The sequence below is a fragment of the Lethenteron reissneri genome, unplaced genomic scaffold (genome assembly GCF_015708825.2).
Source record: "Lethenteron reissneri isolate LAM-NWPU_2019-01 unplaced genomic scaffold, ASM1570882v1 scaffold_1947, whole genome shotgun sequence".
Lineage (NCBI taxonomy): Eukaryota > Metazoa > Chordata > Hyperoartia > Petromyzontiformes > Petromyzontidae > Lethenteron > Lethenteron reissneri.
Genome location: NW_026891715.1, coordinates 1 through 71,196, shown reverse-complemented (window position 1 = coordinate 71,196; position 71,196 = coordinate 1). Strand labels below are relative to the sequence as shown.

The window sequence follows — 71,196 nt, the reverse complement described above, 5'->3', positions numbered from 1 at the left end:
CCCTCCACATTTAGAACATGCGTTTAGAGTAATATAGTTTAAGTTGCGGGTCATAACTGAGTTTGATAAACAAAAAACATGGTCAACATCAACACTTTGGGTGAGCATCCCAACCTGAGATTACAAGTTTTCTTTGTTCTAGATTAGAAGTTTTCGTGACTGCAATGATTCATACTCTTTGGTTCTTTCGGTAAAGTCACGTAGGTGAAAACAGCACAATCTGCACCGTTATCAGCACTGTGATTGAATTTAGTTCTTTTCATTTTTATTCTATTATTTTCACCTACGTGACTTTACCGAAAGAACCAAAGAGTAAGTTTTTCTTTGCTCACCTGCTCGAAGCAATGCGAGTTTAACATAAATTTGTTGGAATGTACCACTCGTTGAAAATTTTAATTAAAAACTAACGTTTAACAGTCACTCGGCAGTCTGAAACGGGCACGTTCACGCATCACTTGGCGATGTTTTAGCCGATGGCTATAGCCTGCATAAAAAGGCAAAAAGAATCTGTTTGAGCACATTAACTTTTGCCATGAATTTTTTGACACATTTTATATTTACGAAGGGTGCAATCATTTCCCCCCCCCCCCCACTCTCCCCCACAACACCCCAACCATCCACACTCCCCTCCCCCTCTCTGCTGTTGTGATTCAGCGTCACAATTCGGTTCGAGAATCAATGCTCTTTGCGACAATGTGGCGAACGATAGTGCCTCCAGGGGCAACATGAACCCGATACATGCTGCAGATACCAATCAAGGCGCATTAATTGTTACACGCGCGGTGCAATAGATGCATGTATCGTGAGCTTAATATATAATCGATTGATGAATCAATGTTTCACCCCTGTCTTTTACATATATATATACATTTGGATAGATGGCCACAATGCTGACCATATTTATTTAGTCCATGTTACAATTCATGTGAATTAGTAGGTTGAAAACCTTAATTACGATTCTCTTATCCAAGTGTCATTTATAGGGAAAGAATGAATAAATAAACCCATCACAGCCAAGTTTCACCACCTCAAACCCTCCGCCAAGTAGCACATTTGGTCTTAACCCATGAACTCCGGTCATTAGCTCTTGGATTTTCGTGGCTCATGCAACTCATAACTATTGTCAGTGAAAAATATATAGGTGTGATCGTATAGATAAGCCACTAATTTCGAATAACCCTACTACTTTCGTATTAATGGGTGATTGACTACGGTGTTGTCAAAGTGATGGCTCCATGTTTTTACAGAGTGCTTGAGCGACACTGCCAACGCGATACCACCAAATAATTTGATCAAATGCAGCAATGCCCCAGAAAAGAGGGAAAGAAGACATCATTCGTATGCAATTACTGCATTGTATTGCTGCTTTAGGCTGACTGTCCATGTTCATTCTCAACGCTTCACGGTATGAAGGATACTCGTGTGTGTAACACCAAGTTCTAATTAAACGAGGCAGTAGCCATGGAGTCAACATTGGGGGGGGGGAAATCTTTCAGGGGGTCTGAGGGTCTCAACCCAGAAAAAATATCTAAATTTGAAAACTGATTTCCTGCCTAAAATATTTAAAAATTCACTAACACATGGGATGGACTCGACGTTTCGGCCACAACGCAAGCAGCCGTCCTCAGGTGAAGAACAGGTCTGTCGGATAGACAGCGTCTGAATGGACCATTCAGACGCTCGTGAGATTTATTTTATTATGTTTTACTTTTTATTATTTTATTATTTCCCTTCTACGTGACTTTACCGAAAGAACCAAGAAGATGAATCCCTGCAGTCACGAAAGCTTTAAATCGAAAAATGGGATGGACTTTTTATTTATTTTTTACAACAATGTCTAATAGTGTATTGTGTTACATTGCTCTGTTGTTACTTTTTACCATTTCTTGTTTCATTGTTTGTAATGTTTGAGATTAGGGATTAATAAAGTACAACCATAACCACGATAATATAAACAGCAATCTATGCATTGATTTATATGAAGACAAGTCCAGATATTGTGGCCCAGGTTAAGCAAATTGTTTTTTTTATTTACATAGCATAGCAATTGTTATTACCTTTTTATAGCAATATATTGGGGTCATTTTGAGAATATTTGAATATTGGGGGGGGGGGATGTGTCCGTCCCCCCCCCAATATATATTATAATTACGGCCTTGTAACAAAAACAAATAAATAATTCTGAATATATCGCACTAGAAATGTTGCGAGAGGCACGGCCAACATTGAGGCGCACATGCCTGACTAAATGTAGCCTCAGAACTGATGAATCCAAATCGATGCCATCTTCACTTATCAGAAACATCTTCATGCCGTCCATTGCGAGTCGCATCTCGTCTTCACGTTTAGTGACATTCCCACAATAACCTGAGATAACCTGCATCTGAAATAAGTAATTAGTTGTCAAGCTATCATTACCCGAGTTGTCAAGCTCTCATTCTGGCTTACGCACAGCAAGGGAATTGCTTCGGAATGAGACGTGACAGGGCTTTGCTACTGCCGAGTCGTCCAGCTGCTGTGTCAGGTTTTCGCGGCTGCGCTGCATCGCTGTCCAGTTCGTGTTCACGTTGGTACTGCGTGCTGTTCAACACAATGTCCGACGTTTCGCTCCGCCCGCTGGGAGCTTCTTCAGGGATTTTAAAGGAGAATGCGCGGAGTGAAACGTGGCACTGTGTGATGAGTTGTGACACTTTATTTAACAATCTCGTGTTGGCGGCTTGTTGAAGCCTTCATCCAGCAGTGGATTGGTCATGGCTGACGATGATAACTGTAATATGATATCATCCATGCCGTGTCAAATAACATTGCATTCACTGCATCCTATGTGTATTCCTTGTGAAGAAAAATAGTGCGTAAAGGACACGTTCGGAATGAAAAAGCCAATCTGAAAGCGGGTAATGGACTGCAAAGGATATTTTTTTTTACCACACAGGCAAAAAAATGTTTTTACTTCACCGCTGGTGCCAACGCGGGGATCGCACTGAACATCTCAGATGCGTTGGCTCAGTGGCGGTTAGGGAGATCAATAACGTTAGGGAGTCACGTGGGCAGATTGGTGCCTAAAACCTCGATCCGCCTTGGCACATGGAATGTCAGAACCATGCACGAGACCTCCAAGACAGCACAAGTCCTCAGCGAGATGGAAGGCGTTCAATCTCGCGACACCCTGGGGATGAGTGAATGTCGCTTCACCGGCTTTGGACTTCTTGTGACGAAGGACGAATCGGTGGTGCTGTACGCAGGCCGTGAGAACACCCACAGGCATGGTGTCCTCCGGGCAAAGAAAACCACCTGGCGAAGAACCGTCACCGAAGAGCTTGGTCAGATGATCCTCTCAAGGGGAGAGGCACAGCATGCAGCCGAGGGCAGAAAAAGATGGAGAGAGCTCATTGTAGCCGTATGTCCCATAGGGGATGAGGAGGAGTAAGTAGGCAGATAAGCAGGGACAAAATGACTAATGTACGCCCATTGTACATTTTCCTTAGCTTTTGTGGTGGGATGTATTTTGAGCGTGGACGTGACTTTATGTTGAAAACGAGGATGAAAGGTACACAGAGTATTTGAGAATGAAATACTTGCTTTCTCCCATTATTTATCCCCCCCCCCCCTGCACATATCTGCTCATTAGCTTTCATTCTATGTTGAACAGGGCCAATGATCAAGGAGAGAGATGGAATGGCAGCCATGGGGAATGGAAACACCTCCTGGAGGCCACCAGCCAAGGAGACGGGGCAGTGGAATCATCTCGTGGGGACAGATTTATGATAAAACCCAAAATCGTGGAGTCGACATAGTGGTTTTACACGTAAGCTTCCGCGACAAATATCATCCGCATTATTCGAAACGTCGTACTCGGATTGTAAATGCAGTGGATTTGCTCTCCAACACACCGGTGAGCCGTGCTAGTAACACGTTCTGTTTACGTGACAAACCGTACTAATTGGCTGTGTCGGGTAGTTGCGGGATTAACGACACATTTATATTTTTGCGATTTAACCCCAAAAACACCTCGATGATCGACATACTGTAGTGGTGTTGTGCGGAGGCAAATCACCACTGATTTAAAAAACGCTGCTTGGAAACGTTGATCAAATATCATGCTTAGCCATGACTTTCTGAGTAACTTTAGGGCCACGAAACTCACGTGCAAACACTTAAAATGTCACTCACACTCCTTGCAAGGCGAATGATTCGTGCAAAGGCGCAACATTTATTTGTTATACATGCATCAGTTAGTTCCCTAGGCTGTATTTTACGACACCTTGCACTGCCTCTCCCTCTGGAGCTTTGTAAAAGCAATTGTGTTAAGGGTCGCACGAGATATATTAAACGTGTGTAGTTTAACTTTTATAGTTTGAAGCTGTTTAAGGCTGCGATGTTACACGAGAAAATCACATTCTAGCCATGAGTGCTTACGCGACTCGTCGGATGTTTCTGTAGACCTGACAACATCTCCCTGAAATCCTGAGCAGGTGAACTCCAATTCTCCAATCTTAACCTCAAACCCCTAACCCTTATCCCCTAATCCTGACACTATCAAATTAGCATGCCATCCCTGGGAGAGAACCTGCCATCTGCTTGTGTGAAGATGTTAAAGATCCCATGAGACTCTTGACAACAGAAAGTGATTGTCTTCTCATAGTGAACATTAGCACAACATTTATCTCCAATCCATCTACCTTGTAGGTCACTTAGATTTATTATTGTGATCGAGCGCTCTGGCACTAACAAAACATAACTCAAAATAATCAATCACCTAACTGTGGAGTATATAACAAAATTAAAAGCGGACAATGTAGACTTCACAAAAATCCGTTTCTCCACGGAAACATTTTAAAGTATTTTTCTTACACAACCCATCGGCCGCACGGCCTTCTGGGAGCGCGTCGTTTCAGGAAGCGTTGTTGCAAGAGAACCAAACTCGAGAGCAGCTTCGACACACAGTCTCACAGAGATCGCAACCGGGTACCCGATACCCGTACCCTACCAAATACCCGGCTACCCGTACCCAGCCGGGTACGGGTACCTGTTCGCGACCCTGGTGCGGCTGGGTACGGGTAGGCCGTGAGTCACTGGTGAGTAACTGTTTGTCACTCATTTCCCAACGTCTTGTCTCTTCTCACAATTCAAGTTCCATGGATCAACCCACCCGCGCTTGCAACATGGCTTCATCCCAGAGGTCGCAATCGGGTCACCCGATACCCGTACCCTACCCAGCCGGGTACGGGTAGGGTACGGGTACGGCCGGGTACAGGTACCCGTTTGCGACCCTGGTGCGGCCGGGTACGGGTAAGGAATCAAAACCCGTTTGCGACCTCTGGTGTCTCATCAGGAGAGCCAGGCTTGCTTGAACCAATCTAGATTTGAAGCTTTCGTGACTGCAGGAATTCATACTCTTTGGTTATTTCGGTAAAGTCACGCTTTCGAACTGCCGATCTACGGACAAGGATCTATTCTTGTCGACATAGCCGAAACCGTTGATGCCATGTGTGTATATATATGTACGTTGTAATAGCGAGGGGGAAGAGTGTAAAGAAAATGTATGTGCCATTGTCATGGATCAATGTATCGTTACATGTGCTGCAGTGGTGATGCAGTGGTTAGCGCACTATACTGTGGACCCGATAAACCTGAGTTCAATTCCCCAGCCGTGGGCTGGCATCAGTCAAGAGACATCTGCATCTGTTGTAGGTGCCCTCTCCTTTCTGCAACTTGCACTGACCAACGTGGTGAAGTATGGTCAACAAATGTATCCCATACCGATACAGTTTGGGGGGGACTTAATCCAGCAATGGATTTGCCAACAACGTTTAAATGTATTTATTCTTATTTTATTCATTGCAAAGTCTTGAATGCAAAGTCTTGATTGCTCGACTGAGCTATGTCATTTTAAATCAGAGGAATAAGTGCGCTGGTAACATAGTAGTAGCCGTTATGCATGTTTATTTGACGCTGGCAAATACGCAATCTCTGCGGCTGTCCGGCGAAGGTGCCACGGTTTAGATGTGTGGCTGAAAACGAGATTACACGATATTACGCAAAAAAAAAAACATTTGATATAACAAAGACGTAAATAGAATTTCAATAAAAATGGAAATGTCATCAAACGAGTGGGTATGCTCAGTGAATGAATAATCATTGTCTTGCGTGATGCATACAGAATTGGCTTCATTCTGTGCCCACTCCACAGGCCTCTTGGATGATCCCGTTGGTGTCTCGGTGAGCAGCATTGGGCTTTGCAATCCAGAGGTTGCCACTTTGATTTGATCTCGAACGGCAGTCGCAACAACAACGATCAGAGCCCCCCACACTGCTGGCTTGATCTGAAGTAGTCACCCCAAAGCCCAGGCCTTGAAGTATTCTCCTTGATAAATGTCAGTAAAGGTTTTGTTTCATCAAATCATGGGAGTTAAAATAAAACGTTATGTAGAAATGTTCAGTGCAAAAGCCTTTGTAGAACAAAATTAAAGTCGGTCTTCTTCATAATTACTAAACATTGAAATGTATTTTTGGGTGGTTTTTTTTGTACATAAACATCATTGCATGCACTTGTTATATTTTTTATTTTCCGCTGTTATCAGGAAGCCAAGAATTAAATGAGATGGGCAAGCACATAATACTCTATTTAATTGCGGGCATGGCCCTATGATTTGCAGTAGATTTATGTACTAGGCACACGGTTAATTGAAAAGGAATAATTTTCCACGTGAAAAAGTCCTGGGCGGATCCTTGGTGATTTACGCTCCGGTAGGATGTCTTTAATCAACCCCTGCGCTTAGCAACAACAGCAGCGACTCTGCCACACACACACACGGATGGATGGATGTCCCAACAATTCCACTGAGTGAAGCTTGTTGGCATCATTGGCGTGGTGCGCGCAGAGTGATGCTGATAACCCTTTGCCGAAGCAAGGCATCAAGACTCTACATTTGATCTTAATTTTGGAGCTTTCGTGACTGCAGGAATTATTATTTGGTTTTTTCGGTAAAGTCACGTATACAGATAAATAATAAATTAAATAATAGCATACGACGTTTCGATTGCAACACAAGCAATCATCAGGTATAAATGGTTAGATTTTTTGTTGCTATTTCATTTATACCTGATGACGATTGCTTGTGTTGCAATCGAAACGTCGTATGCTATTATTTAATTTATTATTTTATCTTTATACGTGGCTTTACCGAAAGAACCAAAGAATAACTCTACATTTGCTAGTTTAACGCCATAATGAGCACAGGTGTGTTGGCGCTTGGGCGTCGGTCAAATGCTGACGATGGTGACGAATCGCTGCATTTTTAAGGGGAATAATCCACGGCTTGTTGTCGGTATGTGTGCAGTACTCTATTGTGAGCGACGTGTTACGTTTAATTTTTTGACCATCAGCATCACGAATGAATGGCATCGATGTAGAGCAGCCTTTGCACGCGCGTGCGCGTGTGTGTGTGTGTGTGTCAACGAAATTGCGCCAAAACCATGAAACCTACACCCCCCCCCCCACCCCAAAAAAATGTCCATGCATACTCACTGATGAGTTAGTGTGTGTTTTTTACACGCTTTTATTTAACTCACTCCGTCTGTTATCGTATCCTTAAAAAATCTTGTAACTCAATTTTTACCCATTTCCCAATGTCGTATCGACTGCAAACTTGGTATAGGTATGTCATACTGATGACAATATTATATTCTATCATAAAAAAGTAAAAAATAAAATGTAACAATCTTTTCACGGGTCTCATTGTCCACGCTCAACTCACCTTGCCTGTAGATCACCACGGGGTCCCTTTCGCTGTGGCAAGCTGCGGGGCCACTTCCTGGAATCGTGGAGTTCTGCCATTACGAGTACGGTACATTTCATTAAAGGGTGTCTTTTTTTTAAAGTATTTTTTAATATTTTATTCACACCCGTAACACACCTGCACACCCTCCCTACACCACCGCTCTTCTCGCCAGGTGTAAAATACCATTGCCACTACCGCCGGTGTGCCACGCATCGAATCTAATATTATACTCTTCCACGCATTCACAATAACATAAGTATCCGCACTGTACCGTTGTTATTGTTTTCCTCTCCAAATGAACACGTTATCCTTCGCTGTTATCAGGCCTGCGATTTCCCCGTCAAATTCATCCACTTCCACCTTTCACTGCAACTCCTGCACGTGCACGGCTCACCTCGAACACACCGCAATATTCGATGCAATACATCTATTCATACCTGTCGACCCATATACGGTTTACCCGGTATTCTTGTATAGGGAAATTGAGTTATCGGGTCTATACGGTGCACAGCAACAACAAAAAATCAAACGGCCAAATGAAAGGAAGTTGTTTAACCCATCATCATTTTCTGTGTTTATTGTTGTACATTTACAACACGAGTGTTGTGCATCCACAAATCAAGCAAGCAGCATCAGCATGCAAGATCACAGACAATATAGCATGATAAGTAGCATCATTGACACCAATTATCAAAATTAACAATCAACAACTTTTGTTTAGTAACGATGTTTGTCTCTTTGTTTGTGTTGCTCCGTTGTGATGGGACTTTGTAGGATTAACGTTGGGATTTATAAGGGCACGGGGTGACCAATAAGGTCTGTAATAAGGTCGGGCACTGATAATGGGTTGACAGGTATGATGTCTACCCTTCTAAAGCGTCTATGTACCAGCACTATCCACCTACACAACACAGACGCTTTACAACAGCCACGACTACGTACATCAAGTCTACATCGCCTGGTAAGCAGAAAAACCCGCATGCACATACACACACTCGCGTTCACAACACATTCCTGCGGAGGGAGCTGGTAGAAACGTTGGGTTGCTAGGTCAATGGCCAGGGTCAATGGCGGCGTGGTGTATTCCGCAAATATGCCCGACTGTGAGGGCGGGCACAGGCCGGCGTGAGTAGGTTAAACGTTGAGTTTTATAAGGGCACCACGGGGTGACCAGCCCCTCCCCCCAGCCCCCACCCAGCCCCACCCTCCCCACCCAGCCCCTCCCCACCCTCCCCACCCAGCCCCTTCCCACCCTCCCCACCCAGCCCCTCCCTCCCCACCCAGCCCCTCCTTGCACGACGGACGGACGGACACAATTATCTCCTGTGGGGCTGGTGTAACCAGGAGGTTCCTACCAGGATTATATATGTGTACACACACCACTACACACATTCTATTAATACTCACTTCAATCACTACACACAGTTGCACCCTCCAACAACTTACAGCCTTCGACTTCACTCATTTGCGGATTTGTTTTCACGTGCCAACAACGGTTACAAATTCGCCTATAAATTATGTAATTACCATTCCCGACGCAGTCATTAACTCTCACACTCACTCTTTACTATTCCTCCTTGATAACTTTGAGCTGCGCCTTTCATGTTGCTCATGGAAAAACCTTCACCAAAGCCGATTACACTAATTGATGCCATTTCTACTGCAATGGCTGCACCTACAACTAATGAAATTATTGCCCACCAATAAGCACGGCAGCTTGCAAACAGCACTTCAATATACATTTTGTCTCACCCTGCCGCTCTCGAAAATGTTTTACTAGGATTGTCAAAACTTCCAATTTCTCTCCCACTTGCCGCTCTCATTAACATGCTAATGTATCTGCTCCCCCCTCTCTATATATAAGTGCCCCGTCACAGAGGCGTTGTTTCTCTGTATCTCTGTGTGTCTCTCTCTACGTGTGTGTCTCTCTGTGTCTCTATCTCTGTGTGTTTGTCTCTCTCTCTCTGTGTCTCTCTCCGTGTCTGTGTTGTCTCTCACTGTCTCTATATGCGTGTCTCTCTCCGAGCTTGCATTCATTCACACCTGATGACGATTGTTTGTGTTGCAATCGAAACGTCGTATTTTATTATTTATTTTCTTGTCTTTCTTACGTGATTAAATTTCGATTTAAAGCTTTCGTGACTGCAGGGATTCATCTTCTTGGTTCTTTCGGTAAAGTCACGTAGAAGGGAAGTAATAAAATAATACAAATAAAACATAATAAAATAATTCTCACGACGTTTCGGCCACAATTCCTCTTGATATGCAAATTATTTTGTCGAAGCGCCCTTTCCCCCCTTCCAACCCAGCCTATATATGCTCCAAGCTCGTGTGCTGTTTCATTCAGACGCTGTCGCCTCGACAGACCTGGTTTTCACCTGAGGACGGCTGCTTGCGTTGTGTCCGAAACGTCGTGAGAATTATTTTATTATGTTTTATTTTTATTATTTTATTACTTCCCTCCTACGTGACTTTAACAAAAGAACCAAATAGCACGACAATAGGTGCCTACCACTGAGCCTAAAGAAAAAGTCTACTTTTTTCATACTAGCCTCACTTCAATCTTGATGTGAGGCTTTCGTGACTGCAAGAATACACGCTCTTTGGTTCTTTCGGTAAAGTCACGTAGGTAGAAAAAAAAATAGATCACGACGTTTCGGGCGCAACACAAGCGTCCGTCATCAGGTGAGAAAGCATGGTCTGCTGTTGAGGCAGACTGTTTTAAAAGGTTTGAAATGGGTGTAGCCCAAGGGTTATAAGGAGGAGGCCGCTCTTCTTTCTTACAGTTACATGCTAATTTCTCACATTAACATCACGCTAACCTCTCACATTAACATAGCCACTTCCGTGCCCTCGTCTAGGAGGCCGCTCTCCTATCTTACAGTTACATGCTAATCTTTTACATTAACATCACGAGCCCCGGCCACTTCTTTATAACCCTAGGGCTACACCCATTTCAAACCTTGTAAAACAGTCTGCGCCTCAGCAGACCATGCTTTCCCACCTGATGACGGACGCTTGTGTTGCGCCCGAAACGTCGTGATTTATTTTCTTTTATACCTACATGACTTTACCGAAAGAACCAAAGACTATCCTCGCTTCATTTACCCTTCTGATCCATTAGTTGAAATTGCTTCCATGGCTACTTCTTGCAGCTACTGCCATATGCAATGGCACGGAAAGGAGATCCAACAGGGCTACGATGCAACAGTGGCGAGGTTCAGCTGCCTACAATTAATGACGCTCCACCAGCCCCTTCACGCATTAATGAGACCCGTGCAAAGCCTGGCAACTTAGCTAGTTTCATACTGGTAGGAACCTCCTGGTTACATCAGCCCACAGGGGATTATTCTGTCCGGCCGTCCGTCGTGCATCCAAAAATGGGAGGGGTGGGGCTGGGTGGAGAGGGGAGGGTGGGGTGGGGAGGGTGGGGAGGGGCTGGGTGGGGAGGGTGGGGCTGGGTGGGGGGGTGGGAGGGGTGGGGCTGGGTGGGGGAGGGGAGGGGCTGGGTGGAGAGAGGCTGGGTGGGGAGGGGAGGGTGAGGAGAGGCTGGGTGAGGATGGGCTGGGTGGTGAGGGGAGGGTGGGGAGGGGCTGGGTGGGGAGGGTGGGGGGTGGGAGGGGTGGGGCTGGGTGGGGAGGGGCTGGTCACCCCGTGGGGCCCTTATAAAACTCAACGTTTCCTACACACGCCGGCTTGTGCCCGCCCTCACAGTCGGGCATATTTGCGGAATACACCACGCCGCCGTTGACCCTGGCCATTGACCGAGCAACCCAACGTTCCTACCAGCTCCTTCCGCAGGAATGTGTTATATATCTTCAGCGACTGCGTTGACACACGGGCAAGAAAGGAAAACCGGCTGAAATGCTTCCCCAACGTTATCATTGAGCACTTGCTGTGTAAATGTTAAACGATTAGCGCTCGGAGTGCGAGAAACTGCTCTGCTTCGTCAGACAAGGAGACGGAATGGAAGATCGAGGGCGTTTAAAAAAAAGTGTCATTTGTAGTTTTCCATTCGTCATTTTAAGCTTTTACAATTTTGTTTGCGTGATTGTTTTCAGACAAAATTTTTGCGGATAAATGAACACGGTTTCCTTTTGTAAAAATATATAAATAATCTGTTACCAATGTACTAATGTAAACAATCTAGACATTTTTAGAATAAATATTTAAGTCAATTTAAGTTCTTAATGCATAGTCGGTTCAAATTAATACACATGCAGTTTCCTTTCAATCACACTGCTAATTATAGCTCCCTTTCACTACTTTTGACTGGATCATTTTAAAGGACAATTATTTTCTCATTTCAATTAAATATTCCCAAAGAGGACTGCAAGTAATGTTCAAAATATTAAAAAGACACGCGTCCTGTATAGATTTGTTTCACCACGCTGTCACGTGATATTACCTTGTTGGAAATGCAATTTTGAAACCGTTTCTATTTTATCCTTCGACAAATGCGCAGCTTATTAAATGTTCATTCATAAATAGCTTGCGAAGTACGCTGCACTATCAACAATTCCCGGTCGCCTCGAACGTCAGTCCTGGACTTCACCACCCCCCACCTAGTCAAGAGCCACATGGCTCACAGGGCTATACCTAGTAAATGAAACTGAACCTTTCACCAACATGCACTGGCAAGCGTGGTGAAGCATAGTCTAGCACAACCCTCCGTGTATGATGCAGCCGTTGGGAGCTCAACCATCCAACAATGGATGGGTGCCACGATGGAGAGATATTCACTATCTCGCCTGCTATACAGGAGCGCTGTGGGTTCGATCCCGACTCTGACGCCTGGTATATGCTCTCTCCCATGGTCGCGTGGATTTTTCTCCAGGTTCTCCGGTTTTTCCCTCCATGATTTTTCCCCTCCACATTTAGAAACACGCGTCTCGAGGGTATTGTCTGCTCTACAGTGGCACGTGACAAGCCGTCTTTCTTTGGGGCTATCATTTGTTGCCAGGTCCGCTTCTGAAAAGAGCTGTATAGCTCAGCGGGCTTTACTGGTGAAATTAATTAGTAGTTTGTAGTTTAATGGATAAGCAAAGGACGGTGACCTGAATAAAAGTTTAATACTGGTTAGGAACCTCCTGGTTACATCCAAGCCCACATGGATGATGTATTGTTGTCCGTCCGTCCGTCGTGCCGGGACGGGGCTGGGTGGCGAAGGCCAAGCCATGATGATGACTACCACTGCACTATGTTGTATGTCTTGGAATTATGAAATTTGATGAAAATAATAAAAATTAATAATTTTCCGAAAAATGCGCAAATCGCATTAATTATGATAGTGTGTGTATTAATACGCATAAATTATGATAATGCGTGTGATTATATGCATAAATTATGATAATCGTAGTAATTTATGCGGAGGCTTGCGATTATGTTAATGTGTGCAGTTACGATAATTTGCTTAGTTTCGTTTATCCAGGGTTATCAATCAGGATAACACGATTATCATAGATTCATTTACCGATTATCCTAGTGTGTGTTATAATATTTTAGGTCTCCATTTTCATATCTCATCACAGGATACAGTTGTCAAGAATAAGACAGTTTTGCATGGACTTGGAAGGAACACTCGATATGCTTCTGGATTACAATTTTATTCTAACAAGCACGTGACATTCTATCATGCAGGTCAAACATGCGTCAATAATTCATGGGCAAGATTATGCAATTAACTAATATGAACGACAAAAACTTATGCAGTTGTGACATTATGCAATTATGCAATATGAATAACGAAAACTCTTATGCATTTGACTAAAATGAATGAATAAACACTTATGCATTTAGCTAAATTGAATAACTAAAAATTCTTATGCATTTGCGATATTATGCATTAACTAATATGAATAACCAAAACTCTTATGCAATTACGAGATTATGCATTTGACTAAAATGAATGAATAAACACTTATGCATTAACGAACTGAATGACTAAAAATTCTTATGCATTTGCGATATTATGCATTAACTAATATGAATAACCAAACTCTTATGCAATTACGAGATTATGCATTTGACTAAAATGAATGAATAAACACTTATGCATTTAACGAACTGAATGACTAAAAATTCTTATGCATTTGCGATATTATGCATTAACTAATATGAATAACCAAACTCTTATGCAATTACGAGATTATGCATTTGACTAAAATGAATGAATAAACACTTATGCATTTAACGAACTGAATGACTAAAAACACTTCTATCAATTGTAACCTCTACTTTTCTACCAGGCATCATTAGTTCGCCCATGTATTGATCACAATCGGCGACTGGTCGAGTTTGAAAACAAGCATGACACACTTCATATGGCGGTAATAAAAAGCACTTATTGTATCCCAGAGGCGAAAGTATATGTCAATAGATTCATCGGCAAGTCTAAAATCCTTTTTAACGGAATGTTTGATACAATGGTGGTGAGGGCGTGTGGGCGCGAGAGCGAATCTGGCTCTGTTGTAATTAATTCTTCGGCGAGACTCTGGGACAAAGGAAACTGGTTTGACAAGATATTCTCTCTCTGTGTTCGGTCGATTCGTAATGAGGATTCCGAGAGTTTGAGTTTGCCTTGACGAGTCTATTGATCGCCTATGTGATGAGCGGAACAAGGGAAAGACACGGTAACAACTTTACTCTTTTAACCGACGGACTCTTAATCACTCGATGGGCCGCGATTCCGCATGGCCAGCTGATGGTTCATGTAGTTGATAATCAGTCTTCTGATAATTGACTAGGGTTGATACGATGGTAAGGGTGAACTAGATGGGATAGTCTCACAGGTGAGTGGGGCGTCAATGCGTGCGTGTGTGGGTCTATTGGTGGGGGAAGTTGTGGGTACGAACGACTTTCGGAGAAGGACCCTCTGGCTTGCGCAGCTGCGGTGAGAGGGTGAGCGGCTCGCTTTCCGACTCCTTTCTTGGCTGACCCCGTACGATGACTGACGCGCGGCCACGCTCGTTTGCGTGGTCAGGCGATGCACCTCGGCGTGGCGACACGGCAGGGGAGCTGGACTCGTACACTCGTGTGCGGCAGGCGATGCACCTCGGCGTGGTGACACGGCAAGGGCGCCTGGCTCGTACACTCGTGCGCGGCAGGCGATGCCTCGGCACCGCGCGATCCTCGTCCTTCTGGATGACGAAAAGCTTCTTCGTTGGCGGCGACGAGGAGAGATGGTTGTCGCCCTGGAGAACTCTGGTGGGGCCTTAGCCCGGAGACGAGATGAGATGTAGGCCGGAGCTCGTGAAGATCTGTGGTGGAGCCGAAGATGGGCTCGTAGCCCGGATGATATGTGTGTTGGAGCCGAAGCCCGGACGATATGTGATGGGGGCCAAAGCCCCTGTCGATCTGAGTTGTATGGATTTTCCTTCGGTTTATATCGGAAAATTCCACTCGGCTCCCCGAGTTGTTCAAAAGCTGTGTCATAAAACCTTCCTGTGGGGGTGGACCATCTGCGTCCGTGTGTGTGTCCGTTCGTGTGTTTCGCGTGCGTGTTTGTCCGTGTGTTTATTAGCTTTGAAGACACAGCTGTGTGTGTCGTTCTGGAAGAAAGGGGGTGGGGGCCTCGTGTCGGCTGCTTCAGAAGTTATCCATTAGCCAGACCGATGATTCGCGTTGAGTTAAAAAAAAACATTCGAATCCATGTTTTGTTACTGAATAACATTTGTCGCGAAAACCTACGCGTTAAGCGAGCTTAACTATTCACTCCCTTGCTCTGGGATCACATCCTTTGTCTCACACAGCTTAAGTTGGTTTGGTTTGGAAGTTGAAATGCGACTTATTTGCTGCTTGGTTATGCCGAAACAGTGTTCACGATGTTTCATCGTGACCCGATCTCCCATGGAAATGTCATTTCCTGGTTTGTGCAATTTTTGCTGTCCGTGTTGTGGGAAGACAAAGGCGGTTGTTTCCACGGTGGGAGCACCCGGCGTGTTTATTTATTCGAAGGCGTGTGTTAATTCCCTTTGAGCCCTTGCCCCAACTTTTATGGGTGTCATTTCCTGGCTTGGTGCCTGTGTGTCGTGATCCTCTCGGAAAGACAAAGGCGGCCGTGTTGCTCGCTTCCCATGGGTGTTGTGTTTGGTTAATTTTGAGAGCCTTCTCCGCCCTTGATTCCTCTTCTACTTTAATTCCGTACTTATTATTTGACTTCTTGTGATTATTTGATCTGATATCCCGGCTAGGAATTTTGTTTTGGAGCGAAATCGATGCCATAATTATTCTTTGATGCTTCGGCCCGGCCGTGTAGATATTCTTTAAAGGTAAATAATGTCAGTATTTATTAACAATGATGGGTCGCGATTCTGGTTTTGATTGTCGTCTGGTTTTCAATTGGAGTGAGGATGGATACTGTTTGCTTAATCTTTATGGTTAAGTTGGTAACTTGTGTATTTAATATGGTTCAAGGACCCATCTGTGCTTTTTGTCGTCGATGCTGTTTCTTTGTTAAGAATATAATTATCTCTTCCTCCGTGTCTCCTGGTTCTGCAACCCCCCGCCTGCAATTCCCCCCCTCCCTTGTTCCTCTTGTGTGAATTTAGGGGAGTTTTTTTTTTTATTACCTTATTGCCCCCCCTTTCATGTCCTCTTTCCTTTGAAATGAGGTATGCGCGCATCTGTGGAAGTGTGGGGGCCTCTGTGGAAGTGTGGGGGCGTGTTCGTTCCCACGTGGCCGCGTCTATTAAAAAAAACGATATTATCTATGTTGGCAGAATAATTCTTAAAAAAAAATATTTAAAAAAAATAAAAAGGGGGCATATACACAACAGTCCGCCCTTTTGAAAATTATCAGGGGTCGATTTGGCCACTGGCGAATTTTCAAACAAAGTAATGCCCCCCTTTTTTTTTTGTCATGAATCCCATCAGCCGCCCTTACTCTCGGCGGTTATTCTTACGACGCGCGTGCACGTATTACGATCTTAACCTTATTACATTTGAAATAAGCAAAGAAAATAAACAACACGTTGAACATCGATATTGAGTTACATCGGTTCTCATGCATCATAACTACGGCGAATATAAATGTTTTTTTTTTTTTTTTTTTTTTTTTTTTTTTTTTTTTTTTTTTTACGCTTGGTAGCGGTTTCGGTGGTTATTTCTTACAACGCGCGCGCAAGTATCACAGTCTTAACATGGTTATATTTGAAATAAGCTAAGAAAAGTAAGGAAGAGGGAGGGAGAGAAAAAAAAAAGGTACATTCTACTGGTTACGTTTCCTAGGGGTTGCGGTTACTGTGGCTTCTGTCAGTTGACCTGCCCTCCCCCTTTTCCTGTTTTTTTTTTTTTTTTTAGGCCTTGGTTCCTCCTTTGTTCCTGGGCTCGAACGGTATGTGCTTTGTGCCTGCGATTAGTCTTTTAAGCTTGGCATTCATCTTGGACACGTGGTATGCTAGGGTTAGGATAGCCATGGCTAGTATGATCATTCCAGTTGCTCCGGTGATCCCCAGTCCCATCTGTTGATTTCGCTGGTGTCCGAATTCATCGGTTGCCCAGGTGAGGTCAGTGACGTTAATTTCTGAATCACTGATGGCTAGTCTCACGGTGTGGAATTCTTTACTGTTTAATAGGTTCGACAGGGCGTTGCTTATTTCAAACTTGTGGCTCCTGAATATGTTTACTGTTTCTACATCTGCTTGATGTAGGCCTTTGTCCAGATTATATAGTACTTTATCCCCTATGTGTACGAATGTTCCTTTTGGTACCGTGACTAGCACGACAGGGCTTGGTATCGGAACTTTCATGGTAACGGAATGTCGATCGGTGGAAATGGTTGCTGTATCCAGAGGCGTGCTGACTAGCCACTGGGCATCAGCTATCATGGCCACTGTTTCGGTTCTTTCTTTAGGTTTACTTAGTTTGAACTTGCAGGTCTCTTTGAGGCTTTGGGTCGCCAGTCCGCACATTATTTCAGCTGTATTGATTAGGAAGGGTTTGCCTGGACAGAGCCAATGGACGTCTTTCATTATCTGGCACATGGTTAGGTCGGGTACTAGGTATTTCAGGGGGCTTTCTTCTTGGTAGGCTATTACGGAGGGTGTCTCCATTTTGGAGTAAATGTCATTTCTCCATGTACCCACATTTAATACTGTTCGTAATCGGTATACCTGTTCGGGTTTGACTAGTGGCAAGTTTAACAGGAACGCCAGTTGTCTGGTTTGGGGGTTCACATATATAGGTGTGGCTGTACCCATGTTAAATGCAATTTGTACTTGTGTTGTACTGATTCTTTCTAGGGAGGCTGTTTGTAGCACGTTTTGTATCAGCGTTGGAGTTACCAGATACGAGGGAATTTGACCTTGGATTAGATCACTGATGCTTCCGCTGATGCTACGCAACAAGTCTTGGATTACCCATTGGATTGGTTGTCGAAGATTTTCGTCTTCATATAGGTCTCGGAGTGTATGCCCCAGTTCTTGGATGGTTAAGTTTAACATGGCTGAATGTAGGTTGACCAGAACTATGGTGTCTCTAAGGGTGGAACCCATTTCGATTAAGTTTTTTTCTTGGTGACGGATTTGTCGGCGGATTTGCAGCATATCGAGTTGTAGGTTTTCGATGCCTTGCGTGAGGTGTCCAATTTTCACGGCGTTGGATATAGATACTCCTAATGTGATTAGGGAGCTAAAGCCGGACAGGACTCCGAAGGCCACTCCCAGGCCGATCGATCTCTTGGTCCGTGTGGTGTTGAACGTGACGGGGGGAAGTATCATGGTTCTCTGTAATTGCTCCAGGATCGTTTTGATATTCAGTTGGCTGTATTTTAGGAAGCCATGGTACCAAACTATGGTTTCTGTGGTGGCCGAGGATGGTAACTTCCCGAAATGTCTCTCTACTGCCAGGGCAGGGTCTAATGTAACATAGACTTGTTGGGTTACTATTTTCGTTTCAGTTACTAGGAAACCGGAAGAATCTCTCAGCATCACCCCGGATTCTGGTCCTGGCTTGAGTAGGTCTTGGCTGCCTTCTAGCTTGGTGATGCACGTTAGCAGGAGCGTGAGTAGGAGGGCTGCCATTTCCTGGAAAACATTTATACGTTGTTTTAATGTGATATCCCCACTCCTTAGTTTCTTCCCCCCTTTTATTGTACCGTTACATTTACTTCCCTGGTTCCATCTGCACAGGGTACAACTTGATTTGGTTGATGTGTACCCACTTGTATTGCTGCTCCCTCCCCGTCTTTGTAATTTTTAATTGGTACACGACTGGGGATATTTTGTCAACAATCTCGTATGGTCCTGTCCAGGAAGGGAGGAATTTCCTGCATTTTTGTTTTCTTTTCTCGTAATTGAGGTACAACACCTGATCTCCTAGCTGATATTCTGCATGGCTAGCTTTTTGGTCGTAGTATGCTTTGCTCCCTTGAGCCTCGGCTTGCAATTTGTCTCTGACCATCGCGAACGTGTTCTGTAGGTGGCTGTTCAATCCGGTTATGTATTCCGTCGGTGTCATTGCCGTCGTGACCTCGTCCTCCACTGGAACGTATAGCAGGTGTACTGGAAGGGTCATCTGTCTTCCGGTCATGATCTCGAAGGGTGTCCTGCCTGTCGCCCGGTTGGGGGTGGCTCTAATGGCCATCAATACTAGGGGTAGTTTTGTGTCCCAGTCGCGTCCGGTAGTGGACACATATTTTTTTAGGAGGCTCACAATGGTCCTGTTGGCTCTTTCCACCTGTCCTGAGGATTGTGGGTGGTATGCGACATGTAGTTGTCTTTTTACTCCTAATGTCTTCCACACTTCTGCAATTACATCGGCTGTGAAGTGGCTTCCTTTGTCAGAATCGATGGTTGACGGTAGGCCCCATCTACTGAATATCTGGTTGACCAGTAGGGTAGCTGTCGTCTCCGCGGTGTTGTTGGGGGCTGGTAAGCACTCCACCCACTTGGAAAAGGCACAGGTTACAGTCAGCATGTATTTGTTTCCTTTGGTTGATCTGTTGACAGGTCCTATCCAGTCGATTTGTAGGTTAGACCAAGGGAAGTCTGTCCCCCTTTTCTGTAGGGGTGCTCGGTGTTGTGAGTTCGTTGGTTGGTATTTGCAACACACGAGGCAGTTGGACACATGCTTGTGTACGTCTTCACCCATTTTGGGCCAGTAGGCCACCTGTCGCAACATCTGTCCTGTGTTCATCTCGCACCGATGTCCGCTACATGGTTCATCGTGGCGTGTTGTAGCATTGTGTCCCGATATTGCAAAGGAACTACCCATCTGGTTTTTCCGTCTTTTTCGTTTGTGTATACCAGTAGCCCTTTCCGCATTGAAAATCTTCTGACTTGGTTATGCATGGTCTCGAGTTCCTTGTTGTTGTCCAGGTTGTCTGTCGTGATTGGTTTTCCTGTCGGATCCTGGATATGGTCGGCTAGCGTCTTTATTGTTTCGTCCTCTTGTTGCATTCTGATCAGGTCTTCGGGAGGCTGTGTATTGCTCAAGTGAGCTCTGGTCCCAGTTTCTGCTGAGTTCTTCCCGCTTCTTGTGACCAACCCTATAACGACAGAGTCTGAGTTCGTCGGCTCTTCTAGTCTGTTAGGTTTGGGTTGGTCTTCTAGTTTCCAGGGGGTGCCTTCCAAGCTTCCTAGTTTTGCTAGGGCGTCTGCTCGGTCGTTCCCCGCCTTCTCCTGGCCTGGTATCTTGGAGTGCCCTTTTACTTTCCTCCAAAATATCTTCATGTCGTTCTGCTGGATCATAGTGTCTATGGCCTCGAACAGTTCTCGATGGTGGATCGGTCTATTCCTATGGTTCTTCATGCCATTTTTCCTCCATATGGGTAGGTGGTTTAGGAAGCTGTATTGTACGTAGTCAGAATCGGTGCACACCACCATGGTCTGTATCTTGTTATCGGCTGCCATTTGGAGGGCAATGTGTACCCCAGCTAGCTCTGCATACTGGTTTGACTTCGGTCCCAGCTGGAACCCCTCTTGGATACCTGTGAGTGGTCCGGATTCCCACATGATTCCTGCTCCGGCGTGGAGCTTGTTTTCTTTCATTTTGGCACATCCATCGATGTACACCTTTGGTATGTTGGCACATGTTTCTTTGTCAAAGGGGAGGTGCTGGCTGTCATCGGGAGGTACCCCTACGTCGTGTGCTCCTACGGTCTCTAGGGTGCAATCGTGTAGATCGGCAAGTCCTTGGGCTACTGGGCTTTTCTTATTTTTCGCGTATTTTACTGTGATTGGTAAACCTTGGAGAGTCAGTGCCCAATTGGCTATTCGGCTGCTGGTCACGCGGCCCTCCCGAATCTTCTTGCTGTTGAGATACGCCAAGGATTCATGATTTGTTTCCAAGATGATCTTTTCCCCATTCAACAAGTTCCGAAAATGTTGTATAGCCCAGATGTTTCCGAATATTGCCTTCTCACATTCGGAGAATTTTGTCTCTACTCCCCGGAGTGCTTTACTGGCATAGGCAATAATTTGTTTCTCCGTCTCTTGTCTCTGGTACAGTACCGAGCTGATACTGTGGTCTGAGTAGGCAGTCTCTAGGTAGTATTCCTTTCCTTTCTCGGGAAAGGCTAGGCAGGATGCTCTTGTGATCTGTTGTTTCAATTCTTTTTCTGCAGCTTCCTGTTCTGGTCCCCACTCCCATGGCTCGTCCTTTTGTAGTAGTTTGACTAAGGGTCGAGTGATCCCTGCATAGTCGTCCACGAACTGTCGGAGGTAGTTGCAGATTCCCAAGAAACTCCGGAGGGTCGTGACTGTGTTGGGCGACTTGAGTGCGAGGAGGGCTTCGATTCTGTTTGTTTGGGGTAGCAATCCCTCAGTGCCAATCTGATACCCAAGATAGTCAACCCTTTTCCGTGCCCATTGCCCTTTTTGTATCGAGATTTTTGCTCCTGCTTCTTTTAGTTGTTCAAGGGTATGTTGGAGGCTCTTGAGATGTTCTTGCCATGAGGAGTCCTTGACTAGTATGTCGTCGACGTAGACGATGGTGCCTCGCTCTTTTGCGTCGCCCATCGCCTTGTGGAGGAATATGTTGAAGTCTGCAGGTGAGTTCGAGTATCCGAACGGGCAGCGATTCCAAGTATACTGTATTCCGTCGAAGGTGAAGGCCAACTTGTATTGATCGGTTTCTTTTACTGGCATGGTCCAGAAGCCATTTGCTAGGTCCATTGTGGTGAGTACCTTTGCGCCTTTTATTTGGTTGAGACCGTGGTCGATTTCTGCCATGGGCCATCGAGATAGGGGAACTGTTTTATTGAGTTGTCGGTAGTCGATCGTGAGTCTCCATTTTCCCGTGGGTTTTAGTACTGGCCAAATGGGTGAGTTGTAGGTCGAGTTGCATTCCCGGATTATGTTCTTTTTGAGTAGGTTCTCTAGGGTTTCTTGGATCGATTCATAGGCGGCCAGTGGAATCTTGTATTGCTTCACGTATACCGCTGGTGCTCCCTCCAGTGTGGGAATAGATACCACATGTAGGTCGGTTTTGCCACAATCATAGGAGTCTTTGGAGAACAGGGAGTTGTATTTTTGGAGCAGTTGTCGTAGCTCGTCTCGTTGAGTGTCGCTCTCTAGGGCGTCTGCTGTTTCAATTTGTTGTTCTATTTGTTCTTCTATTGTAAGGACTCTTTTCTCTTGGTTTGGATCTAGGGCCTTCGTGGTTTCGGGCGGCTCAGTTTGGTGTTTTCTTTGTGTTAGTGGTGGCTGGATCGCCTTTGCTTCACTCGAAGGGGGTGAGCTCTTGCCCTTGGGCTCTCCCTTTGTTTCCTGTTCACTTGTTTGGCCACTAGTGGGCTGTCGATATTCTCTGGAGTGATGGTCCTTCGGAAAAACCGGCCGTGGGTCGGCTTCATTAAGGTCCTTTTCCCGTTCGTTGGTTATCAGTTGAGTGGTACGTATTTCAGCCGAAATCTTATTTTTGTCTTTGATTGTCGGTGGCAGGTCGTTGAGTTCTTGTGCTAGCACCTGGGTTCCTGTGGGGCTTCGTTCTTCTTCTTCGTCCTCTGGATCTCTAGGCCATTCCGGTATTGATTGTGCCCAGATTTGTCGGGATCCAAGGTTCACAATGGGTTTTAGCCGATTCAGTAGTTCGATCCCAATAATCAGTTCTTTTCCTGGGTATTGTACGACATATAGTGGATGGTTCATGTTGATCCCGTTGAACGTGAGCTTCATCATGACTTTGCCCAAAGGTCGCATGTGGGTCCCTTCGCATCCTGAATAGGTAAGCTTACTTGGCATCATCTGTAGTGCTTCATTTTTCCGCTGGAGGGCAGTCTGGAGTTCGCCAAATAGGTGATCGGAAATCATTGATATTTCTGCTCCGGTATCACACAGGCCCTGGCTGGTCAGAGTGTCTTGAAGTCTTACTTCCAAGTGGACTCGTCCGCCCGGTCCTACAGGAATTAGTTCTCCCAGATGGTGACCTCTACCCTCGGGTATCACCTCAGTGGCTGCTTCGGGGTTTCTTGAGCTTCCGATGTTCACTTGGGCTATCTTTGCGTTGGGTGCGTCCTCTTCCTGCATGTGTTCTATTGATGTCCTTGCCTTTGCTGTTTGCATGGGAGTCTTCCTGTTCTCTAGGGGTTCCCTTTCCATCCGGATGTGGTGAGCATATCGATTCCAGTTGGTTGGTGGTGGTCTATGCTCTATGGCTAATGAAGATGGCAGTGGGAGGCGGTATGGTGATTGGTTTGGTGGGCGTCGGCCTCCCCGGGGTGTGGGTGGTCCATCGTTCGCTCTCCACCCCCCGTGGTTGTTCCAGGATTCGCTTGTGTCGGCATTCCCTGGTGGTGGTTGTCGCGGGTGCCAGCTTACTCTTGCCTCGTCTTTAGATCCATTGTTCAGTGGTTGGCCGGTGGATGTTGGTTCTTGTCGGTTTGGCGCCCTCTCCTGGGGTTTTCCATGTTCGTCCCGTGTGATGTTGCTGTTGTTTTCAGGGGGTTCGCTTCCCTCTAGGTCGAGGCGTTCTTTATCCTTGGTGACGATATGTGTTTTGACTATGTTGGTTGTCCTCCGGCCGTTCACCCAGGCCGTGTGGGCCTTGCTTTCTATCTGGCGTAGGGAGGCCGTTTCGGGGTCTAACATCATTCCTACTATTCTCATGATTTCTGGCCTCAGTGATTGGAAGAACATCACTTTTAATATTTTCCCTTCTTCCTGGGCGTTGTCTACGTTGCCTGCGTAATATGCTCTCTTGAGTCGGAGGAGGTAATCTCGTGGGTCTTCGTCTGCACGTTGCGTCATTAGTTTTGCCGCGTTCAACCCTTCAGATAGAGTGGAGTATTCCCCAAATCTTTTAATTACTGCCTGGCTTAATTGTTTGAAATCGTTCTTGACTCTGTGTGGCAGGGAGGCTACCCATGGTCTGGCATGTTCATGTAAGCTTCTTGACAATAAGCAGGCTTTTTCCTCTGACTTACCCAGACCCCGGATCTTAGCCTCCTGTCTTACAATAGCGATGTGAATGTGTATATCTCGATTCTTGTTCTGTGGATCAAAATAGGGAATCCTCACGAGCGCTTTGTCCATTAGCTTGAGGGTTTTACTGTTGAAAGAGTGTTGGTCATCATCGGTGGCGTCGGTTTCCGAGGAGTGCTCACTCGAGTCGTCTCTGCTGTCGCTGCTATCGCGTTTCCTTTGTCTGTGTCGTGGTTTCGCTTTATCTGACGAGTCGTGTCTGTCTCTTGGCTTGTTCTTGTGTTTCTTATGTTGGTCTCGTGTTGGCGTGCGTGGTCTTCTTGATTCGTGCCTATGTGGTGAGTGTTTCTGAGCTCGGCCTTCACGCCGTCCACCATGGGTGTGGTGTCTGTTCGGCGAGGTGCTTAGATTCCGATGTCCTAGCCTGGTGTTTGATTTATGTTGGTGCCGTGCGTCGTGACTGTCGTAATCACTGTGGCTGTCGTCTGTGGTGCGGGTCGGTTTTTTTTTGTGGGTTTTGCGTGACATGTGTTTCTCTGGTGAGCTGTCTGCGCTATCTGGTTGGTCATGCTTGCGTAGTGCGCGTCCCTCTCGCGAGTGATTTCTGTTGGTGGTTCTACGTCGGTCGTGTGTACGTGTCGCGTGTGTTTCTGGCGAGCTGTCTGCACTGCCCGGTTGGTCATATTTGCGCAGGGTGCGTCTTTGTGGTGAGTGATCTCTGTGGTTGGTTCTGCGTTGGTCGTGTGTGCGTGTCGCGTGTGTTTCTGGCGAGCTGTCTGCACTACCCGGTTGGTCATATTTGCGCAGGGTGCGTCTTTGTGGTGAGTGATCTCTGTGGTTGGTTCTGCGTTGGTCGTGTGTGCGTGTCGCGTGTGTTTCTGGCGAGCTGTCTGCACTACCCGGTTGGTCATATTTGCGCAGTGTGCGTCTTTGTGGTGGGTGATCCCTGTCTTCGAGTTGCTCGTGTTCTTTTTTCTCCGTTTTTATTTGTACTGCATATCCTGCCAATTTTTTTTTTATTTTTCCTTTCCCTCCAGCTTTGGGGTCGTCAGTCTCAATTTGTTTTGTCTGTATGTCTCCCTCCCTTCTCTCGAATTGTGAGGGGTATTCTTTGTGACGGATATTTTGATCGATACCCATACTTTTTGTGTGATCTGTCCCAGGATTGCACCCCCGTGGGTCGAAGTGTGACAGGCTGGTGATCCCGCTTGTGTGCTGTGTGTCAACATTTGTGGTTTTTGCCAATGTCTCTAGGTAGTGTACCTGCTCATCCAGGCGGGCTTGGAGGCGTTCTACCTCGTTTTGCATACTCCGTTTTTCAATTTTTTCCCTTTCATATCTTTCCTCATTCCAGGCTCTTTCTCGGTCTGTTTGTCGGAGGAGATACGAGTCTAATCTCGCTATTTCCGCAATTTTCACATCATGTTCGCTTTTGGCACATTTTATCAAATCCTTCAGAAGTATTGTTCGGTGTATCTTAATGTCGTCGATACAGCTCCCTTCTCATACGTCTCTATGCCTATCCTGCTCTGTGGCAGTCCGGCCTGTGCGTTGCAACACAATTTCCCGATAATCTTCCTCTAGTGAGTCCGTCGTCCCTCGGGAGGACTGATCCCCGTTATTGGGGTCACTCATTTGGGTACCAGTCTTAGAACCTTGTGAGTCGAATTCCGTTTTCGTGGACTCGAGAATTTATCTTAGCCTTAACATTTCTCGCGTGGCGTCAGCTGCCCTGACATCCCTTTTCAGAGTACTTGTAACAGTTGTATCAGAAAATGTAGTCAGTTTGACTCGAGTTATTCTGTTATTTTCCGATTCGGAGTGCGTACCTCTAACACCATTTATCACAGGATGCAATTGGTTTGATACGATATTATCTTAATTCCACTGTCTCTGTTTTAACCTGCTATTCTGGGTTTTAACCTTAGAGGGCGTTTTTTGTTTTCCGCCCGTTCACAATTACCATGCAATGTTCGATCCTGATATTCTGGTTAACGCGAAGTGATTCATTCCATCATCCATGCAAAACACTGTCTGTGAGAGATCCCGGACGAGCCCCCATTATGTTGTATGTCTTGGAATTATGAAATTTGATGAAAATAATAAAAATTAATAATTTTCCGAAAAATGCGCAAATCGCATTAATTATGATAGTGTGTGTATTAATACGCATAAATTATGATAATGCGTGTGATTATATGCATAAATTATGATAATCGTAGTAATTTATGCGGAGGCTTGCGATTATGTTAATGTGTGCAGTTACGATAATTTGCTTAGTTTCGTTTATCCAGGGTTATCAATCAGGATAACACGATTATCATAGATTCATTTACCGATTATCCTAGTGTGTGTTATAATATTTTAGGTCTCCATTTTCATATCTCATCACAGGATACAGTTGTCAAGAATAAGACAGTTTTGCATGGACTTGGAAGGAACACTCGATATGCTTCTGGATTACAATTTTATTCTAACAAGCACGTGACATTCTATCATGCAGGTCAAACATGCGTCAATAATTCATGGGCAAGATTATGCAATTAACTAATATGAACGACAAAAACTTATGCAGTTGTGACATTATGCAATTATGCAATATGAATAACGAAAACTCTTATGCATTTGACTAAAATGAATGAATAAACACTTATGCATTTAGCTAAATTGAATAACTAAAAATTCTTATGCATTTGCGATATTATGCATTAACTAATATGAATAACCAAAACTCTTATGCAATTACGAGATTATGCATTTGACTAAAATGAATGAATAAACACTTATGCATTTAACGAACTGAATGACTAAAAATTCTTATGCATTTGCGATATTATGCATTAACTAATATGAATAACCAAACTCTTATGCAATTACGAGATTATGCATTTGACTAAAATGAATGAATAAACACTTATGCATTTAACGAACTGAATGACTAAAAATTCTTATGCATTTGCGATATTATGCATTAACTAATATGAATAACCAAACTCTTATGCAATTACGAGATTATGCATTTGACTAAAATGAATGAATAAACACTTATGCATTTAACGAACTGAATGACTAAAAACACTTCTATCAATTGTAACCTCTACTTTTCTACCAGGCATCATTAGTTCGCCCATGTATTGATCACAATCGGCGACTGGTCGAGTTTGAAAACAAGCATGACACACTTCATATGGCGGTAATAAAAAGCACTTATTGTATCCCAGAGGCGAAAGTATATGTCAATAGATTCATCGGCAAGTCTAAAATCCTTTTTAACGGAATGTTTGATACAATGGTGGTGAGGGCGTGTGGGCGCGAGAGCGAATCTGGCTCTGTTGTAATTAATTCTTCGGCGAGACTCTGGGACAAAGGAAACTGGTTTGACAAGATATTCTCTCTCTGTGTTCGGTCGATTCGTAATGAGGATTCCGAGAGTTTGAGTTTGCCTTGACGAGTCTATTGATCGCCTATGTGATGAGCGGAACAAGGGAAAGACACGGTAACAACTTTACTCTTTTAACCGACGGACTCTTAATCACTCGATGGGCCGCGATTCCGCATGGCCAGCTGATGGTTCATGTAGTTGATAATCAGTCTTCTGATAATTGACTAGGGTTGATACGATGGTAAGGGTGAACTAGATGGGATAGTCTCACAGGTGAGTGGGGCGTCAATGCGTGCGTGTGTGGGTCTATTGGTGGGGGAAGTTGTGGGTACGAACGACTTTCGGAGAAGGACCCTCTGGCTTGCGCAGCTGCGGTGAGAGGGTGAGCGGCTCGCTTTCCGACTCCTTTCTTGGCTGACCCCGTACGATGACTGACGCGCGGCCACGCTCGTTTGCGTGGTCAGGCGATGCACCTCGGCGTGGCGACACGGCAGGGGAGCTGGACTCGTACACTCGTGTGCGGCAGGCGATGCACCTCGGCGTGGTGACACGGCAAGGGCGCCTGGCTCGTACACTCGTGCGCGGCAGGCGATGCCTCGGCACCGCGCGATCCTCGTCCTTCTGGATGACGAAAAGCTTCTTCGTTGGCGGCGACGAGGAGAGATGGTTGTCGCCCTGGAGAACTCTGGTGGGGCCTTAGCCCGGAGACGAGATGAGATGTAGGCCGGAGCTCGTGAAGATCTGTGGTGGAGCCGAAGATGGGCTCGTAGCCCGGATGATATGTGTGTTGGAGCCGAAGCCCGGACGATATGTGATGGGGGCCAAAGCCCCTGTCGATCTGAGTTGTATGGATTTTCCTTCGGTTTATATCGGAAAATTCCACTCGGCTCCCCGAGTTGTTCAAAAGCTGTGTCATAAAACCTTCCTGTGGGGGTGGACCATCTGCGTCCGTGTGTGTGTCCGTTCGTGTGTTTCGCGTGCGTGTTTGTCCGTGTGTTTATTAGCTTTGAAGACACAGCTGTGTGTGTCGTTCTGGAAGAAAGGGGGTGGGGGCCTCGTGTCGGCTGCTTCAGAAGTTATCCATTAGCCAGACCGATGATTCGCGTTGAGTTAAAAAAAAACATTCGAATCCATGTTTTGTTACTGAATAACATTTGTCGCGAAAACCTACGCGTTAAGCGAGCTTAACTATTCACTCCCTTGCTCTGGGATCACATCCTTTGTCTCACACAGCTTAAGTTGGTTTGGTTTGGAAGTTGAAATGCGACTTATTTGCTGCTTGGTTATGCCGAAACAGTGTTCACGATGTTTCATCGTGACCCGATCTCCCATGGAAATGTCATTTCCTGGTTTGTGCAATTTTTGCTGTCCGTGTTGTGGGAAGACAAAGGCGGTTGTTTCCACGGTGGGAGCACCCGGCGTGTTTATTTATTCGAAGGCGTGTGTTAATTCCCTTTGAGCCCTTGCCCCAACTTTTATGGGTGTCATTTCCTGGCTTGGTGCCTGTGTGTCGTGATCCTCTCGGAAAGACAAAGGCGGCCGTGTTGCTCGCTTCCCATGGGTGTTGTGTTTGGTTAATTTTGAGAGCCTTCTCCGCCCTTGATTCCTCTTCTACTTTAATTCCGTACTTATTATTTGACTTCTTGTGATTATTTGATCTGATATCCCGGCTAGGAATTTTGTTTTGGAGCGAAATCGATGCCATAATTATTCTTTGATGCTTCGGCCCGGCCGTGTAGATATTCTTTAAAGGTAAATAATGTCAGTATTTATTAACAATGATGGGTCGCGATTCTGGTTTTGATTGTCGTCTGGTTTTCAATTGGAGTGAGGATGGATACTGTTTGCTTAATCTTTATGGTTAAGTTGGTAACTTGTGTATTTAATATGGTTCAAGGACCCATCTGTGCTTTTTGTCGTCGATGCTGTTTCTTTGTTAAGAATATAATTATCTCTTCCTCCGTGTCTCCTGGTTCTGCAACCCCCCGCCTGCAATTCCCCCCCTCCCTTGTTCCTCTTGTGTGAATTTAGGGGAGTTTTTTTTTTTATTACCTTATTGCCCCCCCTTTCATGTCCTCTTTCCTTTGAAATGAGGTATGCGCGCATCTGTGGAAGTGTGGGGGCCTCTGTGGAAGTGTGGGGGCGTGTTCGTTCCCACGTGGCCGCGTCTATTAAAAAAAACGATATTATCTATGTTGGCAGAATAATTCTTAAAAAAAAATATTTAAAAAAAATAAAAAGGGGGCATATACACAACAACTACCACTACACTACCACTACACTACCACTACACTACCACTACACTACACTACCACTACACTACCATTACACTAACACTAAACTACCACTACTATACCACTACACTACCACTACACTACCACTACACTACCACTACACTACCACTACACTGAGCATGTTCATACACACAGCAGTGTAACAGGATAACAACGTTTTGTGATTATTTTCACAGGTTAAATATTAGCAAATTATTTTAATAAACAGAATAGACAGGAAGGACAAGTTCAAAGGGCTCGCATAATGCACACGCGTAATGTACATTCCCTCAGTAATCCCCCCCATCCCCCACATTGTGCAAGAGCGCAGCTGCGTGGTCAACACATCTATGCTTCTATATAAGGAACGAAACAGTGAGACTTCCCAAATCTGGCTGTCGACTGATGAGGCTAGTTTTAATTACAGACGAAACGTCGTGCTCAGATTGTAAATGTTGTGGCTTGGCTCTCCAACACACCAGTGTGCTGTACTAGTGACAAATCTGCATGTTCTGTTTACGTGACAATCCGTAGTAGTTGGCTGTGTCGGGTGGTGTCGGGTTTTAACGACACATTTATATATTTAAGCGATCTAACCCAAAAAACCTTTAATATGGGCACTATAATAAACCATGCTTACAAGCTAAACCATTCAGATGATCATTCAAAGTTCACGGCAGGAATTATAATATAAAACACTCGTTTTCTAGAAGCACCCCGCTCAACACGATTGTCCTTAAATATATTTATAAAACAAAGTCAGTACAGTATAAACTTGCACATCTTATTCCAAATCAAGCTCGAGATCACCAATTTTGATACTTCAGACTGTATGTCACTTTATCATCCTCTAAACTTGCAGCAGTTTAGAGGACATTGGGGGGTGAATATTAGAAAATTAACACGAAGCACGGAATTATGCATGGAGATGCACATCCTTATTCAAACGGAGGTGTACAATTATGCAGTGATATGTATTATGTTGCTAGATATGCAGATTGTTAATGTAAAAATTAACAATTGAATGCAAAGTCCATGATAGGCCAAGTTGAGAATAAAGGATTTGAATGCGAGAGCGAAGTTATAAGGGGCTTAAAATCAGACCTCAAGGTTATTTCGAGAGGGATTTTGCTGAGGATAGACGCTCGACTCCTCGCTCTGCAGATAAACCTTCTTCCACGAGACCCATCCTGGTGAGCACGATTGCTTGGCGACTGGTTGGCGACTTCGCTTCGGGAGAATTCGTGGTGATCTCTTCAGACGGGTTCCAGGGTCATCGATACGCCGTGCATCAACACTTACGAGACGTTAAAGTGTCTCAGTTAGACGTTGGTAAGAATTTGCATATTGGCGATTTGAGCCAGACATCCACACAGCTTAGAGTTTGCCTTTAATAATCAACAACACCCGCGACTGTTACTCTGCTCTGAAGAATCAGTCACATGGAGCAGAACAACTCTCCGCAGCGCCACGCACACACGGGTGAGCAGCCTTTCAATTGCTCCGTGTGTGGGAAGGCGTTTTCGCGGAAATCAACTCTTAACAGACACCAGAAAACACATACGGGCGAGAAGCCATTCCATTGTTCTGTGTGTGGGAAGGCATTTGCATGGAAAACAATTCTTCAAAGTCACCAAAAAACACACACGGGCGAGAAGCCATTCAATTGCTCTGTGTGTGGGAAGGCATTTGCAGATTCATCAACTCTTCGCAATCACCAGAAAACACACTCAGGTGAGAAGCCATTCAATTGCTCTGTGTGTGGGAAGTCATTTGCAGATTCATCAACTCTTCGCAATCACCAAAAAACACACACGGGTGAGAAGCCATTCAATTGCTCTGTGTGAAGGCATTTGCCCGTAAAGCAGATCTTCACACTCACCAAAAAACACACACGGGCGAGAAGGCGTTCAATTTCTCTCTGTGTGGGAAGCCATTTTCACGGAAATCAAATCTTCATCGTCACCAGAAAACACACACGGGCGAGAAGCCATCCAATTGTTCTCCGTTGGAGAGGACACGGTCATCACCCTGAAACAAGCATGAGAAGATCCGCAATGAAAGTGAAATCAAAAGGAGAAATACAGAGTGCTGCAATGAGTCCTAAAAAAATGCATCTTTCGAACCTATGCAGGTGGATCCTGAGAGATGCGTGGATGTAGTGGATGTACTGAGCCCTGACGACAATTCCTATTTCGACCCCATGCAGGTTGATAATGAGAAATGGCTGCTGGAGTGGCTGGATAATCAAAGTATTGAGTACTTCTGGTAAAGTCCTGGAATGTGCACGTTTGTGTCTCTGTTAGATCAATTTATTAGGTGCAATTGATTATATCAGTGATTTCCAGCACTACAAACTGGTGTAATTCTTTTAACAAAACCGTTTGATTGCTCTATGTGTTGGAAGCATTTTCACGGTCAGCAACACTTCACAGGCATCATCAAACAAAGAGTAAAAATGTTGTCATGAGTCCTCAACGAAATTCCTCTTTCGACCCCATGCAGTTGCATCCTGATAGATGGCTTGATATAGTGGAGTGGCTGGAGAGTCATATTCGTGTCGCTTATATATATTTTTCGGTGATTTCTAGGACTTCAAGCTAGAGTGATGTTGTGAATACTCTATAATGTGTTCAGATGAATGTCTTCCTTTAAAGTTCCAGAAGTGTTCACTTATTTCAGAAAGACAACAATTTTATACTTTGGACGAATGGCTTCAGTCGAAAAGGACGTCAAAGGGGAAATCGACGTTTACGTGTTTGATTTCAAGAATATCTTTTAACTGTTAAATTCCTATTGGGAAATAATTTGCCTAGCTCTTTTCCTGTTTGAGCCTGCGTATTAATAAAGATTTCGATACGAGTATTAACGTGAGTTTTCTTGCAGATTAATAAAGACCTGATTTGTTTTTAAAAATGACTAATCGTACGTTATTGCTACCATAGTTTTCCTTTAAAAAAAACACGGACGAGTAGACATACACACACGAGTGTGCATCCAAACACGACTGTATATACAGCGTTGTACATTCACACACGAGTGTGCATGTGTTTCTACGAGTTTTAACGTTAATATACTTGCAGAACAATAAAGACCTGCGATGTTAAAGATGACTGATCGTCCCTTATTGTTACAATGTTCATAGCGAACACGTGTGGAGGCGAGTTTCAGGTGAAGCATCTCCATCACACAAGTTTACCCTTACCTGGCAGCATCGTGGCAGTTCGCTGGTCACACTCACTACGTTACACTCACGAGCTGTAGGGGCGGGGCTCTGTCTGCTCAGTGGCGCTGTTTTCATTCATTTAGCACCACGAGCGGGGAGTCTCATCCCTGTAGTTCCCTGTTGAGGTGGCGCATTCCTACCACGTTTCCCCTAAATTATTTGTACGACACAATATAAAAACAATTTGTTTGTTCCAATGCATAATCATACACGAGTACACATATACACTCCCATGTACACACACCCACACACGAGTGGACATACACAAAAGTACAGATCCATGTACATACAAACAGTAGTATACTTGTGTAATGCGGGCATAAACGGCCTCGCGGATATGACGTCACGGGGGGAGGAGTTAGGTCACGTGAGAGAGAGGGATGAGGTCTTAAGGGAGAGATACCGGAAGAAACGGGAGAGTGTTGGGAATAGAGACAGAGTGAGGCCACACAGTGCGGAGGTTGGAGAGTGGCGAGATCGCCACACACAGTAAGACTCGGCACCGTCGGCCAGTGGTGACGAGCACGGGGGAACAGGGAGTAGCGGTGGAGCTGCAGTGAGAGCAGCCGGAGGACTGCACAGCGGAGCTGCAGGAGCGCGAAAGGCTACGTGAGCGAAGGCAGCTGACGAGCTGCTAAGCGGGGAGGCTCTGAGCGAGGGCCGTGTGGGACAAGTGTAAAGAACCCAAATAAAGGACAACGGAGACAGACCCAGTGAACGAGTCCTTTATTACACTTGCAAGCAATTCAACGTTATGTTGTGTCATCATGGGTTTATTTCACAAAGTTTAAAGTGCCAGCAACAACAATGGTATTGAACCTTATTCTTTACAGGAGTGGCTCTGGGTGGACATGCCACCACAAAGCAGCACGCGGCGGAGGAGGGAGGTGATCGCTCTCGCCACGCGAGCAAGGCCCCCTCGCTTCCTCTTCTTTCCCTGCATCACCACCTCCACCACCTGCACCTCCTCCACCTCCTGCTTTGTCTCGTCCTCCATCTCCTCCTCTTCATCCTCCACCACCATCTTCTCTCCATTCTCTGTCTTCTCCATTCCCTCCTCCTGTTCCTCCTCAACCTCTTCCTCCACCTTCTCCTCTTCCTGTTCCACCTCTGTCTTCTTATCCATCTTCTCTGCTTGGAAGCCCTCTTCTCCAAAGCTTGGAGCAATCGGGCCCTGTACAGGAGTGTCAGAGGTGGATGCGGTGGCGGTGGTGGTTGCAGCGGTGGTGGTGGTGGCGGCGGTGTTAGTGGTGGCGGCGGCGGTGTCGGTGGCGGCGGTGGTGGCGGTGGTGGTGGCGGCGGTGGTGGCGGCGGTGGTGGTGATGGCAGTGGTGGAGGTGGCAGTGGTGGCGGAGGGTTTTGTGGCAGTGGCGGCAACAGCGTCAGTGGCAGTGGTGGCGGTGGATGCGGTGGCGGCAGTTGTGGCGTTGGCGGTGGTGGCTGTGGTGGCGGTGGTGACGGCGGTCGTGGCGGTGGTGGCGGTGGTGGTGGCGGCGGGTTTTGTGGCAGTGGCGGCAACAGCATCAGTGGCAGTGGGGGTGGTGGTGGCGGTGGTGGTGGCGGTGGCAGTGGTGGCAGTGGTGGTGGTGGCGGTGGTGGTGGCAGGGGTGGGGGTGGAGTTGCCGGCGGTAGCGGTGGTGGTGATGGTTGCAATGCTGGCAAGGCGCTGCTCCTGCTCAAGGCGCTTCTCCTCCTCGACGCGTTTCACGTTGGCGAGACACTTCTCCTCCTCCTCCAGATTCTTCTCCTCAGGACACATCATCTCGAGATGATGCTTCTCATCAATGAAGTACTTCACTTGAATGAGGCGCTTCTTGAGGAGATAGTCTCGGAAGTACTTCTCATCTGTGCGGCACTTCGCCCTGGCAATGCGCTGCACCTCAAAGAGGCGCTCCTCTTCCATGGTGCATCTTTCTTTGCTAAGGTTCTTTTCCTGGAGATGCTTCATCCCGCTGACGTCCTTCAACTCCCCAATTATCCTCTGATCAAGCAAAGATAAGCAAAAGAACATTCAGACATGCACATGCAAGAAAACATTCATACCCACAGGCACGCAAACGTGGACGTGCACATAAACCCAAACAAAAAAACATACTCACACATGTATGTACAGATGCACCCATCCACATTCAGTCATTCAAACTTGCTTAGTACACACTTGAATATACACCATCACCTGCTGTTAACACAATGCCTTATCCATCAATACTTGTATCACATTGTACGTGTAGTACTAACCCCTAAATATCCCAACTCCTATAGAATGAAAATACATGTCACATCCTCATATATCCCCATAAACCCCATGCATGCACTCAAGACTTTGCTCGATTGTGGCGGTTTCATAGCAATTGTTGGCAATAATCATCACTGGCAATAGTTTTCACAGAATGTCCCATTATAAATATCTGGAAGCCCAAACTCTGGACAAACTTCACTGCAGCGCCCATAGTTTGGAACTGGAATGGTAACTTCCAATCAAATCACAGACATAATTAATGTGACTGCCTGATATCATTCTGTCTTCATTGGTAATAAATGGCCACTTCAAGTGCCTGCATGAGCGGGACGGTGAAGAGATGCGGTGATGGTGTCGGGACATGGTGTTGCGATATGGAGAGGAGAAGTAGTGGAATGTTCTAGAGAGATGGTGTATTGTGATGGTATAGAGGCATGATGAGGCTCTAATATGGTGTATTGAATTGGTGGTCGTGTAGTGTGATGAGAAGGTGATGGGGAGAGTTGGTGTCGTGATATTTTGGTGTGCTGGTGAGGTGACATGGTGTGCTCGTTGTCGAGAGAATGTCGTGTGTTTTAACCCCACAGACCCCATACACATCGTGCTCTCTTTTAGCCCCGCCCCCCCTCCCAATACGTTCCATTCATTGGCTACCACATTCTGATAAGCTCCTCCCCCCTCCTCCCTCCTTAACTTGTATTTAAGAACTTGCATCTTGGAATCCCTGCCTCACTTGATACAGCAAATTCAGCTGTGACGGTCCCACCTGGGACGGAGACTTGTGTTGCCTCCGAAACGTCGTGATTTTTATTATTTTATTTTTATTAATTTTTATTTCATTTTATACCTACGTGACTTTACCGAAATAACTAAGAGTATGAATCCTTGCAGTCACGAACGCTTCAAATCTAGAACCCATACACACCTTTGGGGAGCGATTCTTGTAACTTTGGCCTGGGAAAGGGTCCACCTTATCCATAACGTCCCCCCACGTGGTCGACTGGCACGCCGACTCCCGGGCTATGAAGAACAGAAAATGCATTCAAAGTACGAGTAATTAATTAGAGAACGAAGGACATGGAGTCTCACAGAACTAATTTTGAGATCCCAGTAATTACCTCTTACCACACAACAGGACCTGCTATTCAGAAATATTCATCACACGGCAGTAAAACTTTACAAGTCATGTTTTTGTCGGCATTTTGAGACCATAAATTCCATAAGCTTGAGACCCCAGTTTGAACAAAGATGGCAGAAACTCAAATCTAAACCCATCCTCTTTGCCACACTCGATCATTACGTCTTCCCATTACCACCAAGCCATGTCTACGAAAAGTAATTCATCAAGGAACCTCCTCCTCCGCATATAATCCATGTGATGCAGGTTTCTGAGACTTACCCTCAAAGTCATCCAAGATCTCAGCCCACGTGATTTGTCCGTCCATGTTGTTGGGAAGGAGTAGATTTTGTTTGAAGTTGGATGGCCTGGGGAGGTTGGAACAACGCTCAGATTTAGCAACCTTTTGAATCACTCATCCTCCTAATTAATACATATTTGACCACTCATTGTACCAATCCAATCACTATCGTGACTATACTCTTAGGTTTTTTTTCCGGTAAAGTCACGTAGGTAAAAATAGATAAATAATAAAAATAATTAATGATAAAAATATCAATAATAATAGAAATAAAATAAAATATCACGACGTTTCGGAGGCAACACAAGCTTCCTTCATCAGGTGTAAAAAGGCACAGCAAAATAACTGTAGTTAATAACTGTAATTACTGAAGTTATTTTGCTGTGCCTTTTTACACCTGATGAAGGAAGCTTGCGTTGCCTCCGAAACGTCGTGATTTCATATTTTATTTCTATTATAATTTCTATTATGTTTATTATTTATTTTTACCTAAGTCACTTTACCGAAAAAAACCTAAGAGTATGAATCCTTGCAGTCACGAAAGCTTCAAATCTAAAACACTATCGGGACTTTTTTTGTTGTTGCTGCTAATCCTACATAATGCACGGGCATAATATGACTTTGAGACCCCCCCCCCCCACCTCATACGCATTCCACAAGTAGTGACTAATCCCATATCTGCATTTTCAATAAATATGTTAAATTCATCTGTTGATATGCAAAGTCCTTTTTCAAGGCGCCCTTCCCCCTCTAACCCAGCTTAAATATACGCTGCCAAGCTTGGTGGTGTTCATTCAGACGCTGTCTTTTCGACAGCCCTGTTCTTCACCTGAGGACGGCTGCTTGCGTTGTGGCCGAAACGTCGTGAGAATTGTATTTTATTATGTTTATTTTTATCATTTTATTATTTCCCTTCTGCGTGACTTTACCGAAAGAACCAAGAAGACTATCGTGACTGTTGCTCTAAAAGCCTACTCACTCGCTTGTTTGCCCACTCCTGTGTGCGCCCGATCACTCACTCATCCACCCACACGAACATGTTTATTCCAACTGCCTATTCCATTAAACATAATCACCAGACTTAACAATGATATTTCACCTCTAATCCCGACATGCATGTTCATGTACAGCCCATTTTTATTAATCGACTGCATGATAAAAGACCCATATGCCTTGTGGGTCATTAGGGTCATATGACCATACTTAAATAATTTGTTATAATACGAGCATGACGTCGTAGGTCACTTGATGTCAGAGGTACCACCCATGTGGCTGTGTCATCACAGATTGGAGGCAACTATGGCAGTGGCTAGGGTCTGAACTTAAAGGCAGACTCTTCCCCAAATGTTGAATAACATTCAATACATGTGTAATGCGGGCGTAAATGGGCGGGGCGGATATGACGATCCGAGAGGGAGGAGTCAGGGTGACGTGGGGGAGAAGTTATAGCGGGGAGACAGGAAGCTATCTGGGGCAGTCGGGGGAGTGAAGGGTGGTGAAGACGTTGGGTGGTCGCCGTGCCTCAGCCTGGTGGCTGAGGGGCTCATGACGGCGCCAGCCAGCGGGGTGGAAGAGAGAGTGGAGGATTGAGGTAGGAGATGGCGAGATAGCCATAAAGGCCACGAAGGGCTGACGTTGGGAGGTGGCGAGATCGCCACGCACGGAGGAACAGGGAGCAGCGATGGAGCTGCTGGGGGAGCAGCCAGAGGGCTGTACCAAGAGCCTGCAGCGGAGCTGCAGGAGCGTGGAAGGCTACGGGAGCGAAGGCAGATGTGGGGCTGCCAGGGAGAGAGTCTCAGGAGGAGTGCCGTGTGGGAAGGAGAACGCGAACCCCAAATAAAGGACACGGAGTCAGTAAGAAGTGTCTAAGTCCTTTTATTACACTGGAGTCAGAAGTGAAACGGCATCTCAAAACAACTGAGAGAAAGAAGAAAAAAAAAATATTCCTGCTACATCATCCGACGACGACGACCTTCCTCAGACAGTGGACCTGCCTGCGATGGAAGAGGAGATCCGTTCTGGAACGAGTACGGGTCCGGGTGAGCAAGGTGTCGCCGCGTCGGTGGACCTGTCTGTGCCGGAGGATGCCAACTTACGATGGAGACAGATGGTGATGCAGATGGGGACCTTGAAAATCGTGCTGGCGCGACTGTGTGAGTTCACCACGCCGAGGACGACGTCGGGGAGGCCCGGTGGTGATCCGCAGGCCTCTGCCTTTCCTGCGCTGCCAGCGCCATTGCCACGTGGCACGAAGACGCCATCTTGGGCGTGGCAGGGGAGAAACGGCGGGAAGCCGCCATCTTGTCTTCACCGCGGCGGGAGGACGCCGCCATCTTCAACATCGCGGCGGAGAGGCAGCCTTGCGCTGCCATCTGGAGGTGCCGCGGGGTGAGCAGCCTGCTGTGAGCTGCTGTTTTTCGAGGGGGTGCTGCGAGGAGAAGACGCCGATGCTGCAGCTGCTGGGGCGGGAGCTTCCCGTCCTGGCTCGGGTGCGTGACAACGGAGCCGTCAAGTCGCCGAACGAGTTCTGCGAGGCGTCTCAGGTTGCCACCCTGCCGTCCTCTTCTTGCTGCAGCCCCGGGCGAGTCATAACGATACGCACCCGGCCTTAACACACACCTCACTCATCTTTCGAGGGCCGGGGGGGGGCTATTTTGGTTTTCTCTTATGACTCGATTGTGCGGAGCGCGGTTCGGACTGTCTGTATGTGTGTGTAATAACGATGAACGCGCTATCTGCTTGTTGCTTGGTGTCAATATAAGTGTGTGCGTGTGTTGAGAATGGACGGAGAGTCTGCTGTATTTGCTGAGTGTCAAATTGTGTGTGTGCGCTGCTGCGTGGAGTTGTTATCTTGATGGTGAAGTTAATTATTAACTTGGGAGCGTCGGGTATCTTGCGCTGTATTATTTGTGGGTTACCTTGTGTGATGGGCTTAATTGGAAAAAAAATATATATATTTTTTTGGTGTATTGTGCTGCGAGGTGCTGTGTGCGATGCGATTGTTGCAAGAGAGAGAATAATTGTGTTGTTGCTGCAAAGTTACGACAGGATTAATGGTGTGTTGGTTGCCTGCAGATCTGCTTGCTATTGTGCTTAAATGTGCGCGTGTGATCGCGATATGCTGATTGCATGTGCTGTTATACCGTTCTGTATGGTTATGGGGTGCGATGCAGTGGTTGATTATTGGAATTGGGATTGTTATTATATTGTGCGTACCTGTTGGAAATTGGTAACAAATTCGAGGGGGACCCTAAAATTCGGTTGTATTGGTGTTGTGCACACGAGATTGCGTGTATATTATAGAGGGGGACCCTAAAATTCGGTTGTATTGGTGTTGTGCACACGAGATTTCGTGTATATTATGGGTAATTGCGCTTTTTGAGAGAGAGAGCGCGCTTTGAGGGTGCGTGATGACGCCGTTGTGGGTGTCTCAAAGGTTAATGCTAATGGGACCGTAAATTGGCGCCAAGTGGCGTCGCGTATTCGGTTGATCGCATGCAACCACGAGTTGCTTGGCGAGTTGGGTTGTGTAACCAATGTGGTTGGTAAAATATTGGTTAAAAATTCCACGATATGACAGCTGTGCGCAGCAAGCTGGGGCTGTGCGTCTATCGTTGGTGGGGTTGTTATAATGTGACGGGAGATGCGTCTTGTGACCCCCAGCTAAGGGAAGCTGGGGTGCACGAATGGAGAAAACTGGCCACGTGTTCGCACGTTGGGCCGCCATTTTGCGCGCACGCGGGGTATGGCGACGATGCGCTTTGCGGAAAGGGCCGCCATTTTGAGTGCGCGCGAGATATTGCGCGAACGCGCTGGGCGAAGGGGGACGCCATTTTGAGCGCGCGGGAAAAACCGGGGTGGGGCAAATATTCCATCTGTTATGCCTGCCATTGTTGATTGGGTGATGCACGAGTTGTGGTCACATCGGGCTATGGCTGATGGCTGACCTGACAGCCCGGAGGCGAAACCTCCGTGGTATGTCTTAAACTAATGGGCCATGTGCTCATATGGCTCGGGGAGTCATGGTTCAGTTGTGCGGTGGCAGACTGAACCTGGTGTGCCGGGGGCTCACGGGATCTGGGTTAGGGTGTTATTGTCTCTATAAGAGAACATTGCCCCGTGGGGGGAGTACAGGGGGTCTGGCATTGCTGGGGGATGAACCTTCCCTGGGCTATAAAGCATCGGACTATACGAGGCTGGTGTGTGTCCATCTCTGAGGGGATAGTAAGGGAGGAGCGTGGCCGAGTTGCTGCTCATCCCCGAAATTGCACTAGCTGAGAGTATGGTCAGTGGATGTTGCTGTGGGTTGACGACCACGGTGGGGGTTAGGGCGAGTTAAACATTACCGCTGGGGAGCGGGGCTCTCTCCACGCGAGGGTGTGCGATTAGGCGTTTTGTTGGGTTGCTGAGAGTGACCGTGGGTACATGCTGTGTACGTGCGATGTCTGCTGGTCCTCAAGGGAGGACTGCTGGTGGGTAAGAGCAGGAAATTTTGTTGTTGTTGTTGTCACGTGTAAATAATATTGTTGTTAAAATGTAAATACTGGGGCATCCATTGCGTTATTTTGGGTATTTATGGGGAGTTTTTTTTAAGCGGGCTGGATTTACATCATCTCCACTACCCTGAGGCCGGGTGGCTGTCGTGTACGACATGCGGATGTGCGTTGTTGTGCTGTGCCTCAGGGGATTGGATTCTCCTTCTCGTCACAGATTCTTCAGCTCCCGTCGCACTGGGTGTTACCTGGTGTGCTAGCTGGATGAGGACTTGAAGGAGCAATTGAGCGCCGTTCGTCGTTCTGCTCTACCACTTGCTCTTTGACGTTGGACTTGAGCCGAGCGGATGGAACTGCAACATGGACACGCACTAAAACATCACATTTCTGGGTTGTGCGCGTTGGCCGTTCTTGCGTGTCAGTTGCCGTTTTTGTTCATTGTGCCATTCTTATTCTTGTTGATGTTGCGCGGAGGACAGGCCGGTGTTCTGTTCCAGTTCCTGATACCTCCCCTTTCGTTGCTTGTGTTGTTGTTGTTATAATCTCCGTTGTGTCTGGGGGACTCCTGATTGTGATGCCTTCGCCCGCATTATTTTGTTCTGTTTCAGCCGAGGACGGCTGGGATTTTCTCTACGGGGGAGGGTAGTGTAATGCGGGCGTAAATGGGCGGGGCGGATATGACGATCCGAGAGGGAGGAGTCAGGGTGACGTGGGGGAGAAGTTATAGCGGGGAGACAGGAAGCTATCTGGGGCAGTCGGGGGAGTGAAGGGTGGTGAAGACGTTGGGTGGTCGCCGTGCCTCAGCCTGGTGGCTGAGGGGCTCATGACGGCGCCAGCCAGCGGGGTGGAAGAGAGAGTGGAGGATTGAGGTAGGAGATGGCGAGATAGCCATAAAGGCCACGAAGGGCTGACGTTGGGAGGTGGCGAGATCGCCACGCACGGAGGAACAGGGAGCAGCGATGGAGCTGCTGGGGGAGCAGCCAGAGGGCTGTACCAAGAGCCTGCAGCGGAGCTGCAGGAGCGTGGAAGGCTACGGGAGCGAAGGCAGATGTGGGGCTGCCAGGGAGAGAGTCTCAGGAGGAGTGCCGTGTGGGAAGGAGAACGCGAACCCCAAATAAAGGACACGGAGTCAGTAAGAAGTGTCTAAGTCCTTTTATTACACATGTAATGTAGGGCACAATTGTACCAGCAATGAGAACACAATAATTGTACTCGTAGTTTTTTTTGGTAAAGTCACGTAGGTAAAAATAAATAATAATAAGGTAATAATAATATAATAAATCACCTATGTGACTTTACCGAAGGGAAACAATAAAATAATAAAAATATAAAACAAATACAATTATCACGTTTCGACTGCAACACAAGCATAAACAACTACGCTGGTTTGGTCGTCTGCGTGCGTATCTGGACGTTAATTTATTTACGGACCCGCCCAAACAGCTCGCTCTGATTCGATGAAAATAAAACAGCCGGCAAAAAGCCACAGCTCACTTTGATTCGATAAAAATAAATAATTAACACGCCCGGAAGAGAGCGATAGCATAGGTTTGGCATGGTCTGCGCCGCAGTGCTGCAGTGCACTGTGGGCGCAGACCCTGCGCTGTGTGAGTGTGGTGTGTATGCAAGTGTGTGAATGGTAGTTACGCTAATATTACGTTTATTTATGTAAAAAATGGGTGCTGCGTGCTGCGATTAGTGGAGTCCCCAAACAACTTTACCTTACGAGTAGGCAGGGGTCGCTATACAGTAAGTCTTAGCGGACTGAGCTGCCAGCTTCACCTGCCGGGACCACGGCCAGTTGCGTAGCACCCCCTACAGTTTCGCCCATGGGTCAATACCCCCATGGGGCAACCCAGCTGACTGTTTGATGGGTACAATGGGTACTTTTCGGTTTATCCGGCTTATTACCATTATTATGTATTGACGTTGATCACGTCTCCATGGACGGCTTGCTGTCTACTTCGGTTGTGTAATTCAGATGTTGTGCATGCTGCTGCTGGTCAGGGCATGTGTTGCATAATATGCAGCATGTGTCCGCGTATCATGTTTGGCACGGATGCAGTTGGCGTTACTGTACATTTATCATGTTTTGGAGTGCCAATCCCATGCACTTGGAAATTTAATAAACTGTCAAAAAAGGTTGCAGCCAGGCCCCCGCCGCTGTCACTTTCTGGCCGTTGCACAAGCCATATCGGAATTTGCGACATGCTAAAACAATCAGTACAGTGTGACACCACCCGGGTAACTCCCGGGATCAAAATGGGCATTGGAAAGTGACCGCTTTATTGAGATGATTATGGTACTACCACAGGGTATTGTGAACGGTTCAGGAGGAGGAGAGGTCTGGATTTCTAAGTCTCACAGTACCGGTAAGAAGCGCCGGGTGGGGGATGCCCTCCACTGGGGTACAAATTCTGTCATTATTAGTATACGATCATGCAATATTTCTATCTGCAAGCTGTTATAACTGAAACGATCCCCGTTATTGTTCGATTGAGGAATGGAGTGACCCACACCTCTGATATCATATGTGAGGAACCCAAAAATTTGATGCATGCGTAAAACACCCACAATGGGAATACGTAAACGTAAAAACACCAACAAAATATTTTTATATAACATAAACATTTTTTATATAAGATAAAAATAGATGGCCCCATAACGGAGGATGCAGGGGCTAACCTGTGTGCGATCGGAGCGATGCAATTTCTGACCAATGTCACTGTGGATGGCGCACACGCTGACGCACACCGGAGCTGTGTCTTTGCCATGCAAGGGCATGGTGGATGGTGGAGCGCATATGGATGGTGCGTTACGAATAAAATTAAACAAAACAAACCGCTGGAAGCAGCCATGCGAGCAGGCTACCTTGAGAGCGATCGCGAATGGGTTGCGTGTCTGGAGGAAGCCTCGCTCTTTCAGATGCCGTACCAGCTTCGTCAACTCTTCGCTACCATTCTGCTGTATTCCATGCCAGCAGATACCAAGGCTCTCTGGGATAAATTCTATGACGAATTGGCTCGCGATTACGAGTACCAGTACCGCCAGCTGACCAACAAAGAAGAAATGCTAAATCTTCTTAGTTCTTTCGCTAAAGTCACGTACAAGGGAAGTAATAAAATAAAAAAACATAATAAAATAATTCTCACGACGTTTCGGCCACAACGCAAGCCGCCGTCCTCAGGAGAAAACCAGGTCTGTCGAGGCGACAGCGTCTGAATGAAACAGCACACGTGCTTGGAGCATATATATAAGCTGGGTTGGAAGGGGGGGAAAGGGCGCCTTGACAAAATAATTTGCATATCAAGAGCAATTTTGCATATTTATGGGAAATGCAGGTATGTGATTAGTACTACTTATGCCCGTGCATTATGCAGGATTAGCAGCATCAAAGGGAGGGGATATGGGAAATGCAGGTATGTGATTAGTACTACTTATACCCGTGCATTATGCAGGATTAGCAGCATCAAAGAAAATACAAAAAAATGGTAAAGTTCAAGACTCTTCACAGCCTCCACGAGTTCCTCACGGCAGGTGGGATCGCTCTGTCGGACTTTGACGACCTTCCGCAGCTTTCCGAGTACCCACACTTGGTCTTGGACTCGCTGCTTGAGAACAACCATATCCGCCACGAATTGGACATGAAGGACTTCCCATTTCGACTTCGGCGCAAACAGTTCCCCATTGTCCCAGCATTCGCGATGACCATCAACAAGGCGCAAGGGCAAACTGTTCACAACCTGCGATTATATCTACCAACGCCATGCTTCTCGCACGGCCAACTGTACGTGGCACTATCGCGAGTCACGGCAACATCCAACATCAAGGCGCTTATTGAGGGACCTGACGACGAGGAGGAAGACGGAGTGTACACGAAGAATATCGTGAATCGCCAGATATTTGAATAAGTTGCATTCTATATTTGAAGAAGTTGCATTATTGAATAATGTCATTAAAATACATATAACCTCACAAAAATAAACATAAAACAATCACCAAAACATGTATATTGTGTCCAGCCACTTTCAACTCCCCACCAACCAAGTATATACACACCGCCCGCGAAGCGGGCGGCAACTGCTAGTAAAGGATTTATAGTGAAAAACTTTGTTTTTACGGGTTTACTTGTTCTCTCCCCAATAATTTATTTAGAAGCAAATCTTTAAAAAATGCACAACACAGGTTCCACCGAGATTTGAACTCGGATCGCAGGATTCAAAGTCCTGAGTGCTAACCATTACACCATGGAACCAACTGATGAACCAGGCTCATTACACACGTGAGAAAAAGTGAAGATAAATCTGAGACAAATGACAGAGGGGACATAGGCAGGTGTCACCGTGGCATATAGGAATTGAGCACGATGTTGGAAATCAGATCAGTGATTGCAGATTTAGTGGTTGTCACGTGGAGTGATTTTGGGAGCACAGCACTCACGTTTGGCTCAGCAGTCAGGCTGCCTTAGATCCTGAAGTCAAATTAAAACTCACATCTCGTAATTTTAATGACAAAACTACAGAATTTTTTTTTAAACGTGGCGGGGTTACAAACGAGACGTGAACATAGTTCACAGGATTTAGAGTCCTGAGTGCTAATAACAATTATAACCGGCACACTTGCCCTACTAACTTCATAATCTCTTAACAGCAACCACTCATTCTTAAAAAAAAGTTGGAAGCAGCATTATTGTTTTAATGATTTAATATAATTGATTGAACCCACTCTCGTGTTGACTGTGTAACAAGGTTTCTGTGTGAAGGTTCCATGCAGGGGCGGTTTCTTCATTAGGGGGATTGGGCGACGCACCACCAATGTCATTGAACCACAGAGTCACGCTAGCCGTTACTGTGCCTCTGGATATGGTCCAATCAGCGTCATGTCACGTTCTGTGGAGTACCACCTCTTTTTGGGCGATTTCACTCCGGCTGAGAATCGCCCCGAGTGGCCCCATAGACTTACATTCAAAGATGTTTTTTTTTCGAACGGGGGCGCTCCAATGCATTCTCTATGGCTTCCGGGAGGGCAAGCCCTAACGTGCTTACGTCATCATACGTGCTAACGTCATCATACGTAAGCACGTTTCATCCAACAATATAATTTGTCGCCACCTAGTGGAATCTTTAATAAAATAAACTTGAGTGGTTTGTTTTAATAGTGAGTATAGAAACAAACAAGGAGATGTATTGTAAGAGTCACTTTATTTTTCATTAATATTAGAGAAGTGAAGTTGCCTTTACATGCTTAAGCTGTTAATTTATCCATTGCATGGGTGGACCTTATCCTTATCAATCATCCAGACATTTGCCCTCCCTGAGAGATTTTGCAGGAGCCGCCACTGGTTCCATGGTGTAATGGTTAGCACTCAGGACTTTGAATCCTGCGATCTGAGTTCAAATCTCGGTGGAACCAAGTCATGTTTAAAAAATGCTTTTGGTAGTTGTTTCAATAATTGGGATCACGAGTTCTTAGTAATTATTTAAACTCATTTTTCGTTATATAGGTAGGAACAATATGTTCCACACTGCCCATCAGGGATTTGTTGTCTGTCTGTCGTGCATAAATATATATATAATATAAACAGCTCTTTGATTGGTGGAGACCTCCTGCCGGTACGGAGAGGGGAGGGGCCTAAGGGAGGGGGGTCAGGGGAGGGGCCTGAGGGGGGGGGGGGTCAGGGGAGGGGCCTAAGGGGGGGGGGTCAGGGGAGGGGCCTAAGGGGGGGGGTCAGGGGAGGGGCCTGAGGGGGGGGGTCAGGGGAGGGGCCTAAGGGAGGGGGGGTCAGGGGAGGGGCCTAAGGATATGGGGGGGGGGTCAGGGGAGGGAGATATGGGGGGGGGGGGGGGTCAGGGGAGGTCCTAAGGGAGGGGGGGTCAGGGGAGGGGCCTAAGGATATGGGGGGGGGTCAGGGGAGGGGCCTAAGGGAGGGGAGGGGGGGGGTCAGGGGAGGGGCCGATAGTGAAGGGGGCTGTCTGCCTGGCTACCTCAAGTCACGTGATCTTGTACACAGCAGGTAGGAACAACAGTTCCACACTGCTGCCCACCAGGAATTATTTGTCTGTCTGTCTGTCGTGCATGGCCCCTCCCAAACACGTACGCTCTCGGATTGGTTGAAGTGCGTCACGTGACCACGAGCCAGCAGCCAACCAGAGGTGCGCCCCTCCCGGATTGGTTGAGCCAAGTTCCTACCTGCCCACTCCGAAGGAACGTGTCTTCGGTAAAGTCACGTGGGTAGAAATAAAACAAAATCAACCACGGCGTGTCGACAGCAACACAAGCCTCGTGCTGCCGGCAGCAGACATCGCGGCAATCGCGATTTTCACCTGAACACGATCGCTTGTGTTGCTATCGAAACGTCGTGATAATGTTTATTTATTTCTACCCACGTGACTTTACCGAAAGAACCAAAGAGTCTAGATTCCTGCAGTCACGAAAGCTTCAAATCAAGAATGTTTCAGCTTCTAAGGCAGCCTGAATAGTAAGTCAACATTGAGTCCTGTCCCCCCAAAATCACTCCGCAATACAATCACTAAATCTGCAATCACTGATCTGAATGTCAACATCGTGCTGAATTACTAGATGCCACAGTTACACCTGCCCATGTCCCCTCTGCCGTTTGGCTCGATTTGCCTTCACTTTTTCTCAGTTTTCACTCGTGTCATGAAACTAGTTCATAAGGTGGTTCCTGGTGTAATGGTTAGCACTCAGGAATCTGAATACTGCAATTTGATCAAATCTTAAATTTAATAAAATCTTAAATTGATAGGTTTTTCATGAAAATCAGGAGATTTGCGTTTTGATTTTGACTCAACATGATTCAGTTTCTAAGACATCCTGCTTGCTCAGTGAAAAGTGAGAGAAATTAGCTCAATTGTTATTTTCCAGGATGACACCTGCCCATATCCCTCGTGTCGTGCGTCGCAACTCTCTTTCCTGTCCCACTCGTGTCGTCGTGTTTACGAGGCGCTTCCATTGTGTTACGGTTCGCCCTCAGGGCTCTGAATCCTGCAATTTGAGTTCCAGTCTCAGCGGGTTCTTCCAAAACGTTGGCGTACGTTTGCAAAACTTACAATGTTTTAATCTTGAGTTGAAGCTTTCGTGACTTGCAGTATGGATTCCAATGTTTCGTTCCATCATTATGAAAATCACGAGTTTTCAGTTTTTGTTTATTTTAACTTGTGATGGAAAGAGTATTTATTATAATGGCTATTGGAAATGTGTCATAATGTGTGTTTGACCGGGGAATGGTAGAGCTCAGATTCTTTAATTTATCACGATGAGAGGAACGTTTGGGTGACTGGAACAAGCCACATGGAGGAGTCAATGAGGTCTTTCCTTAAAGAAGAATCCTTTTGATATTTGGGCCTCCCAGACAAGCACGAGTATTTACATTGAATACAGTCGCAATAATAATATTACTGTCTCAACCAACTAACTTCTTACATTTCTAACCGTGGCCTTTTCATTAAAATAATATTTCCCTTTTATCAAAGATCATCTTTCGGAAGGGTACTGCTTTGGGATGTTTGAAAAATGGTAAGAAACCAGTGTACAGAGAAAACCCATGCAATACGAGGAGGGAAATACCCAAAGTTCAGCTACATTTAGATTCAATTAATTTCTGTACTAACATCTCCATAGCACCTTCGCTTGTGCATTCAATGGATCATTACTGGACACGTGCAAATACACCATGACACATGCAACTACGTGACTTCACACGCAACTTCACCATTATACATGCAAACGCATCATTTCACATGCAGATGCGTACCCAGGAGGTGACTTGGCCTCATAACTACATTCGAGAGGACAAAAAGGTGAACATTTGATTTCGATCCAGTCAGCTTATGCAATTGAATTTTTTATTTTATTTTTTACTAAAACTTAAAATAAGTTTCTTTGTCGGTGAAAAAAAACTTAATTCTAGATTTGAAGCTTTCGTGACTGCAAGGATTCATGCTTATAGGTTTTTCGGTAAAGTCACGTAGGTAAAAAATAAAAAAAATAATAATAATATAATAAAATAAAAAATAAATCACATTTATTTTATTTCTATTATTATTTACATTAATTATTTTTTTTGCCTACGTGACTTTACCGAAAAACCTAAGAGTATAACAAAAACTTAACTTGAGGCTTTCGTGACTGCAGGAATTACTCTTTGGTTCTTTCGGTCAAGTCACGTATAAAGAGAAAAAAATAATCATTTGTAGGTCCCACCGAGAATTGAACTCGGATCGCAGGATTCAGAGTCCTGAGTGCTAACCATTACACCACGGAACCCCCACGTAGAGCTGCCTCATTGCACAACCTCTCGGCAGCAGCTGCTGAGCCCAAATTTAGAAAAGTGTTTTCTGAGAACCGAGCCATCTGCACTTGCTCCTGACACTGCATATCCTTTCTGTGCTGCCATCTCCTGGCCAGTTTCACAAAGATAATTCATTTTAATATCAAACACGTGAAGGGGCATTACTTTTCCATGAATTCATTTGAAAACGTTAACTCTAAATTTTTGTTATTTTATTGAGTTTTATTTTGAGTTATTTTTATGGAACTCTCCATTTAAAACGCTACTAAAAATGTTTACACCTGGCACAATCACAGGGGCTACCAACAGAAAGCGCACGTGACATGAGTGCACACTCATCAAGAAATCAACGCACTCACCATTGGCTCAAACCCTCGGGTGCGATTCAGAAAAATATTCAACTAGTCCAACGTGAGATGATTTTCTCTTTGCAACCCTTGAATCTTGAGTTCAAGTTTCAGCGTGACCTCTTGGTTTTATATTTTACGCTATGTTCAAAAAAAGGTTGGATTTTTTATTTAAATCTAGTTCAGTCTTGCTGGGTCGTGATAAAGTGTCACTCTTTTCGTCTTGATAATTGGTTTTTTACCCTTTTATCTGGCAACAAAACTGACACCTTTTTTTACGAGGAGTCATGTTTGCATAGACCACAATACCTGCAGTCATAATGCAAACAAAAAACACAACTCTGGTAATGTATGCACTGTCCTTGAAGTTGATTGGTCCACACCCGAGACAGCTTTCCACTTTAGATGATGTTATTAATGATGTTGCTGATGATGTTGTTGTTGATGCTGCTGATGATGATGTTGTTGTTGTTGATGCTGATGATGTTGTTGTTGTTGATGCTGATGATGTTGATGTTGTTGTATATGATGGTGTAAATGATGTTTATTGATAATGTTGATGATCGCAAACATCAACATAATTTATTAATTTATTCAGTTAGGGTAGCCTCTCATTGTGGGAGGGGAGAGTCTTGTACCCCAGAAAGTGACGTCATGTCATCTGCTGCCGCGTGACGTCACGAGCTAACAGGAAGCTGGAGGTCCGCGCGTGAACTGCAATCCGAGGTGAGAAATTTTCATTGCGGTTGTTGTGGTTGTTGTGGTTGTTGTTGTGGTTGTTGTTGTTTACCAAGGTAGAGCCTCGCTCTCTCTCTCGTAGGGATGTCACTAGAGCAGCAGCAGCTTGTGAATCGATGTCCAAGTTGGAACTTTACAACGCGAGGCCTAGACACGCGGGGCCTTGCCTCCTGCCCTCGCCTGGTCGCGTTTGCTTTAATTCCCTCCCTTAAGTTTAATTTGTCTTCACGCGGCTCGCTACTTTGTCACTTTGGTTTATTGTAGATATTAATGCAGTTTTTTTTCGTTTTTTTACCAGCCCAAGCCCGCCTGAGCTGCTGTACCGCTCTTGTTTACAGAAGCTACCTGCCCACAACAACAACAAGGTGGGTGGGTGGGGTTTTGTCAACGCGTGTGTCAATGTTTTGACTTAAAACTTTCGTAACTGCAGCAATTCATATTCTTGGTTCTTTCTGTAAAGTCACGGAGATAGAAAATAAAAAAACAGATCAAAATATTAAATTAAATAAAAAATTGAAAATAAACAAAAAAAACCCACGACGTTTTGACCGCAACACAAGTGGTCTTTGTTTAATTTTTAGATTTGATGAAGCTTTCGTGACTGCAAGGATTCATATTCTTAGGTTTTTTCGGTAAAGTCACCAGGTAGGTAAAAACATTAAAATTAATAAAAATAAAATAAAGATCACGACGTTGTGTTGCCTCCGAAACGTCGTGATCTTTATTTTATTTGACTTTTATTAATTTTAATGTTTTTACCTACCTGGTGACTTTACCGAAAAAACCTAAGAATATTTATTTAATTTCATTATCTGTTATTTGTATTTGCTATCTACGTGACTTTAGAACCAAGACTACGTGTGTCAATGTGTGTCAAACACGCTGAGCGCGTGCTGATGTTGACTCTAAATGTGGAGGGGACAACCCCTGCTGCTGTTCACCATGGCAGTGTGTGTGTGCCAGAGTGAAGTCTGTTCACTCTGTTGAACACGCACGTTATATCAAAACAATATTATATCTTCTTGGTTCTTTCGGTAAAGTCACGTAGAAGGGAAATCATAAAATAATAAAAATAAAAATAATAAAATAATAATATACTATAATAAAATATTATTGTCATATAATATTATATTTCGATGTAAAGCTTTCGTGACTGCAGGGATTCATCTTCTTGGTTCTTTTGGTAAAGTCACGTAGAAGGGAAATAACAAAATAATAAAAATACTAAAACATAATAATATAAAATATTGTATGAGTTATATTTTTTTATTTTATTATTTCCCTTCTATGTGACTTTACCGAAAGAACCAAGAAGATGAATCGCTGCAGTCACGAAAGCTTTAAATCGAAAGTTAAATTTCAGATTAGTCTATGGGTCTCAACCATGTGTCTCTGTGGGTCTTTATGTGTATCTGTGAGTTTCTATGTGTCTCTGTGTGACTCTGTGGGTCTCTATGGGTTTCTATTAATCTCCATAGGTATCTATTCATCTCGATGTATCTCTATGGGTCTCTGTGTGTCTCTGTGGGTCTCTATGGGTTTCTATTAATCTCCATGGGTCTCTATTCATCTCGATGTATCTCTATGGGTCTCTGTGTGACTCTGTGGGTCTCTATGGGTTTCTATTAATCTCCATGGGTCTTTACTCATCTCGATGTATCTCTGTGGGTCGAAATGGAAACAGGAAGTTATCACAGCACACACGTGCAGCAGCAGAAGTCAGATCTGTTCATCCTCAGCATTCAAGGACATCTCAGGCTGGCTTCACACCTCTGAGTTACGATTGAACATTAATTAACGCATTTCTGCATAACACAAACAGTGTTGGTTTCAACACCCTTTGCGATGTCAGCTGAATTTTGCTCTTAGAAATATTCCTTTCATAGCCAGACAGCTGAAATTGTGTGCTTGGAATTTTGGGTTCACATTCAGATTTATGACTATTTGCCCTCTCATTGTGTGCTATAACAGCCCGTGTGATGAATTTGGGAAACTTTTTCACTACATCATGAATATATGAATAAGTATAGACGTGTAAGTCACGTGTGACTGTATTTGCATTCCTCTGTGTCTGACGTGTAGATGTTGTGGATTTTCTTTTTTTCTGTCTGCAGCTGTCGCTTGGTCTGATGGAGCAAAGGCGCTCAGCACAGCTCGGTACGGCAAGGCAACAATGCGACCAGCGTGGATACAGCACGGAGCGGACTGGAAATTTTACACACCACCAGAGAGCACACACAGGAGAGAAACCCTTCAAGTGCACTGTGTGTGGGATGGCGTTTGCATGGCCATCATTTCTTCAGATCCACCAGAGAACACACACAGGAGAGAAACCCTTCAAGTGCAGTGTGTGTGGGAAGGCGTTTTCACGGTCATCTACTCTTATAAAACACCAGAGAACACACACGGGAGAGAAACCCTTCAAGTGCAGTGTGTGTGGGAAGGCGTTTGCACAATCACCACATCTTCAAGCACACCAGAGAACCCACACGGGAGAGAAACCCTTCAAGTGCAGTGTGTGTGGGAAGGCATTTTCAATGTCATCTTCTCTTATAAAACACCAGAGAACCCACACGGGAGAGAAACCCTTCAAGTGCAGTGTGTGTGGGAAGGCATTTTCACGGTCATTTTCTCTTAAAAAACACCAGAGATCACACACAGGAGAGAAACCCTTCAAGTGCACTGTGTGTGGGAAGGCATTTACACAGTCATCAAATCTTAAAACACACCAGAGAACACACACGGGAGAGAAACCCTTCAAGTGCAGTGTGTGTGGGAAGGCATTTTCACGGTCATCTTCTCTTATAAAACACCAGAGAACACACACGGGAGAGAAACCCTTCAGGTGCACTCCGTGCGGGAAGGCGTTTGCACAGTCAGAACATCTTCATGTACACCAGAGAATGCACAAGCATCAGAATATCCACCAGGAGTGGAGTCTGAAATCAGCTTGTGAAAGTCAAAGTGCTGCAATGAGCCCATCCCTCATCAAACATGAACCGGAAGAAAATCCCAGCTTGGACACTTTTAAAGGTAACGAGGTGAAATATGAAGAGGTGAAGGTGAAATGTGAAGAGGTGATGGTGAAGAGCGAAGAAGTGAAGGTAAAATGTGAAGATGAAGATTCAACTCCAGAATGGGACCTTCACATCGATGGAGGCAACGTGAAGCAGGAGGAGAATTCTGACTGTGAGGCAGAGTAAGGCAACTCCAAGCATCTTCTTGGTTCTTTCGGTAAAGTCACGTAGAAGGGAAGTAATACAATAATACAAATAAAACATGATCAAATAATTCTCACGACGTTTCGGCCACAACGCAAGCAGCCGTCCTTAGGTGAAAGAACCAAGAAGATTAATCCCTGCAGTCACGAAAGCTTTAAATCGAAACTCCCAGCAGTTTGTGGAGGTGTGGGTGGACTTCCTAGACAACACAAAGTCAAATGGAGACCCGGTAGATGTGTCAGCCTGAGACGATGTCGCTGCAATAGATGCACCTTTGTCACAGGCCTTTAATGACAATAACGTGAAGTTGAACACTCAGTTCCTAGGTTCAACCTGCAGGGTAAGAGCGAGTGGCCAGTTACTGCAGCTACATACTATTAACACTCCTTCCCTTTGTTAATGCTACCCCTATCCCCTTCCTTTGATGCTGCTAATTCTGCATAATGCACGGGCATAAGTAGTACTAATCACATACCTGCATTTCTCATAAATATGCTAAATGCCTCTTGATTTGCAAATTCCTTTGTCAAGGCACCCAGCTTATATATATATGCTCCAAGCTCGTGTGCTGTTTCATTCAGACGCTGTCACCTCGACAGACCTGGTTTTTACCTGAGGACGGCTGCTTGCGTTGTGGCCGAAACGTCGTGAGAATTGTTTTATTTTTATTATTTTATTACTTCCCTTCTACGTGACGACTTTACCGAAAGAAGCAAGACGAGTGGCCAGTCTTAGTGGACCTGTGGGTTGAGTCAATCTCTCACCAGGAGCGAGAGCCAATAAGCCCCCAAGCATTCACGATGTTCTCATCATAATTGCTGTTGCATGGTGCTTGTCTGAAACACTCGAAGAGCATCCCCAAGTAGCAGCTGCCCCTGTGTGGCAGAAGGTGGTTGCCCTGCACCGGCCTGCGTGTTGTCAAGAGCCTGTCAGTAGTGGGCGATGATTGATCTGTTATCTCAGCTGTGTCGTTAGTCGGTAATGTTTAGAATTAGCTACATTTTTGACCCAGACGCCAACTTGCAAAGGCCTACTCGTTTTGAATTGCACAATTGTGTGTTTCACATCCACTGTTCAGTAGAGGGTGCATTCTTTAAATAGCTCCTTGTTAATAAGATGTTATCTAAACTATATTGTTCAATTTTGGAAGAACGTAATCAACCAGGTAGGGTGTTGACTGTTGTGTTGGCTGACTCTTGTGTTGTGTTGCATTATATTTCTAAGTTCACTATGTTTGTTTTCTCATTCAATTGTTGTACCTGACGATGGTTGCTTGTGTTCCAATCGAAACGTCGTATTCTATTAAATTTCGTTCTACGTGACTTTACTGAAAGAACCAGAGAATAAGATGTTATCTGATGCAGTATATTTCACTGCAGTTATTAAATTTTGTGCATATGCCTGTCAATAATTTAGAATGAATACTTGTCTGATTGTGTGCGTACATGTAACACACACTGTACGTACACAATGTACACAGAGTACACACAGAGTACACACACAGTGTACACACACAGTGTACACACACACAGTGTACACATACACACACAGTGTACACACACGCACAGTGTACACACACACAGTGTACACACACACACAATGTACACACACGCACTGTGTATACACACTGTGTATACACAGTGTACACTCACTGTGTACACACACACACTGTGTATACACAGTGTGTACACACACACAGTGTACACACACACACAGTGTACACACAGACAGTGTACACACACACACAGTGTACACACACACTGTGTACACACACACAGTGTACACACACACACAGTGTACACACACACACAGTGTGCACACACACAGTGTACACACACACACAGTGTACACACACACAGTGTACACACACCCAAGGGGTCTCTGTTCAAGAGATGGAGCAATGGAAAATGGATCTAAATCAACTTAGACTCCAACCCCGCTCTCTGACGTCACCACTCAGCATTACGTCATCCGCGTGGAACGCCAGGGGAGGTGTACCTCGCTAGTGACGTCATGTCACCAAGGATTTCACCCCCCTCCGCCCAGTCCCCTGCGCTCTTGAACGTGACGTCACCTCCGCCTCGGTCACTGCAGACATCGTTCCAGTTGCCAATCCTTATTTGGGCAAAGCCACGCCCAGTGACTGGCGGCTCATTAACATAAAGAGTTCGTTAAAGACGTCACCAGTTTATTGCGACGGTCTCATTAACATAATTTATTCATATTCTCATTTAGTTACAGAGCCGCTCGTTGTGGGAGGGGCGTGTCTCGTGCCCAGGAAGTGACGTCATGTCACCTACTACCGCGTGACGTCACGGGGTAACAGGAAGCTGTCGCCCCGCGCGTGCAGTGAAATCCGAGGTGAGAAATTCTCATCGTCGTGGTGGTTGTTGTTGTGGTGGTTGTTGTTGTGGTGGTTGTTGTTGTTGTGGTTGTTGTGGTTGTTGTTGTTTACCAAGCTAGAGCCTCGCTCTCTCTCTCGTAGGGATGTCACTAGAGCAGCAGCAGCTTGTGAATCGATGTCCAAGTTGGAACTTTACAACGCGGGGCCTAGACACGCGGGGCCTTGCCTCCTGCCCTCGCCTGGTCGCGTTTGCTTTAATTCCCTCAAGTTTAATTTGTCTTCACGCGGCTCGCTACTTTGTCACTTTGGTTTACTGTAGATATTGACGCAGTTTTTCTTTTGTTTTTTACCAGCCCATGCCCGCCTGAGCTGCTCTACCGCTCTTGTTTACAGAAGCTACCTGCCCACAACAACAACAAGGTGGGTTTTGTCAACGCGTGTCTCGGTGTTTTGACTTAAAACTTTAGTAACTGCAGCAATTCATATTCTTGGTTCTTTCGGTGAAGTCACGGAGATAAAAAAAAATAACAGATAATAATGTTAAATAAAATTTAAAAATTGCAGATAAAGAATAAACCCACGACGTTTCGATCGCCACACAAGTGGTCATTATTTAATTTAATTTCATGATCTGTTAATTGTATTTGCTATTTACGTGACTTTACCGAACGAACCAAGACTACGTGTGTCAATGTATGTCTGTTAAAGACGCTGATGTTGAATGTGGAGGGGAAAACCGGGAGGGGGGTCTGGTGTAAACTCCACACCACCACTACCTGTTTACCATGGCACTGTGTGTGACAGTGTCAAGTTTGTGTTTGCAGTAAAGTCTAACAACTCTGTGTGTGACAGTGTCAAGTTTGTGTTTGCAGTAAAGTCTATCAACTCTGTTGTGACAGTGTCAAGTTTGTGTTTGCAGTAAAGTCTAACAACTCTGTGTGTGACAGTGTCAAGTTTGTGTTTGCAGTAAAGTCTAACAACTCTGTGTGTGACAGTGTCAAGTTTGTGTTTGCAGTAAAGTCTATCAACTCTGTTGTGACAGTGTCAAGTTTGTGTTTGCAGTAAAGTCTATCAACTCTGTGTTGTGACAGTGTCCAGTTTGTGTTTGCAGTAAAGTCTATCAACTCTGTTGTGACTGTGTAAAGTTTGTGTTTGCAGTAAAGTCTATCAACTCTGTTGTGACAGTGTCAAGTTTGTGTTTGCAGTAAAGTCTAACAACTCTGTGTGTGACAGTGTCAAGTTTGTGTTTGCAGTAAAGTCTATCAACTCTGTTGTGACAGTGTCAAGTTTGTGTTTGCAGTAAAGTCTATCAACTCTGTGTTGTGACAGTGTCAAGTTTGTGTTTGCAGTAAAGTCTATCAACTCTGTTGTGACTGTGTAAAGTTTGTGTTTGCAGTAAAGTCTATCAACTCTGTTGTGACAGTGTCAAGTTTGTGTTTGCAGTAAAGTCTATCAGTGTGTGACAGTGTAAAGTATATTAACTCTGATGAACACGGAGGTTGTATCAAAACAATAGTTTATTTTAGTTTTCCTCTGGAACTCTTTATAAGAGTGGAAGCAGGAAGTTAGCACAGCACACACACGTGCAGCAGCTGACGTCAGATCTGTTCATCCCATCATTCAAGGACATCTGAGCCTGGCTTCATACCGCTAAGTTGCCACTGAACAACATTCCTGCTGCTGCGGAGGGAGCTGGTAGGAACGTCGGGTTGCTCGCTCAATGGCCTGCAGGGTCAACGGCGGCGTGGTGCATTCCGCAAATATGCCCGACTGTGAGGGCGGGCACACGCCGGCGTGAGTAGGTGAAACGTTGAGTTTTATAAGGGCACCACGGGGTGGCCAGCCCCTCTCCACCCAGCCCCACCCCTCCCACCCCCCACCCAGCCCCACCCCTCCCACCCCCCACCCAGCCCCACCCCTCCCACCCACCACCCAGCCCCACCCAGCCCCTCTCCACCCTCTCCACCCAGCCCCTCCCTTCACGACGGACACAACAATCCCCTGTGGGCTGGTGTAACCAGGAGGTTCCTACCAGTATTAATTTACACATTTCTGCATAACACAAATAGGATTGTTTCCAACACCCTTTGCTATGTCAGCCGAATTTAGCTCTTATAAATATTTCTTTTTTAGCCAGACAGCCGAAATTGTGTGCTCGGAGTTTTGGGTTCACATTCATTTTGAAGATGCGAGGGCTTCCAGGCATATTAATGACCATTTAGTCTCTCATTGTGTGCAATAACAGCCCGTGTGATGAATTTGGTAAACTGTTTCACTATATCATGCATATATGAATAAGTATAGACGTGTAAGTCACGTGTGACTGTGTATATATGCATTCCGCTGTGCCTCGATACTAACGTGTAGATGGTGTTGCTTCCTCTGCAGAATTGGTCTGATGGAGCAAAGGCACTCGGCGCGACTCGGTGCGACAAGGCAACAATGCGACCGGTGTGCATACAGCACGGATCATCCTGGACATTTGACACGGCACCAGAGAACTCACACAGGGGAGAAACCCTTCAAGTGCAGTGTGTGTGGGAAGGCGTTTGCACTTTCAGCAAATCTTCATGTACACCAGAGAACACACACGGGAGAGAAACCCTTCAAGTGCAGCGTGTGTGGGAAGGCGTTTTCACAGTCATCTACTCTTGTAGCACACCAGAGAACACACACGGGAGAGAAACCCTTCAAGTGCGGTGTGTGTGGGAAGGCGTTTGCACATTCATCTACTCTTGTAGCACACCAGAGAACACACACGGGAGAGAAACCCTTCAAGTGCAGTGTCTGTGGGAAGACGTTTTCAGATTCATCTACTCTTGTAGAACACCAGAGAACACACACGGGAGAGAAACCCTTCAGGTGCACTCCGTGCGGGATAGCGTTTGCACGGTCAGCACATCTTCAAGCACACCAGAGAACACACAAGCATCAGAAGATCCACCAGGAGTGGAGTCTGAAATCAGCTTGTGAAAGTCAAAGTGCTGCAATGAGCCCATCTGTCATCAAACAAGAACCGGAAGAAAATCCCAGCTTGGACACTTTTAAAGGTAACGAGGTGGAATATGAAGAGGTGAAGGTGAAATGTGAAGAAGTGATGGTGAAGAGCGAAGAAGTGAAAGTAAAATGTGAAGATGAAGATTCAACTCCAAAATCGGACCTTCACATCGATGGAGGCAACGTGAAGCAGGAGGAGAATTCTGACTGTGAGGCAGAGCGAGGCAACTCCCAGCAGTTTGTGTGGGTGGACTTCATAGACAATACAAAGTGAAATGGTTACCCGGTAGATGTGTAAGCTTGAGACGATGTCGGTCTAAGCCAGGGGTCCTCAAACTTTTTAAACAGGGGGCCAGTTCACTGTCCCTCAGACCGTTGGAGGGCCGGACTATAGTTTAAAAAAAACTATGAACAAATTCCTATGCACACTGCATATATCTTATTTTGAAGTGAAGAAACAAAACGGGAATAAATACAATATTTAAAATGAAGAACAAGTAAAGTTAAATCAACAAACTTGCCAGTATTTCAATGGGAACTATGGGCCTGCTTTTGGCTAATGAGATGGTCAATGTCCGGTTCCATATTTGTCACTGCTCGTCGTAACAAGTGATGCAAGTGTGCATCCATTAGTCTAGATCTGGTTGGAGATTTCAAATGTTTCATTCTGGAAAAAGTATGTTCACAGACATAAGTGCTGCCAAAGATGGTTGCCATTTTGAGTGCATGGTTCCTGAGATGAGGATATGTTTCAGAGGGGAGAGATGCATAGAAATTATGAAGGCTGCTTGACTTGAATGCGTCTTTCAGAGAGTCACAATTCTGCAGTTCAGCCAGTTCCATTTGGTAAATTGTATCCACATTTTCAATGTCAATAGAAAATTGGTTACGGAAAAGCTGTATGTCCTGTTCATGGAGATGAAGCTCTTTAAATCCAAATTGGAACTCCTTTTGCAATTTTTCCAGTGAATCCACACGTTTTGTTTGGGAATGCAACCAATGGTTTTTCCGCTAACAGATTTTGAGTTGTGGGGAGATGGCAGAAGTTTTCCTCCTTCACTTGTTTGATGAGGAGGCCTAATATTACTTCAAATGCTTTGACATGTGATTGCATATAACAGATGAGCTTCCCCTTTCCTTGAAGTTGCACATTGAAACTGTTGAGTAGCTCTGTTACATCTGTCAGAAAGGCAAGGTGCCATTTCCATTCTGCATCATTGAGCTCTGGTACTTCTTTGTTTTTTTAAAGCAGAAAAGCTGTCATAGAAACGTTTCAAAACTCTCCCTCGACTCAGCCAACGGACTTCTGTGTGATACAGAACATCTTCATAGTCAACATTTAGCTCAGACAGAAATGCTTGAAATTGTCTGTGGTTTAGTGCATGAGCTCTAATGAAGTTAACACAAGATACCACAAATTTCATAAGAGTCCCACTTCAGTGATTTACTACACAGCGCTTGTTGGTGGATGAGGCAGTGTATGGCTATTGGATGAGAATGGTTATGTTTGTCCATCTCTTGGTTAATGCGAGCAATTACTCCTTTCTTAGACCCCACCATGCTAGGAGCACCATCAGTTGTCACACTGGCTAGTTTAGCCCAGTTCAGCTCCAAACCATTCACAGTTTGGCAAACCTTTCATAGATATCCTCTCTTCTTGGTTTTTTCGGTAAAGTCACGTAGAAGGGAAGTAATAAAATAATAAAAATAAAACATAATAAAATAATTCTCACGACGTTTCGGCCACAACGCAAGCAGCCGTCCTCAGGTGAAAGCCAGGTCTGTCGGGGAGACAGCGTCTGAATGAAACCACACGAGCTTGGAGCATATATAAGCTGGGTTGGAAACGGGGGAAAGAGCGCCTTGACAAATAATTTGTATATCAAGAGGAATTTAGCATATTTATGGGACATGCAGGAATGTTATTAGTAGCACGGGCATATGTAGTACTAATCACATTCCTGCATTTCCCATAAATATGCTAAATTCCTCTTGATATTGAAATTATTTTGTCAAGGCGCTCTTTCCCCCGCTTCCAACAAAGCTTATATATGCTCCAAGCTCGTGTGCTGTTTCATTCAGACGCTGTCTCCCCAACAGACCTGGTTTTCACCTGAGGACGGCTGCTTGCGTTGTGGCCGAAACGTCGTGAGAATTATTTTATTACTTCCCTTCTATGTGACTTTGCCGAAAGAACCAAAGAAGATGAGTCCCTGCAGTCACGAAAGCTTTAAATCGAAAGATATCCTCTCCTGTAGTTGTTCCTTTGATGCTTTGCAGTGCAGCAAGCTCTTCTGTGACTTCGAAATAGTCATTCGTCGCACGAATAAAAATTTGAAGTTGTGCAGAATCACGAACATCATTGCTTTCGTCGAGTGCCAAGGAAAAATAGGAAAGTTTTTTGTGGAGTTTTGCAAATGCTGATGCAAATTGTCTCCCATTTCTTCAATCCTCCGTGTAATTGTAGGTCCTAAAATACTCACTGTACTAAATAAATCGGCCTTCTCTGGACACATCTCTTTGGCAACAGAAAGAAGGCATTCTTTAACAAATTCTCCCTCCACGAATGGTCTGCCAGTGCACGCTATTAGCTTGGAAACTTGAAAACTTGCTCGCAGTGATGAAATATTTAGCTGCTTCTGCTTCACTAAACTATTTCGCTGAGTTGTTAATGTATTTTTCAGTTTTTAATATTTTATCTTTTCTCACTTCTCCGACTAAACAAGCATATTTATCTTTATGTTGAGTTTTATAGTGTTGACGTAAATTGTATTCTTTGAACACAGACACTATATTCTGGCATATCAGACACACAGCTCTTTCCTTGTACTGCATGAACAAATAATCATAAGTCCACTGTTCTTTGAATATCCTACACTCCGAGTCAATTTTTCTCTTTCTTGACATCATTGTTTCCTAGGGAGTCAAAATTGCTATTAGTAAAATACCAATATATACAGCGCTACAAAAACAATATACCAGCAATAACTTTGCCCACACAGAGACATACAGACTGCACTGCCCATCAATGCAGTCTGATTGGGGGGAACTCCGCCCCCTCTCCCTCTTCCACCAATGACCGTCCTTCTCATGTAGAAAAAAAGTAACAGACAGGCAGCGGCGGCAAAAAACACCCGGCGGGCCGGATAAATGTCCTCGGCGGGCCGCATGTGGCCCGCGGGCCGTAGTTTGAGGACCCCTGGTTTAGACCTTTATGCATGTAGGTGTGTGTGTGCGTGCGTGTGTGCTGCGTCGATGGTGTTGGTTGCACCACACCCTCGTGCCAGCCTTCATTGGTGCACCCCGCAACACTTGTCCCAAGAGTCGACGCGGGCTTCACGGGCGATCTTTGTCATTGCGTGCGTGTGTATGATAGAGGGCAGCGTGTGTATGATAGGGGCAGCGTGTGTATGATAGGGGCAGTGTGTGTGTGATAGGGGCAGTGTGTGTATGATAGGGGCAGCGTGTGTATGATAGGGGCAGTGTGTGTGTGATAGGGGCAGTGTGTGTATGATAGGGGCAGCGTGTGTATGATAGGGGCAGCGTGTGTGTGATAGGGGCAGCGTGTGTGTGATAGGGGCAGCGTGTGTGTGATAGGGGCAGCGTGTGTGTGATAGGGGCAGCGTGTGTGTGATAGGGGCAGCGTGTGTATGATAGGGGCAGCGTGTGTGTGATAGGGGCAGCGTGTGTGTGATAGGGGCAGCGTGTGTATGATAGGGGCAGCGTGTGTATGATAGGGGCAGCGTGGTGTGTGATAGGGGCAGCGTGTGGGTGATAGGGGGCAGCGTGTGTATGATAGGGGCAGCGTGTGTATGATAGGGGCAGCGTGTGTATGATAGGGGCAGCGTGTGTGTGATAGGGGCAGCGTGTGTGTGATAGGGGGCAGCGTGTGTATGATAGGGGCAGCGTGTGTGTGATAGGGGGCAGCGTGTGTATGATAGGGGGCAGTGTGTGTGATGTGTTGATAGGGGCAGTGTGTGTATGATAGGGGCAGTGGTGATGATAGGGGGCAGTGTGTGTATGATAGGGCAGTGTGTGGTATGATAGGGGCAGTGTGTGTATGATAGGGGGCAGTGTGTGTATGATAGGGGCAGTGTGTGTATATAGGGGCAGTGTGTGTATGATAGGGGGCAGTGTGTGTATGATAGGGGCAGTGTGGTTATGATAGGGGCAGTGTGTGTATGATAAGGGGCAGTAGTGGGTATGATAGGGGGGCAGTGTGTGTGTGATAGGGCAGTGTGTGTATGATAGGGGCAGCGTGTGTATGATAGGGGGCAGCGTGTGTATGATAGGGGCAGCGTGTGTGTGATAGGGGCAGTGTGTGTATGATAGGGGCAGCGTGTGTGTGATAGGGGGCAAATCGTGTGTGTGATAGGGGCAGCGTGTGTATGATAGGGGCGCGTGTGTATGATAGGGGGCAGCGTGTGTATGATAGGGGAGCAGCGTGTGTATGATAGGGGCAGCGTGGAGCGGAGCGCGCGCGGCTGCGTGGATGGAGAGAGCGGAGGAGGAGGAGCTGGTGGTGGGTCGTGGTGGCTGTGGGCCGCCCACGTGATCCTGGGGGCTCAAGGGTAGAATGCCACGTGGGAATGTTGTGTGAGTCCCAGGGCAAATTGTCCCTGCTGATGCCCCCAATACCCCCCCCCCCCATCTGCACGGCTCTGTGTGGTGGCGAAGTGGAGGTGGTGGACAATCCAGAGGGTGTTGCGTGGATGAAGATTGAGATGAGTAGAGCGTACGGTGTTAGTGACCGTGAAGAGGAGTGAGTGGTGGTGGTAGTTGGGAGTCGTGGTGGTTAACAGTCGACACGAATGAGGCGCGTGATTTGTTTGTTGAAATTCCTTCGCGCCGTACGTTGCCAACCTGCTCACAGGAGGTGCGGGGAAGACGACGCTGCCGATTGATCCTCGCAGCTGCAGGTGAAGGAGATGGTGCTGCACACTCGCGCCGTGCCAGGCCAGCGTGGGGGCAGTGGAGCGGGGGTCGGGGTGGGGCAGCTTGGAGCGACTGCTGCGGAGGTGGTCGCTGGCTGACGAGGGGTGATTGGGGGGCACTGGGACACGGGGGGCCATGAGAATCTTGGGACCTGCTCCCCCTCCCCCCTCCCACACCCGCGCCGATATCATCCCGCACAGACAATGACAAATGTCAAGAGAGGTACGGGGGGGGGAGGGCGGGTTTGGTCTCGGGGGTCACGACGCCGATCGTGGAGGAGGGGCAGTGTCTCTGGGGACGCAGGCAACGAGGGCGCGCGCCAAAAGACACAAAGACAAAGATCACCCGGTAGGCCTGCACAGGCTGTTGGGGCAAGTGCTGTTAGCGAGCACCTATAAGGCCGGAACGGTGGAGGAGGGGGTGGGAGGCCAGCACCACGCCCGGCCGCCTTTATCTCCCCAGTGGCGATGTTTACACACCGCACCAGGTACTCATTTGAGGCTGAGTCGACCCGGGGGAGGCGCAGTGCCGGTTCAGATAATCGTCGCTGGTTTTGGCCGTGAGCGGGAATATAACTCGGGGATCCGGGTTCGTAGTGCAGCGCGCTAACCGCTGCACCACCACTCCTCGCCACACTGACACACACACTGACACACAGCCTGACACACACACTGACACACACTTTTTAGGACAAAAATATATTTAATTACCAATTGCTTAATGGTGCAATGCAATCATCTGACCCATAGGTGGCAGCCATCTCAAGCCAGAGGACGAGAGGACTCTAGCCGCCACGCATATAAAGGATTTATAGTGAAAAACTTTGTTTTTACGGGTTCTACTTGTTTTTTATTTGAAGCGTAAATTATAGGAGGCGGCTATTTATCTCGCTCCGTGTCTCGCTCCGTCGTTATTGCCGATATCAACCGTGTGGCCGGCAACGGACGAGGAACGCGAGCAGTGCGGTCCGCGTTGCGCGAGAGATGCCGACGAGAATTGGCAGCAGAAAGAACTCCGATTTGCCACGGCGTCCGTCCGGGTTTTGTTTATTCGTTGCTCCTTCGTTCGTTCATCATCAAAAAATCACACTTTTGTGCGTGGCAGAACGAGCGCCGCTTGAACCGAGAAGGGGCATTCAAGGGCACGTGGGAGTTGGCGTCATCTGTCACGTGGTACGCCGTCACACGGTGTCTGCACGTGACGAGTTTTCTTCCGCTGCTGGAGCTTCCCTTGGCTCGCCCGTCCAAGCTTCAATCTGACGTCGGGACGTTTCCAACAACAACAACACAAACACTCGGCGAGTCGGCGAGGGAGACGATGAAGGCGAGTTTACAAAGCGCCGCTCACCCTCATCCATCAGTCACCTGTGTGGTGTTAGGTGTGGGGTGAGGTTAGGTGTGTGTGAGTGTTAGGTGTGTGTGAGTGTTAGGTGTTGTGTGAGTGTTAGGTGTGTGTGAGTGTTAGGGTGGGTGTGAGTGTTAGGTGTGTGAGTGTTACTGGGTTGTGTGTGAGTGTTAGGGTGTGTGAGTGGGTGGTTAGGGTGTGTGTGTGTAGGTGTGTGTGTGTGAGTGTTAGGGTGTGTGAGTGTTAGGTGTGCTGTGTGTGAGTGTTAGGTGTGTGAGTGTTAGGTGAGTGAGTGTTAGGTGTGTGTGAGTGTTAGGTGTGTGGTGTTAGGTGTGTGTGAGTGTTAGGTGTGTGTGAGTGTTAGGTGTGTGTGAGTGTTAGGTGTGTGGGTGAGGTGTGTGTGAGTGTTAGGTGTGTGAGTGTTAGGTGTGTGAGTGTTAGGTGTGTGTGTGAGGGTGTGTGGGGGAGTGTGTGGTGTGGGTGAGGTTAGTGTGTGAGGTTAGGTGTGTGTGAGTGTAGGGTGTGGTGTGGGAGGTGTGTGTGAGTGTTAGGTGGTGTGTGGTGGTTAGGTGGGTGTGAGTGTTAGGTGTGTGTGAGTGTTAGGTGTGGTGAGTGTTAGGTGTGTGTGAGTGTAGGTGTGTGGGTGTGAGGTGTGTGAGGTGGGGTGTGTGTTAGGTGTGTGTGTGAGTGTTAGGTGTGTGTGGTGTTAGGGTGTGTGGGTTAGGTGTGTGTGTGAGTGTTAGGTGTGTGTGAGTGTGGGTGGGTGAGGTTAGGTGTGTGTGAGTGTTAGGTGTGTGTGAGTGTTAGGTGTGGTGTGTGAGTGTTAGGTGGTGAGTGTTAGGTGTGTGTGAGTGTTAGGTGTGTGTGAGTGTTAGGTGTGTGTGTGTGTTAGGTGTGTGAGTGTTAGGTGTGTGTGAGTGTTAGGTGTGTGTGTGTAGGTGTGTGTGTGTGAGTGTTAGGTGTGTGTGAGTGTTAGGTGTGTGTGAGTGTTAGGTGTGTGTGAGTGTTAGGTGTGTGTGTTAGTGTGTGAGTGTTAGGTGTGTGTGAGTGTTAGGTGGTGTGAGTGTTAGGGTGTGTGTGTGTTAGGTGTGTGTGAGTGTTAGGTGTGTGTGTGTTAGGTGGTGTGGTGTTAGGTGTGTGTGAGTGTTAGGTGTGTGAGTGTTAGGTGTGTGAGTGTTAGGTGTGTGTGAGTGTTAGGTGTGTGAGTGTTAGGTGTAGGTGTGGTTAGGTGTGAGTGTTAGGTGTGTGGTGTGTTAGGTGTGTGTGAGTGTTAGGTGTGTGTGAGTGTTAGTGTGAGTGTTAGGTGTGAGTGTTAGGTGTGTGTGAGTGTTAGGTGTGTGTGAGTGTTAGTGTGTGAGTGTTAGGTGGTGTGAGTGTTAGTGTGGTGTTAGGTGTGTGTTAGGTGTTGTGAGTGTAGTGTGTGTGAGTGTTAGGTGTGTGTGAGTGTTAGTGTGTGTGAGTGTTAGGTGTGTGTGTGTGTGTGAGGTTAGGTGTGTGAGTGTGTAGGTGTGTGAGTGTTAGTGTGTGTGAGTGTTAGGTGTGTGTGAGTGTTAGGTGTGTGTGAGTGTTAGGTGTGTGTAGGAGTCGTGTGTGTGAGTCTTAGGTGTGTGTGTTAGGTGTGTGTAGTAGTCTGTGTGTGAGTGTTAGGTGTGTGTGAGTGTGTGGTGTGTGAGTGTTAGGTGTGTGAGTGAGTGTTAGGTGTGTAGAGTCTGTGTGTGTGTGTTAGGTGTGTGTGAGTGTTAGGTGTGTGTTAGGTTGTGTGTGAGTGTTAGGTGTGTGTAGCTGTGTGAGTGTGTAGGTGTGTGTGTGTAGGTGTGTGTAGGAGTCTGTGTGTGTGTGAGTGTTAGGTACTTTGTTGTTTGCGATCCAGAACAGAACATCCCGGTTGACACACCTGGAGGCATCATTACCACACGGCGATTCGCTCAGCTACCCCTGACGCAAATATCTGCGCTCAATCCACCACAGCGTCAAAGTGATACTCGCCTGTGCTCCGTCAATATCGACCCGTGTACGAAGGCAAATAAAATATTTCTATCGCGCCACATTGGATTAAAAAACACCGTCAGAAAAGATCGTGTTAACGGTTCAAAGAGAGTTTTTTTTATTGTCAAAACTTGTTTAAACAAATCAATACTGTAGCTATTCCAGGGAATTGCACATTCGAATTGAACGTTCTCATGCGCTGTATGCACCTGGTACCAGTTTACATGAAAGGCAGTGATTGCTACAAAATATAACGCACATTGCAACACGTACAGGTGGTTTTGGGCTCCGTATGCAAACTCAAACATTGGATATATTTTTTCCGAGTGGTTTTATCCAGAAAAACAATTTCTGAAATTGTACTTTAAGGTTTTTGGCTTTTAATCAAAGCTCAAGAATATCAACAGCCCTTTTTCAATCCACTCCAAGATGCAGGCAGTGACCAGACGGGTACTTCACCAGTGGTCAGCGCCCAAACAATCAGCAGTTCGGACGTCACCCTCAAACTCGGGTTTCTGATCCACAGCACAATCACGTTCCTTCACAGTGGCCAGCTAGGAACTTGGTGGGGCAGAAAGCTCGCGGTCACGTGACGCACTTCAACCAATCCGGGAGCGTGCTACACGGTGGGAGGGGCTATGCACGACAGACAAATAATCCCTGGTGGGCAGTGGGGAACTGTTGTTCCTACCTGTAACAAAAATAACTCGTAAAAACAAAGTTTTTCACTATAAATCCTTTATATGCATGGCGGCTAGAGTCCGCTCGTCCCTCTGGCTTGAGATGGCTGCCACCTATGGGTAAGATGATTGTCTGGCAGCATTAAGCAATTGGTAATTAAATATTTAAAAAATTCCTAAACAGTGTAAAATTTTGGAACAAAATGTTTTCACGAAAATAAATTGTCTCGCACAACGAGGTCTGTGTGCAAAATGTCAGCTCGATTGGATGACGGGAAGTGGGTTTAAAAAACGACCAAAACATTTGCACGGTCCTAAGCAAGCAAGCAAGTGAACTTAATATAAAGGATTTAAAAAAACCCACTGCATATATACGCTTAAGACAGTTCCATGAACACGAAGTGTAGACAGGTGTTGTTCTCTCTACATCTGCTACCAGCAGCAAAGTCTATAAAACTTTGCAGAATGGAACATGTCACAAATCAACTTTATTTAGGCATTTTTGGGGTTGTTATCAAGTAGGTTAGAGCAGACAGGCCCCGTACAACAATCTTCTGGAGTATGAGAACATCTGATTTTGCAAAAACCTTCCCACTTCGTGTTCATCCTTCCAAAAGATGCAGATTTGAAACGATCTTTGAACAGTCGAGCAAATGCAACACAACAAAAAAGCACATTGCTCTGAACATGGCTATCTCCTCTGCATGGAAACAAAACGTGTTGTATATTTCAACTCCAGATGACTTAAACGGCACGTTTTATCTTTAGGCGTGACTTTACCGAAAAAAACAAAGAATAATTCCTGCAGTCACGAAAGCTCCAAAATTAAGAAGGAACAAAACTGACAAGTCAGTCACTTCTTTCTTGGAAGAGACAAGTTCCTGCCTTGGGTAGTAAAGCCAAGATGCTGCTTTATATTTTATTGACTGCATTCTGTAAAAAAAAAAACTATGCAAGCAAGCTCAAAGGAATTTCGATTTAAAGCTTTCGTGACTGCAGGGATTCATCTTCTTGGTTCTTTCGGTAAAGTCACGTAGAATGGAAATAAAATAATAATAAATAAAAACAGACTCTGTCTTCTCGACAGACCTGTTCTTCACCTGAGGACGGCTGCTTGTGTTCTGGCCGAAACGTCGTTCTTTCGGTAAAGTCACGTAGAAGGGAAATAATAAATAATACAAATAAACATCATAAATAATTCTCACGACGTTTCGGCCACAACGCAAGCAGCCGTCCTCAGGTGGAGAACAGGTCTGTCGACCGTGACTTTACTGAAAGAACCAAGAAGATGAATCCCTGCAGTCACGAAAGCTTTAAATCAAAAGACACCAGCTTATTTACCCCAAGGGCTTTTCATACAAAGTGCATCCCACGGCCCACACAACCTCCCACCATCATCCATCTATCGCTAACCCCCTCCTCTCCTCACTCCAGCCCCTCTTCTTCTTCTTCGATGTCAGAGCATGAAGACAATTTTGGCATCTTGCTCCTGGGGCACCTCCAGGCTGCTACTGCCTCCCCAGCTGCCAGCACGAGGAAGGGCAACGGCTTGGCGAGCGTGCGCTCGCAAATTGTATTTGGCAATGCTGCTTTTGCGATACCGATTGCCGACAGAGGACAGATTCCTGCCAGAGGGCCGCAGCGCTGGGAACACTTTGGCACGGATGCGTCCTTGGTGTCGATGCCGTCATCGTCGTCGTCTTCGGAGCTGAGGTGGACTGTCTCTTCACTGACGAGCGCTGCAGCGTCGTCTCGCTGGAGATCGTGGTGGACACGCCATGCTCTTCGATTCCACTCAATAGCAGTCGCTTTTGGCTTCTGGGACTCCCAGTTCATCCAAGTCCTAAAATCCAGCGAAATACAAAAAATATGCACACACACACACACCAACTTGTGTTCAGCGATACAACATTGATAATTGTTTTTTAACCCTTCTATCTGGCAACAAACTGACACCTTTTACAAGGAGTCATGTTTGCATAGACCGCAATACCTTGCAGTCATAATACAAACAAAAGACATAACTCTGATAATGTGCACTGTCCCTGAAGTTGATTGGTCCACACCCGAGACAAGATTGTGGTCTATACAAAACATGACTCCTTGTAAAAAGGTGTCAATTTTGTTGCCAGATAGAAGGGTAAAAAAACAATTATGATATTTTTACTGGCAAATGAGGTTCCCATAGTGTACGATACAACATTCTTCAAATTTCTGACGACGTGTATTCCTCAGAGTAATGTACAAAATCAGTCGGTATACTGGTAGGAACCACCTGGTTCCACCAGCCCACAGGGGATTATTGTGTCTGTCCGTCGTGCATCCAAAATGGGAGGGGTGGGCTGGGTGGGGAGGGGAGGGTGGGGAGGGGCTGGGTGGGAGGGGAGGGGTGAGGGGCTGGGTGGGGAGGGTGGGGGGGCTGGGTGGGGAGGGGCTGGTCACCCCGTGGTGCCCTTATAAAACTCAACGTTTAACCTACTCACGACGGCTTGTGCCCGCCCTCACAGTTGGCCATTGACCGAGCAACCCAACGTTCCTACCCACTCCCTCCGCAGGAGGAATGTGTTTGTTTTGTACCCACTACTGGATCAGGACTCCTCAGCCTCCTCACTCGAGCTATGTGACCACGATCCATCTATCAACTACACACGAACTAATCTTCTCACAACTCGAATCTCTGTGGTGGTCATCCTCTTGGTGATGTGTGCTCTACTTTGGATGCCACTCCAACACCGGTCTTGTTTCCCAGCCACAATGCAGTCCAGTGATGTTCCCTTGCCCAAGCCCATCTACTTTTTTGCAGTTGTCAATGTTTCTTATTTGCATGTTTCGGTATCCACGTGTAATGGGTTCCGGAGACACTTGTAGAGGTAACTTCTTTATTACAATACAACACTCCAACAGTCCTGATACTCTGTTACAGCCTAGGTACACAGCCTAGATACACAGCCTAGGTACACAGCCTAGGTACACAGCCTAGGTACACAGCCTAGGTACACAGCCTAGGTACACAGCCTAGCGACACAGCCTAGGTACACAGCCTAGATACACAGCCTAGGTACACAGCCTAGCGACACAGCCTAGGTACACAGCCTAAATACACAGCCTAGCGACACAGCC

At 46.0% G+C, this 71,196-nt stretch overlaps 3 protein-coding genes and 3 non-coding genes across 6 annotated transcripts; 2 read left to right on the top strand and 4 right to left on the bottom strand.

Annotated features, from left to right (window-relative positions):
* Positions 1 to 19,912: 19,912 nt before the first annotated feature.
* On the bottom strand, positions 19,913 to 25,606 carry LOC133339668 (uncharacterized). The gene has a single exon (XM_061547829.1). The coding sequence runs from the start codon at positions 25,448 to 25,450 to the stop codon at positions 19,913 to 19,915; it is 5,538 nt and encodes a 1,845-aa protein (XP_061403813.1). The 5' UTR covers positions 25,451 to 25,606.
* A 7,780-nt stretch (positions 25,607 to 33,386) lies between these two features.
* On the bottom strand, positions 33,387 to 36,707 carry LOC133339669 (S phase cyclin A-associated protein in the endoplasmic reticulum-like). The gene is made up of 5 exons (XM_061547830.1): positions 36,662 to 36,707; positions 36,188 to 36,282; positions 34,657 to 35,004; positions 34,045 to 34,197; positions 33,387 to 33,410 (listed from the first exon to the last, which is right to left on the bottom strand). The coding sequence occupies exons 1-5, from the start codon at positions 36,705 to 36,707 to the stop codon at positions 33,387 to 33,389; spliced, it is 666 nt and encodes a 221-aa protein (XP_061403814.1).
* An 8,649-nt stretch (positions 36,708 to 45,356) lies between these two features.
* TRNAQ-UUG (transfer RNA glutamine (anticodon UUG)) lies at positions 45,357 to 45,428 on the bottom strand. Its single transcript has one exon. It is a non-coding gene; the product is annotated as a tRNA-Gln (tRNA).
* Positions 45,429 to 46,513: 1,085 nt separating this feature from the next.
* Positions 46,514 to 46,585, top strand: TRNAQ-UUG (transfer RNA glutamine (anticodon UUG)). Its single transcript has one exon. It is a non-coding gene; the product is annotated as a tRNA-Gln (tRNA).
* Positions 46,586 to 49,387: 2,802 nt separating this feature from the next.
* Positions 49,388 to 49,459, bottom strand: TRNAQ-CUG (transfer RNA glutamine (anticodon CUG)). Its single transcript has one exon. It is a non-coding gene; the product is annotated as a tRNA-Gln (tRNA).
* A 7,058-nt stretch (positions 49,460 to 56,517) lies between these two features.
* LOC133339670 (zinc finger protein 79-like) lies at positions 56,518 to 64,098 on the top strand. Its single transcript, XM_061547831.1, has 3 exons — positions 56,518 to 56,554; positions 58,523 to 59,374; positions 64,005 to 64,098. Exons 2-3 carry the CDS (start codon positions 58,533 to 58,535, stop codon positions 64,033 to 64,035), a joined length of 873 nt encoding a protein of 290 aa, XP_061403815.1. The 5' UTR covers positions 56,518 to 56,554; positions 58,523 to 58,532; the 3' UTR covers positions 64,036 to 64,098.
* Positions 64,099 to 71,196: the final 7,098 nt, after the last annotated feature.

Bases quoted from the DNA above. Each gene is read 5' to 3' on its own strand.
- LOC133339668 (XM_061547829.1), bottom strand. From the start codon at position 25,450: ATGCAAAACGAGGTAGAACGCCTCCAAGCCCGCCTGGATGAGCAGGTA.
- LOC133339669 (XM_061547830.1), bottom strand. From the start codon at position 36,707: ATGGACGGACAAATCACGTGGGCTGAGATCTTGGATGACTTTGAGG. The intron at 34,198-34,656 runs GCTACCGCCGGC...ACTCCTGTACAG, and splicing joins TTGCAACCATCACCACCACC to GGCCCGATTGCTCCAAGCTT. The intron at 33,411-34,044 runs GTGGTGGAGGAT...CTCTCCCTTAAG, and splicing joins CAGAGAATGGAGAGAAGATG to ACCTCATCCCTCTCTCTCAC.
- LOC133339670 (XM_061547831.1), top strand. From the start codon at position 58,533: ATGGAGCAAAGGCACTCGGCGCGACTCGGTGCGACAAGGCAACAATGC. The intron at 59,375-64,004 runs GTGGGTGGACTT...ACCTGCTCACAG, and splicing joins GGCAACTCCCAGCAGTTTGT to GAGGTGCGGGGAAGACGACG.